Source organism: Vidua macroura, chromosome 3 (genome assembly GCF_024509145.1).
Source record: "Vidua macroura isolate BioBank_ID:100142 chromosome 3, ASM2450914v1, whole genome shotgun sequence".
Taxonomy (NCBI): Eukaryota; Metazoa; Chordata; class Aves; order Passeriformes; family Viduidae; genus Vidua; species Vidua macroura.
The window spans coordinates 28,702,293-28,774,381 of record NC_071573.1 but is presented as its reverse complement, the minus strand read 5'-3'; positions in this window follow the sequence as shown (position 1 = coordinate 28,774,381).

Genomic DNA, 72,089 nt, shown 5'->3' with positions numbered 1-72,089 from the left:
GCCTTCTACCTCAAAATGAAGTTATAAGGAAAGTCAAGACAGTTTAGTTTCTCAAGAAGCTGACACGGAATAGCCAAGATTGCTTGCCAAATAGAGGAAATCCTATGGTGGATAAAAAACCAAAAAAGTTCTAACCCACCCAAGATTTTGTTCATGATAAGATGTACATTTTATGAGATGGATAAAGTCCAGAATTTGCAGTATTGCTATGATCACTCTAATCTAGAAAGGGCCCATATTAGTATTTCCTATCCCAAAACCAGCTGAAGCTGCTATGTGCTAGAAACATCTGAATTGCAGCTCCATTTCTTTTTCAAAAATTTTTAAGTGAAATTAGACCCACCCCTACTTCCCCCAAGTATTCACTATTTTATAATCCAAGCTGTCCCAATACAGCAGTATCCACACAACCAGCTATGTTTTTTAACATCTGTTTTTCATTTTCTTAACAGGAAACCAACACAATTTCCATGACAAAGGAGGATTCTGGTGTTATACTCTCATTTATTGGTCATGTGTATACTTGGCAGCATTTGATCTTTATTCTCTAGACACGTAAGGAATAATCTAGGAATTACTGCTTCTTGACAATACAAACAAATAAGGCTATCTATAAATAAACCACAGTGAGCATGGGGGGAGGGCTGCTTTGCACCCACAGAGGGGCTGCCTCAGGACTACTTCTTGTTTATTTTTTGGCCATCACAGGGGATCAGGAGGTCACCCTCCTTTCTGAGCCCTTTTATGCAAGCCTCTGCATGGGGAAGCGGGGCCCTTGCACAAAGCACCTCTGAGGAAATTATTGACTTCTTTTGCTCCTTCTTGCCAGTCTACTTGGCAGGAAGCTGGGTTTTAGTGGGACCAGGGAAGGTGATATCCCAGTTGGCAGCATGGTCCCTGCAGCCACCTCCCTGTACCTGTGGCACTGGCAGGTAAGATTCACTTCCCAAGTGCTACTCACAGGAGGCAGGAAAAGTGTTTGCATGAGATATTTAGCCTTAACTCCACCCTACCAATTTCAGTTTGAAAACCCAGGAAGTCTGATATTTTTGAAATAAATTGCAGGCACAAAAACACAGTTTAGTTTATGCTGTATCTATGCAGAGCTTTCTTGCTAGCACCCACAACAGGCAGCCTAACCTTTTTTTCTTTTAAATTTCACCATTTGTAGCATCTTTCTCTGACTGTTCTTGTTTGCCTTGGGCCTGATCCAAATAGCTATGGGAAGCAACAGCCAGGATGCCTATTGACTTATATAAAAGTTGACTCAGGGCCATGGACAGTAATGGATACAATCAAGAGTCTTTTTGAAGGCTCTGAAATAAATATCAGTCCCTGGATATACATATTCTTAATATGACATGTATGTTTTAGAAAGGACAACCTTTATTTTTATCTCTCTTCTTTCTATGTGAAAGTTTTGCTCATTATACAAATATACATTTGTAAAGAAACTTTCAGATTCCATCAAAGAGAACTTTTATAAGGAAAGAATTTTGAGACAGAAAATTAAGGACACTAGTTAAAATTGTTCCAGTTTAACATCTTCAGTGTTAAATTATGAGATTGTTCAAATCCTTCATTACAGGTGGGATTTTCTTGGAAGCAAAAAGCACAAATCAAAGAATGCATGTTCTAAAGTAATTTTTAGACAGATGTAATTAAAATAAAATGGCTTATTGCCTACCACTCTGTGGCATCCAGAGGCTGGAGGTGTCTCAGATTTCTCTACAGTTAATGATAGTTAGGAGCCGCAGCAGAGGAGCTAAAGCAGCCTTTGAACCAGGAGACACAACTGACATAAATGTGTTCAGCATGCAGCGACTTGAAACCGCCCAAGAGAAAGTACAAAGCGAGAGGCATTGCCCCAGACCTTCACCCCTCACAGGGTTTCTGCCCATCACTCCTTGCTAGAGCAAGGTTATCCTTCCCTATTTGAGATCAGCTCCCTTCACAAAAGTATTTGCCTTGTTTTCCAAAGACTCAGGTAGTGGTTAGGCATTTGGTACCACAAGCCAAGTTTAATGCAAGAGCTCACTGGTGGGAGCATTACCCTGGGAAGTGGGAACCTGGAATCTGTCAGTTTGGGATTGTCCAAATATGTGAGCCACCAAAAACTGGCCAGAGAGCTTATATGCCCAAAAGAGTACTATCCAGACACAGACCAATAGCTCTATTTTTACATACAAACTTATTTATACTCATCCTACTTAATCTTATTTCCTAACTAAAAAGCTGGCTATTTTTGTCCAAAAAGACCTGCTTGAGCTTTGCCAAACCATAACAATTGAACTTTATTAAAGCAGAGATTTGGAGCCAGACGTGATCTTACAAAAAGTAAATATTAAAATGACAAGAAATTCCTAATTTTTTAAGCTGTCTAAAAATAGAGAAACAAAAGGCTTGATCAAATTGGGCCATTAAAAAAAAAAAAACAACTTGCATTGGATCAAGGAACCTCACACTTCAAGGATGAAAACAAGGAAACTCATCCAGGATTTGCAGTAATATTTCAGTTACTAGAAAGGAAAAAGGGGAAAAAAAAGGAAAAAGCCAGAGAGAATAGCTAAAAGTGTTTTTTTTTTTTTTTCCCTTTCTTTGTGGATGGCAATTACATAAGCAACCTCACTACATTTTTGAGTATTTCTCTTAATTAGTGCTCAATATTGTACAAATGGTACATAGCTTGGCCTACAGGCCTACATAGCAGAGATATCTGGAGAAAAAAATAATCCCTGTAAGCAAATATACTAGAATTTGTGCCTTTATTAGTATGTCTATCATGTTAAAAGTACACTCAAACAATCAGCTGATACCTTGTGGGAGGAAAAGCAGTGAAAACATAGAATAGGTTAGAACAATATTGCCATCTAAAAAAAAAAATCTCTTTAACCTCTATTGGTAGTTTCTTTGAATTTTTTCATATCCTTTTCATTAGTTAAAATAATATTCAACAATTTGAAATGTGCCATGAAGGAAGACTTAGGTAGAATAGGTGGGAAGTAACAGTACTTGAGAGGTAGTTTTCCATTTAAACTCTATTACTTACAGGAAATATTATATCTTTCACTATCCACATAGAAAATTTTAACAACTCATGCAGTTTTAGGTGAATCCAAGCCAACATATTTCAGCTGTAGAGAAGCAACAATTTATTTGGGTCAGTTCAGCAGTAATTTGCCCATGACTGCGATGCTATAATGGTTAATGGAAAGGCGTAGACTGAATGTCTCTTTCTGTTGCCTCCATGGGCTGGTTCCATACTAGAGTTCACTTCTAGTGACCTCCAGGGTCTTGCCTTCAGCTGAACCATAAGTAGCTGACAATGGAGATCTTATGGACATAGCATGTATGGGAAACGCAGGCAAGCTGTGAAGAGCAAGTGGCTCTAGTGAGCACAGAAAGTAACTCCTAGTTAGCAGCCTTCAATCTTCAAGCTTGGTTTCCCTTCTCTCAAGCCTCACACATCCCAACCATTTTGCACATGACTAAATGAAATGAGTTTTCACCTATAAATAAAATTATTTAATAACCTCATTGGTTTAAAAAGAAGACTGTGCATATTGGCTACTCTTCTAACCCAAGCTGCATCTTCTTCCTGTGTCCAATTCTAGTAGTCTGTGCAGAGTGCAGATGGGGATCTTGGTCTGGGAAACAACAATGGCACTTTACATAATTTTTTCTGACTTACACCAGCCTTATAACCTTTGTGTTTGTTGGCTCCATACAAGTGCTGCTATTAGCAGCAATCCTGCAGAGTGCTTGTCCCTTAGGACCTCGTGAGTGGGGGGTCCTGTTAGAGTCAGTAACTGAAAATGAAGTCAAAGGAACCTATGCAATTGGCTCCTCCAGATCCCAATACTTGTGCTTTTATATTGTAGATAAGTTCTACTAGATCTACTCTAATAACCAGAAACTTGGAATAAAAGCAGGCCTAGAGTATCACTCCACTGCCTTGTCTCTGTCCACTGCCAAAGCAAGTATTGCATCAGTTGTTACAGGTGCATGGGCAAGCACTCCGGAGCCACATGCACCTACAAATGCACCTTTGTGTGGGGAATGCATGAACATATGCGTGTGAGTGTAGAAAACCAGCTCAACATGTGGCATTCAGACAGCCCTTCCTGCCATCTAACTACAGTTATGAATGAATCATAACTCCAGCCAAAAATTCTGCTTTCAGACTCATGGAAAATGTTATATTATTTTTGGCTTATGTCAAAGAAAAGCGGTGTGATAAAAGAGTAGATCCAGCAAGGTCCAAGCTCATCTGCACATGTCTTTTGAGGTCTCTCTAGCTTCTGTTTACTTACATAAATTCAAGCAGCATACTTCATATTTACTGCAGCATATTTACATATTTACATATTTATATGTATTGTGTTTTATCACACTGCAGATGTAAAGAACCCTTTTACATGTGTGCAGCTTATATTTTTTATATACATCTAGCAAGTATAACGATCTACAATTTGATTCTATGACCTGTATAAATATTCATTTTTCAGACTACAAATGCAGCAACTTAATATTTACTTTGGTTTTGTACCATTCCTCATTCATACTCAAAGGAGGGAACTTCATCCTAAAAGTAAAATTACCCCTAGCTTTTCACTTTGCTGCCATAAGAACGAATTCCAACAGTTAACAGAAATAGTTTCCCAATCTACCCCATCATCCACACTCCCAAAGATACTGCAACAGTACTGCTATCCAGGGGAGAAAAAATATGTAAAGGGCATACAGCCTTAACAAATGGGAAAGCTCACCCACAGGATCTTTGTCCATGATGATACTTCCTCTGAAACAAACTCACAGGAAACTCTAGTACAATCTTTTTGCTACTGAATTATATGCCACTCCTTCTTACAGCAGCCCAGCCAGACTGCACATTCAGAGCTAGCCCTCTCTGCCATCATGTCACAAAGTCAAGACACTAAAGACAAAAGCTTAGCCAGAGAGAAAATTTAGATCCAAATACTCCAGAATCTGGGGAAATAAAACTATGAGATGTGTAGGTCATGACATGGACTAGCACAGTTTCCTTGCTTGTCTCAGAATACTGTGCTTTTATAAATGTGCTTCCTCCTATTCCTGACCAAAAAAAAAAAAAAAAAAAATCCTAAGTCAAGCACTTGCAGCCATCTTTTTTTCTTTTTTCATTATTACATGCTAGCAGTGAAATGACTGCCTTAGGTCTCACCTGACCCAGCCCCAGACATCCAAACTAAATATATTTTATCCTACCCCATGTCATATTACTGTCCTCATGCCCTTCTTTCCAAAAAAAGGCTATTAATGTTCACAACAGATCCAGCCATCCTGTGAGCACCTAGGAGGCGTGACAATGCAGATTCAGACTAGGTGGATCCCTTCCTGATGTCTCTTGTGAGGTTTCTGAGCCACTTTAGACCCAGCCTCAGGCAGGAAGGCAGGGCACATACATCTGAGGGGAGTCCCCCATGGAGAAAAGCAAAGCCTGTTACCCTTGTTGCAATAGAAAATGTCTTGCATTTTCATTTCAGTCATGCTCTAAATGGTGTCTAAAAACTGTCCAGAGGGGCAGCAAAATATTTTCCTAAGGCAGGAAAACCTTCCAGTAGTGAAGAGTTAGTTTAGTTTCCCCTCATTTGGTTTCTCTCTCTAGGGACTAGAGAACACAGGACATTACTCGAGGGTAGGATAGCAAGGCAGGTAAAAAATTCTTTCACTGCAAGATTGCTGTTTGAAACAGGACATGCACTCACAGGGAAGCATTTTTACTTCTGCTGAAGACTGAATGATAGAAGCTGCTCCTCCCTGAGACTCAGTTTCTTCCCTAACCCCATTGAATGATGATGAACTACAAATGCAATACTTCTACTGTGAGGTATGATGCACTTAAGCAGTTCATGTGAGATGCAAAAATTCCTTCGTTTCAGACACCTGTCTAGTCTGAAAGTTGTGTCAGGAATAAAAGTCACTATGAGAATATAATCATTAACAGTCAGTAATTATGAGACTTGAGGAGTAGAGAAAGATAAATAAATGAGGAATCATATCTAGCACCTTCTTCCATACCCACAGACCTATAAAAACCATACGTCCTTGACATCTTTTGTCATCAAATCACATACATATTTCCATGCTTTCTATCCCCTGGACATTGCTACAGCAGGGCCACTAATTTTTCAGCCTTAAATCCTAGTCTGAGTGCCCACTTTTATGAGCAAAAATCCACAGGCTACTGTCTGGCTCTATGGAGTAGGTGCACAGAGTCTGATGGTGCAATATTCTGTTCAGCACTAACCATCCTACTAAATCCTTTATGTCATAGGTAATGAGGAAGATTTGTTATAGCCTCTGGCAAAGAAGAGTGCTTTAATGAATCAACTTCAACAGAGGAGAGACTGACTTTCAGTCTGAATAAGATATCCCTGCATTCATGCTAAGGTTTGGGCATTTCTCCTATGATTAGAAAAAATTACTTCTACGCATGGGCTCCATTCTTATAATAGTCAGTGGGATTTCGGCCTACTTAATCCAGAGATGCAATTAGAGTGCAAAAATAAATTTGCTTTGCCAGTTTTCAGCAGCATACCAGCCATAAAAAAAAAAAAAGGTTCCTATTAATGATTAAATGGGAAACTTTACAGCTCCTCTCCCTCAAACATCTTTGTAGATCTTTTTGGCATGACATTGAAGAAAAACAAACAAACAAACAAAAAAAAAAAAACCAAGTAACTACAGCTGCTTTTCCTTTAGACTGAAAACTATATTTTCAGTTAGTAACGTCTACACATTTGGATTGGAAAAAAGTTGAAACAGAGTTCCACTTTAGCAACCGAGTCAATATACAACATGCTCTTGCTTGTATGGAAGAAAGAAGTATGCAAAGACCTACACGAGAGCTTGCAGGGGTAATGAATGCTTTCTTGTAGATCTGCCAGGGGCAGATGGGGGGTAACAGAGCTCACCTGCAAATTTCCTTGTGGACCAGTTGTATCACTTTAATCTTTGGCTCAGGGTCTGTCTGAGGCTGCATCCTGAGCTGTAGAGCTCTGAGAGCGCAGGAACACGGTGTACTGGAGGTGCACAGCTTATAAAAGTCTTCAAGGGTTTGATAAAACTAAACCAACTATAGCATTAAAGAACAATTTGACAGGGCTACTGTGTCTCCATGGGACAGTTCATCTGGGACTGCTTTGCTGACCAGGATCCTGCCTATTTGTATGCAGACTGACAGAGCTGTGCTGGCAGATATCCCTGCTACAGAGCTTGCCTCAAAGGAGACAAGGGAAACTGAGAGGGAAGTTTAGGCTTCAAAACTGTCCAGCATTAAGCACAGTGCAAAATCTAAAGTGTTTTTTGTCAAGGAGCCTCAAGAGCCCCAAAGGCACAAGGAACAAGTGACAGGATACAGTTCACCTTCCATATAGCTAAACTTTCCCTATTCTAAATGTGTTCTGTGCCTCACTGTCTGGGGGGTTTTGCTCCAACCTTTGCTGTTCCTTGGAGATTGCCCAAGGACTTCCTAGGAGGCTGCCAGTTGGCATGGATCAAAATCACACCAAGAAGCATGCTCTATTAAAACAGCATAGGGCAGCTGCAAAAGAGTGCTTGAGGCTACGAGCAAGACCTGTTGAGTCTCTTGGGACAGACTTTCCATGCACTACGGTAATAACTGAACACCACACAGCACAGAGTTTATCTTGGAGATCTATAGCAAATGTAGCCCACACTTGGTTCTTAGTACATCTCTGTACATCAAGTAGCTCAAAACCCTGTGAGCACTGCACTTGCATTCTAGTTTCACATGATGAGCAAACTATTCTGGAGTTATCTTTCTGTTGCTGTATAGACACGGAGAAAAAACACATGAAAACTGTAGTGATTTACGTTGTCTTTATAATAATTCATTTACTCTGGAAATAATGTTTCAAACACTCTACTAATTCAGATGTTATGAGAAATGCAACATTATCAGCTGCTCTTTCTCCACAAGAAGTGTTTTGCAAACATATCTGCTGCAAGTTTCATGGAGTTACTGAAATGTTATATAATCAAATACCTTTCACAAAACGCTTTGGGATAAAGAATTTTCAGAGCTAGAAGATCTCTCCTACAAATGGACACAGTCCTAGCAAGCGGTAAGAGCAAAATGTGGAGTGATGATTTTCACAGAATTCAGCAGCCTAGAGAAGTGACCACTCACATGAATGAAAAAAAAATCTAACTTCAGGTTTACATACAGCTCTCCATGTTCATGGCATTCAATTCTTTGCCTCCAAAATATACCAGCTCCATACTTTAGCATAGAAATGTCAGTATGCTGTCACCTGCTGAAGTCATTTAACCTGTTATCAAAAAATCATCACTGCCTGAGTATCAAAGTTTATAAACTGTGCTCTTCTGAGCCAAAAAGATTAGCCTGGGACTTAAAAGTACAGGCTGCAAATGTAGAGCACTTCTCAGAAAACACAGAAGTGCAAAACCGAGACTGGGACAGATTTCTATTCAACCGCTTTAAAGCCCTCAGTCAAAGCAGAGCCAGCTAAAGAGTTACATCAGACCAGTAAGTATCACCAAAGTTTTACTAACCCGGCTTCCAAGGACAGGGATTCCACTGAATTTCTGAGAAAGTGATCCAATGTTTAACCAGCCTCTCAAGTCCCAGTTATCCAAGATGGCTGTTCTCTGCTAAGCTAATAACTTCTGATTAATCAACAACTTTAAAAGACAACACTTACACACAATATTTTTTTCTACTTAGCTTCTGTAGATTATTTTTTATTGTCACAGAACACAGGATTACTTTATCCTTGTATTTTCACAAATAACATTTGAATTATAATAGAATACTTTGATCCTATCAAATTGGAAAAATAAATAAAATAAACAGTTTACATTAGTAGTAAAGGTCTCTGAACATGATACACATGAAATGTACAACAGAGGTAATTTGGTAAGACAGAAGAAGCAGCTGGTTAAGTCCGTAAACTATATTTTCCAGAGAGACAAACCAACCATAGCAGTATATCATTGTAGTCTACTTATGCTCTAACAAGAACTAAAATATTCTGACATAGTTGTGCCTCAAAAAGACACAGCAAAAAATCAAATCATGCATTGATTATGTTGATACCTGTTTTCTCAACAAAGAACAAAAAATAGGAGAAGGAAAAAAATGAAATATTTTCTTTACTTATTCACTGACAGGATCTGAAAGTCACAGTGAGATATGAGTTGTGCAGCCACCTCGAATTTTCCAATGCCAGAGACAGCAAAGGATGGGAGAACAAACAGTGTTTTAATATACAGTTGTTCTGTGCTCCTTTTCCATTATACCACTTAAGACTTTTAATTAATAAAAAAGTGAAACACGTAGCTACAATGACAAGGATCCTGGTTTATAATGTCTGTCACTGTACTGTAGACATTAAAGCAATTCTTGGCTATTTTAACAATACATAAACCATCGTACAAGTCTATAGGGTACATCCTACCTTCTCAGCACTTTCCCCATCAACTTCAGCATCACTGCTGCCTTATTAGAAACACTAGGAAGAGAAGAACCACTTGAAGAAGCAGCAACCTGCAGGCCATCTTCTAAAAACTGTAATAATTTCTCCCCAGTCAACCACAATAATTTTCACCCAGCTTTGCAGATTGAATAATCAATTACATATTTGTAAACTATTACCAGTTGATGAGGTAGGACATTGGAAGAGGAGGCAACTCAGGTGTTTCAAAAGCTTAATTACTACACAACTAAAAGTCATGTTCCTCCTAAAGGAGCACATTAGCTGAAAGTTTTGATATTTAAATGTAGAATTGAAATATCTGCAACACAGACAATGTTGAAGTATGAAACATCAGAGAAATACTGATTTAAAAGTATATTAAGACCTATAAAAAATTTTACCTCTGTTAGCATGTTACTTAGGAACCCTAAGGACTGTATAATCATCCAGTCCTCTGACAAATGACATAAACATTAAATTAGCAGAACACAAACCAGTAAAAAACCCAAACAAACAAACCCAAACAAAACAAAATGGAAAACCCAACAAAACAGTACCCACACCCACAAAATCCTATTCTTCTGTGTTAGCAAACTGAATCAGTTCATCAACAGATCAGAGAAAAATCAGATGAAGCTAATGGGACCAAAGACTGTCTATCAGGCCAGAGAGTGGCCAAAAGGGTAAACAACAAGTGAGACACCAGATCTCCTCTCCCATCAGAGCACCCTGAAGTACAGTGGAAGGTTGACGGAGCTATCAAAACAGGCAATTATCTCCTTATAAGACAAGTATTCTTGCTGTTTCCAACCTATTTTCCTCCTCAGTTATTTATTCATAATCCCAGTGTAGAGGCACAGGTCTTTCAGTGCTAGAGTGCATTGCCATTTCTGTGCATTTAAATAGATCATGCACAGAAAAAGAACAGACTGGGGGATCTGAAGGTCTCGAGTGGGCATGAATTGAACTATACGCACTTCTGCTATCAAACATGTGGGGATCTCATTTAATATGAAATATAAATAGGGTTTTTTATGCAAAGACATAAAAAATGTGCTTACTGCACATAGTCTAAATTGTGATTTAGATTTTAATTTGTCCCAGTTGCACTTCTGTGTTCAAGCAGTTTTATGGCAATTTTTCTCTCTAAATCTGGTGTTCCACCTACAGTTAGTTTACAGCAGCTCTTCAGCTGAGAGGTGACCACAGTGTGCCCTGTCCCTGTTCTGGATCCTTAGCTCCATCACTTTGCTGTCAGAGTAGCTGTTTGTGTGGCTTTGCTGCAAACTTTGTGGCAGAAGACGAGGTGCCATTTGAAAGTCATGCTACCTCATCCTCACTTAAATACGTGTATCTGAAACTGTAGCTTAAATCTCTTGGAGAGACATTCATGGCTTAGCCTAGGAGCTTGGTTAGCCATTGCTTTTGAACCTGAGGGCTTTTGGGTGACATATAAGTTTAAACACATATATGGATGTCATCAGTTTATACTCAGCTAGCATAGGTGCAAATACCAGCACTAGAAACAAGATAATGGTCAAGCCAATTCACTGAATTAAATGTATTTTTCTTTTAATTTTTACATGCTACGGCCTGCAAACCCTCTCTAAGCAATGTCTCTGTTTTGCTATAAAGAGAGCAGATCAGGCGCTGCTTCTGTCCAGGATCATTACAGAGGATATGGTAAGGGGGGAAGAGGTTTTCTGCAGGGAAGTGTAAAAATCATCCATGGCACTGTACCAAAATGAAAGCCCATGGAGCTTCTCAACCAACAGTTACACAGCTGAACCTCTTTTTTTCTGGAGATATTTACCTTGAACTACTATTTCTGTTGTTTTACCACTTGTCCAAAAAAAGTCATTTAGCTTGAAACCTGGCACTCTAAGACATTATATATGAGTGTGAAGAGTTTTGTTAAAATCCTTCAAAAGAAAAAGAAAGAAAGAAAAAAAAAGGTAAACATATTGCATTTAATTTTAACATGTACAAAGAAAAACAAACAGGCTTCCCGGTTTGAACTGCTTTCCCTCTCTCGTGCTTGTGTAACTTAAACAAGCTTTTATTTAAAACATATTTTTCAGACCCTTAAGACTTTTGCTTGAAATAGACATTTCTGGAATTTCTGATTTAAAATGAAATGACTGAGTAACAAATACAGCAGTATAAGAACACAAGCACTGTGCTTTTTATTTACAGCATGTTTTATTACACGTATCAATATTACAATCTCTCTATAAAGTTTAACTTAGGGTTGAAATAATACTACAGGTAAAATTATCTCCCCATGAAGTGTTCAGCTGGTTTTGGGTTATGGCAAGCAATGTCACATCACAAGAGCATTGCCTGATTTTATCATTAAACAGCCAGAATGTTTCTTTGGGCTACAAGTCACTGATGTATATAACTTCAGTTATGCAACTAATGAACTTGATTTCACACACTTTATATTAGCTACATGCTTGAATATTTTTCTGGGCTTGCGCTGAGCTCAACTTTATTCAGAACTCCTTTAACTGACTACCGTCTCCACTCTAATGGGAGAGGACTGGGCATCCTTGTAAATACCCAAGGCATGAACAGATCTTATTAAAAAATGATAGAGAAAAGAGAAAATAAATACTAACAGGTTGCCCCTTCAGGTGAGAAAAAATGTATCTAACCATGATCATATTCATTAAGATATCTTGGATTAATGGAAATATGCATTTCATGGCTTTGGTGGAAATGTGAGACAAATCTAGCTTTACTTAAACACAGAGTTGATTTTTTTCCCCCTTTTAATTCATTTAACATATACTCCCTTTAGTTTCATAATGGAGCAAATTTTGAACTAGCATAAATCCTGGGAGTTTTATTACCTAATTAAAAACATGTTCCTGTGGCACACATTGATGGGAAACTCATGTCTCAAAGGGTTAATTAACAGTCTTTACATATTCTGTATTTAGCTCAGGGTACAAAGCCAAAAACATAAATAATGTCTTAGAAACAGGAGGTGCAGATGGTTTTAAAATTTGGTTCTTAGTGCATTTTACACTAGCCAGAAATATGTACTGCATAAAACCGAAACAATGACTCAGTAACCATACTTAATACACAGTTATATTTAGAATGTTCTTCCCCTTTTGCAGCTTCATATCTTTTAGGCTTCTAAAACAACAATTGTAAGCTTGCTGCAGTCAGAGGTCTGTAGAAGAAGCCTTGAGACAGGACTGCAACAAGGGTCTTGTAACTGAGAGAGTCAAATGACAAGTATGGAACTACAGGGTTGTGTACATAACAGATAATCATCTGACAAAAACAAAATTAAACACTGGATTGGCAACAGAAATTAGCACACTGATTTACCAGCCCTCAATTTACAAAGCAAACACCCTATAAAATAGCACTAATTTGTCATAACTTTAAATGAAGCAGAATTATTAACTGAGACTACCAACTTAAAGAAAAGAAAGAGAAGACCTGTCTGAGAAGAAAATGCTTAAAAATATTACATTACAAAGGCACGTGAACCCTGCTCAGCCCACACAAGTCCTGCTAGTCCCCCATCACTGGCTCTCTCTTACATAAATATTCTATTGAATCCAAATGGGAAAGGGACCTGGTAAAAGCCAACGTTAATTGAGACAGCTGAATGAGGCCATTGACTGAGAGGCTGCTAATTAGGCAAAAGTGTTTGCAGATTTGAACTCACAGTACAATTGCTATGGGACAGTGGCAGAGAAGGGAGCCTGAGATGAATACAGAAGACAACCAGAACATCTCATTCCCTGTTGTTACTTGCTATTCTGTTTGAACAATTAAGTGACCTTGGACATTTGGTGACATTTTTGTCCCACTCTAAAGTCTCTTAATGGGATTTTAACTAACCTTTAAAGGTGCCATAAAAGTGAGTTAATTTTTAACAGGCATCCTGTAAGAGACCCATTTAGTGTAAATTTACAGATTTGTGAAATACCAATGACACACACTCTTCAAGAAAAAAAATGCAATTTAGTATTGCAGTGATCTTGGACATAAAACACAAGCATTCCTACAAATAACCTACAGCTAAATTAATATTCCACTCCAGAACTGCAGCTCCAGCTAAATTGTCTATCTTCCCATGTCAGAGCATCTGCCTCAAAAGGGGGCTCCAGTCTGTGGTTTCAGAGCAGAACATGAACAATTCTCTATATCCTTGACTTAAAATTGAACAGCTCACTGGTTTTTATGAGCTATTAGACACTGTGGTCTTATTAAGGTTTCCTTGCTCATTATGCTGACACTTGTGGAAGAACAGGTCTAATCTATCTTCACTTTTAAATCCTGTAGGAAAGAAGCAGCTTTGATACCTTGGTGTCAAGAATCTGAAACCAGGCCATGTAACCACCAACTTATTTTAGAAGCATTATGTTATTATGTTTAGAAGCAATCTGCTTCTGAGTCATGTAGACATCAAATGTTTTGTCTAGCTAGAAAACAAGGTTAATCAGCTGGAATCTGACACTTATGATGAGGAAATTATATGGATAATATCTCAAATGAGAATGGGGAATGCAACAGTCAATGTTTTCATGCATTTCCAATTTTGTGCCAAGTACTTTGTGTTCCAGCATTAGACACATCTGTCAGTGAGAAGCATGCTTCTCCTTTTATGCAGAATAGTAGTCTTTCCTTTCTGCTTTATCCAGAATATTATAGAAGTGTGGCAAACTCCTAGATGGAGTTTGCAGTATTCACTGAGAGCATTTTTCTACTTCAAGGGACAGGAAAGCACAGGGTGGGTAACATCAGTCTTAGATGTCATGGCTTAGGTCTAGGCTGCAGTTTCTTTATAAAAGGTGAAGCTGGTGGTTCAACAAATATAATTTTCAATCCCCATGTCTATGATGTGGAGACACACTCTCTCTCTGCCTTATGTGCATACTAGAGGACTACTGCTCTTGTCCTCCTTTGTCCTCTGTTCCAGTGGAGGCTCAATTCCCAGCCATCCCTAAGATAGCAGAGTTGACTCACTTGCAGGAAATAAGCTTGAGCTGCTGCAGCAACAATACAGCAAGTCATGAAAGACTTGTAGAAGAACCAAACCAAATTTCAATCACACTCATACTCCCACCCCCTCTCAGCAATGCCAAGGCTTGCTGCACATGAGTGGTCTGCCCAGCATACATGAATCCATCCAGGTGCTCATATCCTGGTCTCCTGTCCTGGCTTCTCTGCAGTGACACACAGAGGACCTGTCAGCTATCAACTGCTCCTCATGTCTCCTCTGCTTCCTCATCTGGCAGCCTGGTTCTGGTTTTAGATGTGCCTCTTTGCACGCTTCAGGGGATGACAGTGATTAATGCCTCCATCCCATTCCACCTCTGTGAGTCATCAGGATTTACTCACTCTACTTTGTTTCCCACTTTGGGTGACTTGAAAAGCTACACACATGTGTGATAGGATCCCAATGACCTGCTAATCCAGCTGTCATTTTCATCACCCTTCTCCAGCTGCCTACTCAGTCTGGTATCTCTGCAACCAGACTTACTCATTTACTCTCCTAAGATGCTCATTTTAGCATTTCTAGTACAAGTCCACATTTCCCACTAGCTTTGGTGGGTCATTTCTAATAGTACATTTTTCTGTTGTAGTCTCTGCAACCAAATTTATTTGTTCAGCAGAATTCAGCCTTTTTGCTTGTGCATAAGGGAGCCCTGCCTCATATTGTGGAAATCGAAGCACACCCACAAAAGATACGGTCCCAGTAAATTCTTTCAGCTGGTGATGCTGAACATGTGGGAAATTAAGAGTAAATTTAATTCACCAGGGTAGAACAACACTCCATTGCTAGAGCAAGGAAATACAGTGAGACCAAAAGGATTATGATTATGGGAATGGATAATGATTATGGGAAGGAAAATAGCAAGAACAGTACAGAGCAGTAGTTCTTTCTATTTCAGATTAGCCCCTAAAGAAGATGAAAGAAAGAAGTAAAGTGATACCAGGTGAAGAACAAAGTGTGGGTGAAGGGAAGTTCCTTTCAAGCAGGAATATCACATTGGAGGGAAGCTGGATTTCTCACTAAGGAAAGTGCAAGTTTAAAATAGAAAAAGACTAGGAAACAATGTTTGCGGCAAACAGAATTACAAATGACTGCATATCTTGCATATGACATTATCTCATAAAACTGTTCTTCATCAGAATACCACAATAACACAGACAAAACCACCAGCCCAGTGCTCAGCACAATGGTGTTTCCAGGATAAGGACTGCTGGAGGCATGAATGTAGGCACTCACTATTCCACCTACAGTAACAAACCTCTTATTTACATCCTTGTCTGCCAGTAAATATGTAGGGCTCTGTGTGCAACCTAAGTGCATACCTTAAATTTAAAACAAGTGCTTCTTTGAACAGCTGTGATCTTCAGCACAAGTCAAAGTCCTGTGCTGTAATGTATAGAGCAATGTCTAGGTTTTGTCTGGGTCTAAGGGCTGCTCTAAGATGTATAGAAACAGAATGCTTAGAGTGGGTCAAGTGTGATTGGTGAGGAAAGATTAAAAGGGAAAAAAGGAGGAAAAGGGGGAAAGAGTGAAAAAAGGAAAAGTGAAGTATGTCAAGAAATTAGGAATGCAGAAGAAAGGTAAGGAACAGAGGGAAGAGAGAACAAATAAGCAGTTCTGCCTCTTAACCCTCCGCTATTAACTCTGTATCCCACATCTATTACAGTATCTCTCAAGTGTCTTGCTTGGTTTCCCCCTTATTACTCTCCCCACTCCCCAGCCACCACTTGAGGCAAATAATTGCTTTCCCTTACCCTCACTTAGTTTTAGTTGATTTCAGGTTTTCCCAGCCTCTTTAGCTCTTGAACCCATCCAACAAAAATACAGGCATATTTATCCAGGATAATATAGACATTTCAGTACTAAATGCTTAATTTTAGGGCTCATTGTTGCTACCCGCCAAACCTTATGCATTTCATACCCTAATAACTGAACCATGAAAATTACAGCTAATTTTGAAGCGCTGCTGGGGATGGATGGGAAAGAGGAGGAAAAGAACCCTGGAATTACAAAATTACTAGCACAGTCTGGTTAGAAAACTGATGATTTTCGACATCTTGCTTTGTAGCAAGAATACATGTGAATGCAATAACTTTTCTTCCTTAGGTGTCCACTCAAGATTGCTGAGCTTGTTCAACTTGTTGCTTCTTTTCTTTAAATCCCCTTCTTTAGCAGTCTGCCTGACTGCTTTTTCTAAGAACATTTGACAGCCTGAGCAACACAGACAGACATCTCTGTTGCATCAAAAGAGCGAAACCAATCTGTTTTCTGCAACACATTAATGATTTTTTTCCAGTCTAGGACATGAATTTAAAAGATAGCATTATGACCCTAGTCTGACTCCGTTCCCACATGCACCAAAGACACTTAGTGCCTTTGGGAAGACAGTTACGCAAATTGAATTTTGAAAAAAAAATATCTAGATGGAAGGAAAAGGAGGCTGTCTGTTTTATTATGTATGTATGTGTGGATAAAGAAATTATATGGCATTAAATATGCAAATTGCTTGTCACATGAATTCTTTAACTGTGCTGGGTGTTTTAAAAAAGAAAAGTATTCAGCTCTTCCAAGAAGTGAGGTTTTTTTGCCTAGAAATCCTAGACAATTTCCTGCTTGTGTCCATTTCCTAGCATTTCCATTTTAAAGCATAATAATAAGCGAATATATTCTTAGAAAAATGGGAAATGATCTCACAGTATAAGATGCTGTGCCACAACTTCTTTTTAGCTCAATAATGTTTATTAATCCCTGCAAATTAGGCTTTGTTGTACCAGGAATGCTTTAATTTTCTTTTACTTGCTGTGAATGAAATTGCTATCACTCTCTAAAAGAACAAATAATCTGATAGCTTGAGGAAAAAACACCTGGAAGTTAAGTTGTAGCTCTTCTGATTCAGAAGTTTCAGTTCATGCACTGGAACAGCATCCACAGTCTCTGCCTCTGTTGAGCAAATGAGGCCAGATAATCTCAGGTTGGTCAAAAGACCAATGAAATAGAAGGAAAGCCTGCTTTCTCTTTCTATTAGCCTTGAAACCAGCCCTCAGGCTTTGAGTCCAACCCAAGTCCAAGCCCAGCTTATGCTCTCTGCTCTAACCACAGTGTCTCAGCTCCAGGTACTGCACATGTGAGGCAATGAGGACATGCTGAGCTATTCCCCCATGCAAACATTGCAAAATAGTGTTTGTGCCCAGCTTTCTGCTGGCCTCTGTCCCCTGCTGAATTTCAGCTTTATATTTCCATCAGGATCAAAAGCTGAACTCAATACTCAATAAGGAAACACATTTCTTGTTTTCTCAACTATCTGAATCTCTTAAGATTTTTGACCTGGGTTGAAAAGTGAATAAGTAAGGTCAGTGAAATGATGGAAATATCACTTAAGTAAGTTTTTGGTCCAGAGTCTTGGAACTGGGTGTAAAGGAAAATAAGATTTTGTATCTTTAAAAAAAAAAAAAAAAAGAAGAAGAAAAAAAAAAACCAAAAAAAACCCCAAAAAACAAAAACAGAGGCAAACAAAAAACCCAACCAAAAAAAGGAAAAATTATGTTCAAAATGGATTGTGCTTTATTTCTTGGTTTGCCAGTGGAAAAACAAATAAAAAACAGCTCATCCATTCAAGTGCACGTTATGTACTCATTCTGAGTAGTGTGTGCATGCCAAGAACATTTTCTACTATACAATTCTCTTACTATGTATAACTGTATATTTCATTTTGCCTAGAAATAACCTCATAGCATCACACAGTAGAAAAACAATGGCCAAGAAAATTAACTACCCACAAATCAGCATTGCTGCATTGGTTTGCAAGCCAGCATTTCAGATGATTGGGAAATTCAAGTCTATTTTTAATGTCATATTTGTCCCCCAACCATTGCTTCATCAGCATGATAAATATGCTGTGGCTCAGAAAAAGAAAAGAAAAAAAAAAACAACCTACCTGGGTAAAACCATGTTTATGTAACTCTATAAGCACCCAGAGCTGAACATGTTTATCCATAAATTCAAAGAAAACAGTAATAAACAAACAAATGGGTTGCCTTCAGTGTTTTCACTTATGCTATGCTGTGATATTATCTTCTGGTATTTAGTGCAACTAGAGGACACAGGAATCAAAGCCCTTTAGTTAGTTTGTAAACTCCCACTCATTGCTGTGAGCAATTTTCTTGTCTGCCCAATGTATTTACTTTTTTTTCTATAACAAAACACACTGTTTTGTGAGTTGTTGAGGAGGCAATCTGTACTGCATCTCACTACTAGTGTGTGCAGTGTTTACCCCAGGCTTTCCTAGGAAAGAAAAATAGGCAATACTGAGTGAGAAACCTGAAACCTGTTGATCCAAGGTTATATGCTTCATCAGCTTAAAAAGCCACCAGAAATAAACCTGGTACCTGAAGCAGCCAGAGGGAGGAAACAGAGCTGGTGAAGGGATGGAGCACATCATAGAAATGGCTGCACAGAAATGGCCTGAGTGTTACCAGGGTGATGAAATCGCAGGAAATAAGCACAGACTGAAGCATTTACCTGCTTACTGTCACCACCATCAGCCTGTTGTCAACTATAATCTGGTTTTGTACAATATTTTGGCTTTTCACACAGACATTGGCATCCATTATCTATGAGACTTAGTTTCTTATTGGATCGAGCTTATGCCGACCATGAGCATGTTTTGTTTATTTTCCTATTTCAGCTTTCTAGTAGAGAAGAATTTGGCACCAGTAAACTTTGACATTTTCTTACTTTGAACCGTCAAACAACCTCCACAGAACCCTCTCCACCAGAGTTCAACAAGGTCACCAACCCTGCACCTCTGTCACTTCATTTCTTCTATTTACCAAACACAGAAAAGAGTGAACTAAATGAATATTCCTTCGCCTTACTTCAACTCTCCTAGAAGAAACTGTACCATCCTACAATCACAACAGAGGAGCATTTCTTCAAAGCCTGACTGGATATCTTTTAAGCTAAAAAAAAAGTTTATGAACCAATGCTACTCCTAATACAACATAATAATAAGTATTTATCACTTGCACAAAAGTATACTCAATCAGAGCCAAACCTCTGGATAGGGAAACATCTTTCTTCACCTTTCTGATACATTCCTGTAAATGTCTTCCTTAAAGCAGTGGAAAACACCCTAGCACTATTATTCCTCATTCCCAAATTTGTGTGCTAAAAATATGAATGAGAAAAGGAACAGAGGAAGTCGCAGTAAATCAACAAAGTTCATCAAATGTCCATTGGACAATATTGAAAATTACTTTCTACTCTCTCACCCTCTTTTCCACCCAGAATGGTATCTCCAGTTCTTTTGTCTGAAGTAAACAAGCCTAACTGCTCTGGAGTTTTGACTTTTCTTTGGGAAACCTGGAAGCCCACTGCTCACCTAGTGTGCAGCACATCTGAAATAGTATCACACCTCTCTTTGGCTAGGGAAAACCATGCCAAGGCAACTGCTCGCTGCCACCACTTCTCACCAAAGAGATGAACATCTGTGCAGAAGGCTGCAGGGCTGCCTGATCCTGCCTTTTTTTTTTTTTTTTTTTGTATGTGTGTGGAAACCACTTCCTAAAGAAAAAAAATTGCAAGGTGATAATTAAAATGCAGAGTCCCTGTATAGTCAGCATTTTGAGTAGAGCTTAACTACTTCTGTAATAATATTCCCTTAATATTCCCTTTTATAACCTCAACCTTTAAAATTGTTAAAAGTTATCACGTTTCTCTTAACAGATCTCTTTTTTTTTTTTTTTTTCTTTTTTTTTCTCCTTGCTCCCTTAACAGCAGGCTATGACAATGGTCAAGAATGAAGAAATAAACACTGTCTCTTAACACAGAGCAAGAAACACTACATTGATGGTATGAGGAAAACAGCACTTCCCATAGAGGTGGTCTGTTTTTTGCCATCTTCTCACTAAGGGAAGCTTTTTCCGTGTTCTCTTCTGCTCCCATTCATGACTGACTGGCTGGCCAATGTTGTTTTAAAAAATTGAAGAAACAGTGATGACCTTCACAGAAGGTCAGTGGTATTTACAAATGTATCTCATTTTACTCAGCTTCTGATGAGAAAACCCAGTTATTTCTGAAAGCTGCTAGACAGATACTTTTCCTGAAAAGAACTAATGTTCTTCTATGTCAAATTTACATTCTTCACTAAGTACAAAACCACATCTAAAATACTGCATTTTTTTAAAATGGAAGGTGAAACTGAGCTGCACTTAGTTATTTTATGACATTGAGAAGTAAGAATAATATAAAAAAAAGATCTGACCACGAATTTATAGCACTTTTCTCCCAGTACATATGTGACTCATAAAGAGCTGAAGTTGCCAAGTCAAACACTCAGAAAGTCAGAAATGACAATATACCTGACCTTTCTTTGGTCTCCCTGTGAATATATAATAAAACGATTACACAGTCAAGTTTGGGGCTTTTTTTTTTCTTGAGTGGGTCTTTGTCTCATTTTCTGAATTGAAATAAAAAGTGCTCACAAAAATACAGTGCTCAGTTGGCTGTTTTGACTTATTTTCAAGGTGTAATCACAGCCCTTATGTGCTTCACTTTATTCAAAAGCTATTCTCAGGGTAGCTCTATTAATTTCCTCGAGATTTTTCATGTCATATTTAATACAGTGGTATCTTAGTGTTTCATATGTATTAATTATCATCACAATAGAGTTTCCATTTTGCAGATGAAATAATGGTAGCAATTTTATTTTTATAGTTGTGACTCCTGGGAATGAAATTTTCACAGTATAGGTATGCCCACAGTATAGGTCCTACTGCCTTCTCTTGCACCTCCAAACACCAGAAATAAGAAACAAAACATTCTCAGCTTTGGTAAGGACTGGTTTTTGTGCCTTGATTGGCACCATCTCACAGGAATTTTGGAAGAGATGGGCAGAGATCATTCTGTTTTTCCAGCAGTCCTCTGCCTCACTTAATGCATATGATAACATAGATGTTGAATCCACATACAAAGGCATTAGACCTGCCTAATTTCACAGCTCTGGTGCATCTGAAGAACAGCCATATCCTGAGTGCTGACAAGTGCTAACTACTGACTTAAAAAAACAAACTACGTTATCAAAATGCAAATGTGTGACCTGAACTGAGAGTGTGCATGCAGTCTCAAGCTCCAGTTTTATAATTTTTTGCCCCAAAAATCTTAATAATGTCCTTTTGATGTGGAATTTCACATGTAGGGCACATGGGTAACATGTTTAGTGGGAAGTCTTGCTGAATCTTGCAGCCTGACTATTGAACTTTTTAAAGCAAGCATGAGAAGCTCAAAACTGGAGTAAAATGTAAGATGTAATAAAAGTGAGAGGGGCAAAATTGTATCCACCAACCATCAAATTAATCTCTATAAGGCCATGATAAATCACAGTACTAATTCCAATGTTTTCTATTTTCAGAGTCTAAATAACATTTAATTGCTAAAAGTATCCTGTGATAGGATTGTACATTATTTTTGTTAACTAGCTATTACTTTAAACCTTCTGTATTAATACAAAATAAAGCTTATAATATTTATTTAACACAATGCGAAATCTAGTTTTACTCCAGAAATGCATCCAATTAAATGAACACTGCATTTGTAAACTCCCTTCAGCTTAAAGAGTTCTAAGTACTACACAAATAGAAATTTGCTTGACCTTCTTGTGAAGTACCATGGTACTTATTTAAGAATGGAGAAAGGTAGGCTCTACAGAGGCACCATTACAGTGGTGTAAACCTGACTGTCCTGGGCTCCAAAAAGCAGTAGAGAAAACTCAAAAAGAATTCTTCCTGTGATGAAAAGAAAGGTGCCAAGTGGTTTAAATTTGCAGATAGGGTTCAAAGAGATTTTTGCAATGTCTATAATATTTAGGCAGCACTCAATCCCTTGGGAAAGTACAGGAAGATTTCTGTGTTGGAGAGAATAAATATCTTTCAGAACTCCTTCACAGGGAACCTACAATGTGGTGTCCCTGGAGGAGCCGGAGGCTACACACAGCTGCAGTCTGTTCCCAGAGAAGCATCCAGGGAGCCCCACATGATGTCTGTTCCCCACTGAAACTATAAGCAGAGTTGCTGGAAGTTTCTTACTATACACAGTAACATGAGTGAACTCATACCACAGTTGCAGATCCCAAATCTTCTGAATGGCTTAATGTGTAAGCCTAGATCCAAACTGAGTGTTAAAATTTCTCCTCTCTTTGTAAATGGTTTAGCAATACTTTCCCTCCTCTTGCACATACTGCAAATACCCCTGCAATTCAGTTGGGTTTAAGCTTGAAGGGCAGAATTTGAATCTGTGTTTTTGGGGGTCTCTGAAAAAGTCTGCTACCTCTGCATACCTGAAATTTCTTAGGAGGATATGTTAGCTAGTTTTCTTTTACTTACAGTAGAAACTAGTAGTATACAAATACCAATCTTCACTTCCAGAACTGCAAGAAAAGTCTAGTTTTCCCAGTGAATAATAATTTTAAAAAAATTAAAAGGCCATAGATTTGGGTAAGAATAGCTTAAGAAGCATTTATTTAGCCTGGCCAAATGGAAATAGCATGTTCAAACCTGACAAATTCTCTTCCAACTGCAGCAATAGGGTTTAGGCTGCTGCCCCTACAGTGGTCATTGCTGGAACAGACAAAACATGGTGGTACTGACCCACTTGTTCCAGTAGTCCAGAACTTTTGTCAATACACTCTGGTAATATACCCCAAGTATTTTTCAAGCAAGAGGAAAAAGGATGGATATCTAGTCCTTACATCATAATTCCAAAATAGTGTTGTAAAAGAGTTAACAGCAGGAGCTGCAATTGATTTCCTTCCCATGACTTGACTAGGCCATGCCTTGGCCATGTGACATTATAAACAGCCTGTTTGTATCTGAAACCCCAAAGCACTAGGAGCACGTTTTCTGCTATTCTGAAATATAAGAATCCCTGTTGACATTGCAATATTGCAGCTGTGAAACCACTGGGCTCTTTCTTCACCAGAGTACAGTGCTAACTATGATTAAATAGAATCTGCTTTAATATCCATAAGAACCTGTAAACAACTAGGAAAAGATAACAAGCTAGTTTGTTAGGGAGCATGCTGAGTGTTACACCAAACTCCAGCTACAAAAATACCCTTGTGTTTGCAGCTCCCAGTCCAAAGGGAGCTGCAGACATAATGAGACTGACTAGGTAGGTTAGATATTACCCCACCAGACAGTTTCCCAGATCCTTACTCATTTTTAGAACCAGACTGGGACCAAATGTTCTTAAGCTCTTGGAATTTCTGAAGAAGTGTTTTTTCAATTCCACTGTCCAGCTAGGATGGGAAACAGAAGTGCTGAAAGCTACAGGAAAAATGCTGCTCCAGCCCAGTTTTACAGTCTCAGAAAATCTGGACAGTTTTTATGAACTTTGAATCAGTGACTGCAGCTCTTTCTGAACCAAACCTCTGAACTTTTGAAGTCTGGCCAGGGTTCAGATTATTTGTTGACCTTCTCTGTGAGACAGTTCAAATGAGGAACGTGCATGTGTGCACAGCTACGATCTGACACAGCGTAAACACACAGAGATCGCTCCCCCCTCACCTGGACAAGATAGTGGTAGTGTCATTGTGGTCATTTCCTATTCCTCAGGGAACAGCCAGCACCACACTACATTTGAGCTCAGCAGTTGTGGCTACATGAATCCACCTTCCCTGTCATTCTCTGCCAAATGGGAGTGAGCACAATCCACCTTACGGGGCCTTTGAGTCACAGCCCTGCGATATCTACTGAAATAGAAAAGGTTGGAGAAGGCTTTTCTGCCAGTCTGCTTGCTTCCAAGCCTGGAACAGTTCGTCCTGGACGCCTTTTGTCCTGTCCCTCCAAACACAGGGACAAGAACACTTGAGTTAGGCCAGACTCAGGTCTGTCCTGCCAGTGAAGCATAACCAACAACACACCACCATCGGATCACCACCCCATGATCCCTGGCTTCAGGCTTGAGAAACACACTGTGACTTTGAAAACTGAAACAAACAAGCCTGAAACTAAGAATCAAACTTGTAGCAAATATTTGCACATTGATGTTTATAAAATGCTCTACCAAGAGCCTGATTCTTTATTTACACATGAACAGATTGATGAAACAGAAATAGTAAAAATAGAGAATATGAGCAGAAATAGTTATTTGCCAAAGTGATCAAAATGGGTAAAAGTCAGAGCTTATCTTCTTTTATTCTATTAAACCGTGAAGAAACAGCTCAAATAACACTCAAACTGTTGTTCACTTATATTTCTACAATATTCCATTATTTTAATAAAGAGGTCATTGTGCACAAAATGTAATTGCTAGCTCAGGAGAAAATTAGCTATGTTGACTTAATTGATGCTATTTACTTTTGCAGCCCATTGGCAGCCAGCCATTTTCTGTGAATACCAGTTTTCCAATTAATCATGATTTTCCTTCAGCTTGCCAGAGTTTTCTGAAATGACAGCTGCTATCTGGGAGCAGCTATCATGCATATAAGCAAAAGAGCAACCTTTAAATGTAAGAATCGATTGTTTTATCACTCAAAGAAATGTCCTGAGGCATAATCTTCTAAAGCCTCTTTTACTCTCATTGAATTGATAAGATTTTAGTGAAAGTCAGGAATACATTACACAAAAGCTATCAAATAAACCCTGTCAACCCTTGATAATGGCTCAGGCAGTATCTATTAAAAAATGGCATGCATTTCTAATTAATCCATTTTGCAATTGTTCAGCAGTGTCCTGGGAAAAGATCAGCAGACCAAGGTGTAGGAGGTGATCGGGAAGAAGTATAAGAAAAGTGCTGCTTTTCTAAATCCAAGAATTTCTGAGGCCCATGCTTGTTCCTCTCAAACACTGTGGCAGGAATGAATGCTGCTATAGTTTTCTACAGGAAATCCTCAAACCCTCTCATTCTGATGGCATGTTATAATGATCCAGGAAGGTGGTTTTTGCAGAACTGAACACCAGGAAAAAATACATAGCATTTTGCCTTTGAAGAAATCAGCTGGATGTGGGCTGTCTTTTGACTCACCTTCGGCTTTCTATGCCTGATTTCTGCTCTTGCTGGCCTGGCTAAAATCATATTTTAGTATTGTTGTTATTTCTCTGTTTAATGGCTAACAGATGTGAACTGGTTCATCCCACTTCCTGTCACTGCATATACAAAATTAAATGTCTCACTTTAGCCCACATACACAGAGCTGGAAGCACCACCTTCTGGACGGCTGGTAAGGTAGAGAAAATGGGTTTACTAATATATAAATATGCATGCATTTATATGCATATACATGAAAACATAAACATATTTATTTATTCATGAAGAAATGTAAGCTGAGGAATGAATTGATCTCGCAAAGAAATTAAAGAGTAAAAATGCATTTTGCAAATGCATGCACTGATTCAGAAACATTGCTTAAGAGTCCATATGTGTCCTGATCCTATTGGGAGTTATCCAAGTCAGAGTTTGGGCCTGATGGAATGAGGGTGGAATAAAGATGAAGCCAAGACATTCTCTTTCCATTAGCTGGGAAAACTGACTAAGTGAGGAAAAAAAGTCGATGCAAACTGCATAACCTCTTTTAAATTTGCTGCACAGAAACATGTTGTGTGTCAGGCCACAGGAAAATTACTTACTATAACACAGTTAGATCTGGAATACTTTCTGCAAAAGATTCCCAGTCTAGTCCACTGGATTGTGCTAACCCTTGGTGCTTTAGACACACTCAATTCAATTAGTACTGGAAAAGAACTTGAAACTGGTGCTCAAACTGAAAAAAAAACATTATGAATGAACACATCTGTGGCTCTCTACTAGCTTGTATATTCTTCTCAAACTTTTCTGCTAGAAGCATACACATTTCAGTGTTGGCTATATGTTGGCATATATTTTTCTGTAAATACATGCATATTCTCAGATCTATTATAATTGGCAAAAGTTCATGATCTGTTTGAAGTTAAACACAAGCTGTTTAATGCTGCCTCTATTCTAATACACCAATAAAACCAAATGAGAGAAAAACTATAAAAAAATATGTTTTCTGAATATAACCAAACTGCTCCTTAGAGTGCTTACATCACCTCTCTGCTGGAAAGCCAGCTGAGATGGAAAGTATGATAAAATCTGTGCTGTGCACACTATTCCCCCGTGTAGTCTGAACTCTGAATTAAGACTTACAATGAAAATAGTGAAATACTAAGGTACAATTTAAAAGGTACTGAGTGTGGGTGCAGAGAGGCACCTCTCTTTGCACTTCTCTGTGTTATTAAGCACCCCTAGCCTTTGAGAAGGGATTTGCAAAGTCACTGAACTGTTCCTGCTTACCTGCAAGTGCTCACATTAATCATGAACCTTTTCCTGCATTTGCTAAATTATAGTTTTTATTGTTTCTCCCCAGGTAATGCAAACTTACTGAGCATCTTAGGCAATGATGCATCCCAACAAAACTGCTATGGGTTATCCTGTTTCCCTATCATCAGGACAAGAGTTGGCTCCAGAGAAAGTAAGTGATTTTCTGATTAAATGAAGCTACCTTGGAAATGATCACTTGTGGAACCTACTGTGTTTCGTTTAAAGCTGATGAGGTGTTTGCCAAATCCAGCATATAGTCTTGGGGTCAGAAGTGGAAGAAATCATGGAAGATATAAGGAGAAAGGGAATAGGGATAGAGAAGGAAAAAACAGAAGGATACCTCTTGTCTCTCATAGGATCTCATGACATCTGATCCAGGACCACACCTGACTGCTGTTTTGACAGGAAGGCTGTTATTCATCCTGTTAGTCCTGAACTAGGCCAGCATTTGGGATCTCTGGCTCTCAAGGCAGAGCTTCTGAGACCTCTGCAAGTGATCTTGAAGCCTGAGAGCCTGAGCTTCAACAAAATCTCATCTCTACTCATCAGTCATTACATTTATGTGCCTGGAAAGCTGAACTGGAGGAGAGTCAAATCTCTAGGCAGTCAAATGTAATGATGAATGTGGCATAAAAATATGGACAGACTGAAATAAAGAGGAACTCAGCTGGTACTCTGAGAAGCAGTAGAATACATCTGTCTTATGCATGTTAAAATTCATTCCTGCAAAGGATTGTTCATTTGTTCATCACTTGAGCCGAATTCTTAAATTAAAAATCCCATAGATCTTTCCCTGCTCCAGGTACTGTACAATAGATTCTGTTGTTATGTATCCTTTTACAAAGTCAGTGTAAAATACATTTTTGGATGTGGTGAGACTTTTCTAGTCTTGCCAGAACATTTATATTACCAAAACACTAACTCAGAGAAATTAAAATCTTTTAGCTTAGAGAAAACAGTTGTGTTATGCAAGCCCCATAAAAGGAAGGCAGAAAGCAAAGGACATTTAATATTTATTTTCCTATTACTAAGTCATTTTCACATTAAGGCAGCTGATCTGCAGGCACTCAGTCTTCACCCAAATGATTTTCATGATCAAGATCTGTCAGTGGTTAATTTAGTTCTGGACTGATTCAGATGTAATCCTTCCCTCAAAACTTAAGAAGCATTTTTATATATTCCTTGTGACACTCTCCAAATAGGTTCCCATTAGGCTATAAGCCACATTTTTCTCTACAATAATGCATATTTCAATGCAACTGTTATATATAAATAGATATATATATATATATTTTTTTTTTTTTTTAATATATATATATATATATATATATGCCAATTTTAAACATTTAAAACTAGCTACATCCATTACACTGCATAAGCCTGTTTCAGCATCATTATCATGTCTTCCATGACCTTGAGGAATTTAGAGATCTGCCAGATGTTTGGTGTCTCAGCTGGAGATACAGGGAGTTCTCCCCACTGCTAAGGAGTGAAAAAAGGAACAGTGGAATTTCAAGCATTTGGCAGTGTGTTTTTTTCTGTATGACACAACACTAATTGAGATAAACAGATGCATTCCAGTAACATCTCTTGCCAGGTTAACTTTCAAAGACTAGTGAGACAATATTCTATTCCACAAAACTTTCCAAACTAATCCTCTCAGCATATGTTTCGTTTACCTCCATTTGAGTGAGACTAAAGAAAAGCCTTTGCTAGTTGGGGGTTGACACAGAGAAATGGTTAAGCACCTTTCTGAGATGGGACCGAAACTGAAATAAGCAAATAACAATAAAAAAATATCATGTAATAATATGTAACACATTCCCATTTCACTCACCACTTTTTAAGACTTACAGAAACATTGTCCAAATACTCATGCAGCACACTGGCTGCCTACTCTAACACAGGTCAAAATGTTCTGCTTAAAAAAAACATAAAGTTTTTGGAAACCCTGCAAGTTTCCAAGGCTTAGGTTACTGTGGAGGAGGTACAACGCATGGGAATTTTCTGTTATATTTTCTTTTAATGAGTCCTGTAAGCAATTGTTTCACAATACAGTCTGAAAGGCTAGAACAATTAAATGACTACAGATGTGTCAAATGATGCAGGAAAACCATGAGACACTTCCAAATGAGTAGGCGGAGGGTGTGAGGAGACCATATCCTGTAATATATGAATCTCAGATTCTTTGGCATGCAGCTTATTTTTATGGAAATGTCCCGGTAAGCCTGGAACAATCTAATGGTTTTCAAAGCATTTAAAACCAACAACATAAAAGCCCTTTTGAGAACAATTTTTTTATGCTGTGGTATTTTTGAACTGGCTTAGAAACAGCATACTAAAGAATATTCAAGAGGTAAAAGGACCAAATTATAATTGCATTTTCAAGCTGTAGGTGAGAACCAATTTCATAAACATAATAGAGTTCATTAGTGTGAAAGGCATAGAGGAAACAGTGCTGGTTGCTTTCATCTGTTTCTGCTGACTCTCAACTTGGATCTCAGCCATGGACACAGCTTGCAGTAATAAAGGGTAGCTTTAAATTATGCCATCTTCAAACGGGCCTCTGTGGAGGCTTGTCCTGCAACTCATTACACAGGAGCCAAATTTGTCACTGTCTTCTGAGTCTCCTAGTGACTGAAGACCACTTCCAGCTCCTTTCTCTCCCATCTATACCTGAAGGAAAGCAGGTCTCATAGTTGTGATTGTGTGCCCCAGCCAAAATCCTAATTTGGACTATATCACCCTTGATATTGGTGGTGGAAGGAGAAAAAGCAAAAGTCTCTCAAGTAGCAAAAATCAGACAGGAGGCTCCTTTGCACAGCGAGGCCCCACACAAGACTGTGCCAGAACCACCTGACTGCTGAGCCAAAATCTGGTGGGTGACTCCACGTGTGAGCAGAAGAGGGAAACGGGCGGGCAGGCAGAGACATGACAAAACTCCCTGCAGGAAACATCAGATTTGACATCATGGAGCGTTTTGAGGGACACTTCTCTCTGTCAGATGCCATTCTTTTCATTCTTTTACCTTCTTTTACCTTACCTTCTTTGCATTCTTTTACCTTGTGCATAGATAAAGTAAAGATAAATCAAAGCTGCAAAAATCCCAAACATGGCCTACTCTTCTCTACAACTATATGGATTTTTCACAAAAGAAATAATTTAGTAGCCTTAGTAAAAAAAAAAAAAAAAAACAAAAAAAAACCAACAAAACACCAAAACAAAGCAAAACAAAAAATAAATACACCAAAACCCAAACAAACCTAAAAACTAATCCCCACAAACCCCAGTCACTGGAAACAAGCTAAGGGTAGCTTGAAATTAGCTCTTCTGTATTATTGAAGGTTTATGGAAAACTGTCAAGAAAAATGAGACACGTGAAAAGCTGATCTTAGGTGAATGTTTCCCAGCAGCCTGGAGTCAGAAGGTCCCTGGATCAATAAGGCTTCAGATTGTTATGATATACCACTGTGAAGGGAGAAGTTATATGCTTCAGCTTCTGAGCTTTCTGCTTTAGGAGTGAGCCTTAAAAGAGGATTAATATTTTGCCAAAGATACTTGAAGACCACTAATGCCTGCCTCCACCTCTTCAATTTTCTTTTCAATACATCCCTTTCTTCACATTTTTCAAGAATGAAATTATATATCCTAAACATTAGATATGCTAAAAGTCTCTGTTATTCTAAAAGCTTTGATATAAAACTCTCTAACAAAATAGGCATATATATATTATATATATATATATATATATATATATATATAAAAACGGAAGAAACCTGCAAGTTAAGTGACATACAGCAAATTTGTATTAGCTTAAAGCTCCATAAAAAAACCAGTCTGTTTGGAAAAGTGTTCTATAAAATTATGTTGAACACAATTGTCAGCAGAAATAAATTACTGTAGTATCTTGTGATTATATAATGGGAAAATTCTTCAGGTCATGGAGGAAAACCCATTTATTTAGTCTTGTAGACATCAAAGTTATGTCACTATTCATTGAGATCAAGTAATAAGGGGAATTTCTTACACTCTTTCTTTGGGCTTATAAAGAAGTCTCTGGAAAACTTACACTATCCATCTGAATTAAAATGAAGGGGTCTCTTCCCTCCCCTGCCCAGCAGCAATGCCTTATTGGAAAAACTGAACCTGATTAAAAAGTTGCAGCAAATTATGTAATAATATCACTGAAAGAATCATCCTCCTCACCAAGAAAAATGTAATATGACACACAAAATGCAGGACAAAGTATGGCACTGCAACAGTTTGAAGAACTACACAGCCAATATCAAGAACAGCCTAGTTACCCTATGATCACTTTATAAATATTTCAAACAAATGAAGTAGAAATCAAATTGTTCAAATTTTGCACCACCATTTCCAAGACACAGACAGTGGCTACTGAAGATGAGGTTCCCAGTAGAACAGCCCATTACAGAGTCCATTTTCTGACTTACAAGCTTGTGATGTAAATGAGACATAAACCCTGACTTCAGCTTTTTTTCCACCTTTTGAGAATTGGGCTTTACCTGGATCTGTTTTCCAGTTCACAGAAACGAATGCAGCAGACAGTCCTCCAAAAGAAATTAGGTTTTAAGTGTTTGATAATGCAATTGGAAAGATGATACTTCTTCTCAGTATATAATTTTTAATATTATAAAATATTAAACTAACGCTATAATTTTTTCCTTATTATCAACCTATCTTTGGTGGAGCATGATGAATTAGTTCAGAGTATTTTTCTTTAAAACATTAGCAGATTATTCCTTTCTGATTTGCTCAACCATAAATGTAACTGAGGACATTATAATATAAACAGATAGGCTTGTATTATATGAAATATGAAACATAAACACTAGCAGTATCAGCTTTAGGCTTGTGATATTTTAAATGAAAATTGTTTTTCATTATTGAAAAACACATAATTTATGTTTGTTACATTGCCATCTTAAACACAGACATACTCCTATAAACTAGCCTCACTCAGGTCAATGGAAATGTTTTCAACCGTGAAGAACTGGGAAAGCTTGAGATGAGTAAAAGCTGTAACAGAATGGTTTCCAGGTACAACCCTCTGCTGTGAGCTGCGTTCAGATGACATTTCCTTGGCTTCACACAACAACCTACATATTGCTGTTACAAGATGTAACACATTTCATTCAAAAGAGCCCAAAAGCACTTTACAAATTTAGAGCTAGTCTTGAAGTAATTTATACATATGATCACCCCATGAGCTACTCCTGTCCTTATAGGACTGAAATGAAAAATATATAAGCTGTGTAGATGTTACTGACTGAGCAGAAGCCTTGTCTTTGAAAAAAATTAGAGGATGCAGAAACCTTGTTAGAGGAGCATCACATCTAAAAATATGTATTATATGTTCAATATTTCAACAGAATACCTCTAATTTCTTACACATTACCCATAGAAAATAGACTCAGAGAAAGAAAAAAACGTTCCTCAAGACCATCAACCAGGACAATAACTTGCTCAATCTGATGGGAAAAGCAAAGATGAGGTTGAAAACCAGGATCTCACTTTTGGCTGAACCTGATCCAGCCTGTATGGGGAGGATGTTCTCCTTACAGGGAAGAGCTCTGTGCTGCACAGAGTGACATAAAGTGCTTTCAACTCTACAAGACAATTCAACGCAAAGATTTTCTGTGGATTTATTCCCTTTGAGTTAAAGCAAAGGCACTCTTAACACTTAAGTTCATATTACCAGTGGCTGCTACACTATCAATTCTGCAAGTGATAAGGCCAATCCTCAGTATCTCTTCCCTTCTGTTCATTCCCTATCAGGCTGCTGCCTCCTGTGCTACTGCCCCCGACAGCAGCTGCTGTTACAGCTAATTCCTACTGCTCACCTGAGCTATCAGCTCAAAAGAGGCTTTGCCAACTTTCAGCTTTACTCTTTAGTGAACCCCTTAAGCCACTATCAACCGGGTGCCATATGGCTGAAATAAAAATTAGAAACTTTAGCACTGACTGCATAATATTTACACTTAGAAATGAGACACTGTAAACATTTTATCCCTCAGAAAGCAGATTTTCACGGCTTTTTCCTAAACAGAGTTATCAAAACTTACATTTTATAATAAAAAATTGTGAGGAAAACACTGAGCAAACAACAAGGAAATATTCTCCATAAGGAGCAAACCCTACAATCTCTTGAATGAAAGTAAGTGATGTTCCTAGTGTTCAGTGAATCTACACATGCAGTTTCTCTGTTGGTTCAGAAAACAACCGTCTCTAAGTTAAATTAAGCTGAAATTACCACATTGAGGCAGGTCATAAAACAATGAACATTTCAATGAGTGACTTGGAAAGAAGGGTCAAACATACTTTTTAAAAATTTATCATAAATTTTCCATAGTTTTTTTAATTTTTCATAAAAGTTCTCTTCTCCAGAGAAATGCAGAGACTTTCTGGAGAGAAGAGTCATTATCCGGTCAAACTATTAATAAAGAAAAACTAAATTTCCTTCTAAAAATTAAAAATTTTACTGAAACAAAAAAAGCGACAAATGACAGTCCTTTTTGTTTTCTGAAAAAGTATTGAAATAAAAATTGCAATCTATTTCCCTGTGAGGAGTTTACCACACTTGGATTAAGTCCATATAGCAGATATAGGATAGAAAATGTTTTTGAAAGCATAACACAGACCTCATAGGATAGACATTTTGGGTTGTAGGAGAAATCCCTAGACTTTACATTGGAAACCGAAATTCAGTATATGTCCATGTCTTTGCCAGATTTGCTCAGTCTTGCAAGTCAAGGGACAACAGTCTTACAAAACCAACTTCAGTTTTGTATAGTATATAAAAATGTACAAATATAAAACTAAATATACATGTTTGTTAATTTCCTCTCTCACTTCACTTGATCAGTCAGCCAGCTTGACTTCAGTAAAATTTTTTGAATCTTCTTCTTTCTGAACCACAAGGGTTTCATGGATCTGTAATTAAAAATGTATTTTCCTGTCTATGCTATACAAATGTTTTAAGTATTTGACCATATGCTGAAGACCAGCCATTTTCATAAAGGAGATCAAGAATTTTTAGCAACAAAATCAGAATTGGAATCATTGGGAAGTCACCATATTCATGTTATAATTCATACAGAGGAGAAAGGTTGTATGCCCAGATCCTTGCTATATTTAACAAATTAGAAGATATTTGAGAAGAAAAGAACTCACTTCCTTTCTTGTGGGGAGTTGTTTTGCTCAGTATTTTATATTGGGTTATTCTGTATCATTACTTAAAGAGCCACTGATTTATTGCAATCAGTCTGATCAAATTCTATGTTTCAGGAAAGGAATGATGACTTATCTTTTGAAGTTTGATGCCTGAATATATAACCCTGATGATAATAAAGTAGGATTGTGAAATTTTACTCCCTACACCAGGAATCCAGTATTGTATAGAAGTGAAAAACTCTCAAGAATACCTATTAACTGAGATTCACACAATCTAATTATTAGTATTTTGATAATATTAATTAAAATTTGCACCAAAGTCATACACATGTTCCCGCTTTCCCCCCAAAAAAGGTTTTACAAAGTTCATGATTTTCTAAGGTATATAGCTAAATATTCTGCCATAAAAAAGAGGGACAAATAAGTACAAACGCTCATGTCTTGATAAATAATGCCAGTTTAAGAAAATTCATGGATACTGAACACAGTAAAAATGTAGGTTTTCCTTCTTTATTATTTTGATGATGAAATTAGAAAATTTCCATAGATCTGACAAAAAAACCCATGAAAACCCAACACCATGTTTTAAAATGTGCTTCCTAACAACTGGACCATTGTGTGCTTTAAATCCATGTACCTGGTACACATTTGGGCTCAATTAGGGCTACACAACTTAGTCTTCCAGAACACCTATTTAGCTATTAAAAAAAAAAAAAAAGCTACATAAGCAAACTCTAGTTGAATGTTCTGAAATTTGGAATTATTTTTGTCTCTTTATCCTTTTTATGTACTTCTGCATACAGAAACATCAAAATATTTGGGCTAGTCCTGTGGTAGTTCATCAGTCACAAGTCTTGTTGACTTGGGCTTTCGCTGGAGTAAGGAACTCAGGGCCATTCCCATGCTACAATGTGTGGTGTTTTCTCAAGGGTACTGAATATAGCTGTTAAAACTTTTTCCTCTTCTTTCCACAAACGTGAAAATGTTTCCTATAGCTGAAAAATACATTTTTCTAATATGCTATCAATTGTTAATTAAGATTATTTCTGAATAAAATTATGAAGACCAGCTTAGTATGGAAGAAGATACAAAGCAGTTCAAGGTAACAGAGAAAAGATTATTGTCATAACACTGCCTGAGGAAGAAGTCTGAGGCCTGAACAGAGTTTATTTTAGAACAAAACCCAGAAATTAAATCCTCCAGAGATCAAAAGTGGCATTCAGAGTCTTCCACATTAAGGTCAGCAGTTCAAACCCAGTGTAGGTCACTTAACAAGTGGTCATTACCAACTCATGGTTGGTCAATGAGCTGGTGATCTCATGGACAGGAATCCACACCACTAAAACCTCTGCCACAATTGGCACCTTTACTGAATATTTCACTAAAGAAACCAAGGACTGGGATGAGTGCAGACTCAGAACAATATTTTCACCATAAGAGGTGCCATCTCAAAAAACAGGTTTGTAGGATTTATGGTAAGCTTGTCTAGGCTGAAAGTTACTGTTCACATTCATAACCAATAATCAAGACAGAAAACAACTGTGTCAGATTCCTTCTGACCTGTGTTAGTGTTGTGATGCCCAAATAAATTCCCAAATATATTCTAGATAAACAAGTTATTTCTGTCTCTTTCATCAGGGTAGTGATTTCTGTATTGCTTGAAGAGAAGAAGACCACGTAATTATGCCCATATGGAACCCATTTCTTCCCCTCTCCAAATGATAATTTTAGATGTTGATTTCATTGCTAGGAAGAATATTCAGTTTGAAACTAGATGAAGAAATGTTTTCTAATAGTACTTGACTTTTTAATATTTTCATACACAAAAGGATGCTCCTAACACTGCCAGAACCTTTCAGAACGTGTGCAAAGTAAGTGAAACAAAAATATCAGGACATCACATTGTTATGATTATGAGGTTAAGAAACACACTGCAGATTCCACTCCTCCTCCACAGCTCTCTATTTCAGAGCACCAGCTTAGTTTGGTATTCTACCATAAATTTGTGAAGATGCAGACATGAAAATTGACATCCCTAACTGAATTTTCAGACTCTGGAAAGCTAGCAATGAGTAGGATATATAGCTCTGATCATCTCATGCACACTGCAGATCCCATTACTGTGTAGGTCAAGAAATAAAGCATTTTCCTCAGATTTTATAGAATAAAAAAATCTCACAGAAGCTATAGCCTCAGTATTTGTTGGTCACACATTCAGGGCTCTAGCTAATAAAAAATTCTGTGGTCATCTCCTACCAGCTTCATTTTTTGGCCCTCGGTTTTGACACTGAAGAAAATGGTGATCAGTTTTGATCACTATCAAATCTCATGCTGTTAAAGGTTTTGTAGGGCCCTTTTGTTTCACTACTGAGGCTGGAGTAGCCCTAGCCTTCTCCATCACTCTTCCTATGCAAGCTGCTCCATACCTCTGGTCATCCTGTATCTCCTCTCTGTCCTTTCTCAAGTTCTAACGCAAGCATTCCTCAGAGCAATGTAGGGAGACTACAGCTGCACACATCATTCAGGTTGTGAATGAACTGTGCATACTGCTCTTTCCATTGTTTTTCTCATCCTTAAAGAAGCATTTTCTTTGCTTGGAAAACTGCTACTGAGCATTAAGCTGATGTTTTGGTGTCTATCAGAGCATCAAGGTCTTGTTCCTGAGCAGCTGAATTCAGTTCAGAATCCACTGTTTTATCTGTTAGAAAATGAGTTTTATTGTAGACCATGCTCCTTCACTGGAACCATTCAGACAAGAAGTAACAGCTTTAGTCCAGTTTGAACACATGAAGAAATGAAACATAAAACTGCAGTTTAGAACTGGATTGCTAACAAAATAAAACCAGCAGAAAGAAAGCTGTTAAGATAAACCTTTGAGACTGACTGGGATCCTTTATTTGACTGTCAGTAGTGATTCTGGATCAATGAGAACTCTGAACTTGGCCACAGAGAAGACATCATAAGTGCTGCACTGGGATTTTAATGTCTGTGGAAAAAAATAATACCAGAGTTGTACATCCAAGAACATTTTCAGTTATGCATTACTGTTGAGTTTGTCTATTTGCATGACAGAAAATAGGAAGTAAGGAGTTCTCATTATCTTACATAGTTGACAATAATGAAGATATTACTGTACTTCCCTGGGCAGTATAGTCATTGGTAATGAGAAGTATCAAGGCTGAAAGATGAGGCACTGTCTAAAGTTCCCAAGAAATTCAGTCTGAGTCTGGGACTTAGGAAAACCACAGGGACATTTTGGTGAAGAAAGTTTCCCCAGCAGCTGGGGCTTTTGGCACATTAGTTGCAAATCTTAAAGATCAATTGAAATTTTATTGAAACTTGAAATAGTATATATGTCTTTTAAGAGTTGGCAATTTTGGCTATTATGACATTTCTGCTAAATTATATTTGAGTAGAAAGACAATCTTCTTGTTTCTAAGGCCCTTGATTGGCTTTTGGAAAAAAAGAAGTTAACACTTAAGCCCATTTGGTGTGATCTGGGGCCAGTAATTCAAATTCATTACTCCTCAGCTTTCTGTGTGATTTAGGAGCAGTAAAAAGACCCTTGTTCACATGTGGTTTTTTTCTCACAATATATGACTGATTGCATCAGAGCTATTCTAGCAAAAGCTTTGTCATAGAGCTTCCATTTCATCATTATGTTCTTAGTTGTCATCCTTTCATCTCATTTTCTCTTTCTACTAATTTCTACACTGCCAAGTACACAGAGTCTTGTGCTCTGTGCACAAGTACCATATGTGGCCAGTTTTAAGTGTTTTCTTCCTGTAATATTGAAATGGCTACAAAAACTGCTTTTTCCTCTCTTCTCTCTGCCATCAGTAGACTGCCATGGTTGCCTCCTCAAAGCCAAAATAGATGCCAGATTGAGACTCAGGGCTAATCCACAAAATAAACAAAATAAAGCTGCTTATAGACATTCATATGAAGTGAGCCATTCATAGAATGATGAAAATCTCTTTCAGTGTTTAAGGCATCTATTATTTTTCACATGTATTTGAACCAGAAGTAATGGGTCATGTCCAAGAGTGGGTCTAAGCCACATGGCAGAGTGTAAAGGCAGTTTCACAACAAGGCTTTCCAATGTTATCTCCTCTCTACACTGGCAGTGACTATGGTAGCAAGATTCTTCCTTGTGTCTATCTTGATACACAGCAGCTATTTTCATATTATAAATATACACAGCACATTGTTAAAAACTGTACAATCAAGTAGGACATTTGAAAGCCCCTTCTAGAAGACTCTCCGTGAAATAGGAAACTTTAATCAATAGATCTTACAACATGTTATGCACCCAATTTCCCTTTTCAAGGGAAAGAAAACCTGTGCATTTCCCAGCTCTACTATGGGCTCACATCACCAGAAGTACCACAGTTTATGGCTTCTCCTAAAAGATTTCCTATGAGTCTGGCTATAGATGAATTCTCTGCTTACACGTCTTACTTCTTATCTCTCCTTCCCCTGTCATTTGCCAGGTGTTCAGCAGAGAATACATTTATACCTTTTCTAATGGAACTCTCTGGGACTGAAGGATGGTACAGGTTGCAAACCTGGCACACTGCCCATCATACACTCCCTGCTGTCGAGCCCTGTAAAGGATCCAGTGAGAAAAAGCCAAAACAAACTAAGAAAACAAAATATTTTCTTTCTAATGTCTCATGAAGCAGTGGGCTTAACAAAACTTCAGATGGCACTTACTCCAAAATTCTTATAGAGTGCCCTTAATTTTTTCTCAGGATAAAAAAATTAGTTTCTGAGCATGGTCAGGCTAATCCTAATTTGCAGGAGAAAGACAATCAATGCATCTTGAATGATTGCTAACCATTCCTTTCTTCCTAATCTGAAGAGTTCATCGCTAGGCTGAGGCAGGGCTCTCTACCAACATGACACAGGCTAAAGACCTAAGGACCAACTTGCAACTTCCTGTTCACATTGGCTCACCGGCTTGTTTACTCAACATTTTCACATATCAATTACTTAAAGAAATGAAATGCGCTCTAGTGTTCTTTTCTAGCAAAGCATTTTGAAACCAGGACACATTTCTAAATGCCTCCAAGTCTGGGTATCAAATACTAGTAAAGGCATGCAAAACTGACACTGAGTGAAGACATTACAGATGATAATGATCCTAAACAAATGCAGTTTACTGGGCAGGCAGGCCTTAAATGCCCCCAGTATACAGCAAAGGGCAAGTTATTCTTTCTGTAATACAAAATCTGGCGTGAAGTACAGTCAGCTCACATGACTTGCTATTTATTAATAAAATCCAGATGTGTTCCACTGGATCTGAGTTTTGCACAAAACCAGATTGTGTTGGAAATAGGTCATCTCCATCAGACCTTCCATAGCGCTATGACTTTTTTTGTTTGGGATATGTATTTCTTGAGGCTTCAAAAATATTTCTGACTTTAGAAAAAACAGCATACTAAATAGTCACATTTATTTATGTGAATATTATGTGTATATTTGTATCACATTGGCAAGCAATTGTTCGTCATCAGTCTTTGGCTCGCACAAACCAACAGCTCCATGTGGCGTGGAGACTTCTTGGAAGTTTCTTTCTTTGTTCAGGCTGTTATCATGACAGAATCTTGATCTGAGCTATTTTGAGTCTCCAAGGGTCTGTTAGGTAAGACTCAGTTGGGCGTCAGCAGTGTTAGCTGTCTCCCATCATTGTTTTTGGCAGGGCCACCTAATCATAAGACTGAGCTTTCCCATTGTAAATCCTTTGGCTGTGAGAAAGCCATCAGATGTTTTCACAGCTCCCACATTAGCCATAAGCAGTAGATGAATATTTTGACACAGTCAAGAAGATGTACTGAAGCTACACACAGTTGTGACACTTACTAATGCTCTAGTGATGTTTTGTTCATACATACACTGAACACATGGTCCATCCTGCTCAGGAATGGATAAAAAACTTTTAAATAGCTTCTTATAGCCATCAATATTTGCAAAATTCAGCCATGCAGCTCCATGCAGTATCACTGACAAATCACTCCCCAGAACACCACAGACCATCCAGCTTCACCTCTGAAATGTGTAATCCCCAGCTGTTTTTTGTAGTGACTCACTCAAAAAAGGGTTAGTAATACAGCTCATCATGGATAAAGGGAGGCTTGGACAAATCCCAATGGCTGGTTCTCTCCCTCTCAGAATAATTAGGACTCAGGCCAGTCCTTCCCATGCACACCAGCTGTGTACTCCTTAGCCATTGCTAAGCAGACAGATGCACAATCTGGAATAGCTAGTTGCTGTCAGTCAGCTGGCTGTGATTACATCAGGCACAGGATAATCTCCAGGACATTTTACGAGGCAAGGGGCTCCCAAGAGAAATCCTTAACTGTACCACATGCAAATAAGTCAAGCAGAGAGAAGCCAAAATAACATAAAAAAGAACAAGTTCAGTTTTCCTCTAAATAGCAAGCCATTGAAGCATGCATAACAAAGGTTAGTAAAACCTCTACATCTGAGCCCTTGTACAGAGTTCCCTAGCAGAAAACAATGTCCCTGAGCCTATTCAAGGGCCTCTTCTTGCAGCCTGGAACCCTGCAAGTTACCACTTGTAGAAACCAGTGTTACTGCAGTGACCATCCTCCTTTTGCTGAGTTTCATCTCCCTATCTAATTAGTCCACACCTGAAGCAGATTCAGGTATGAAGAACCCTCTCCAGGGTTATGCCAGACAATTGGTGTTGCAGTATCTGCAAAGATATGACTCTCCCAAAAGACACCTTTGAAAGAGTGCCTAAGTAAAAGGGCTCACAGCATGAACAGAGGGGTAGTAGCTGATGCCACAGGTGTTCACACAGGCCCTGCTTTCTGTGCAGAAACACACACTGCCTATAGACCATGCCTTCCGTGGGCATCGCTCACCTGGCCAGAGCTGTAATGCCAGAGCCAAGAAAGCAAAAAGAAACAGATCAGCTCCTCTCTAGGAAATACAGTCAAGTGAATCAAGGTGATATTTCTGGTTTGGATCTTGTCATCATCCTGTCAGTGTTACAGTGAACAAACTTCTCAAAACCCTTCATTTACCATTATGTATCTAATGATGGCAATTTACAAACTGTCCAGCACCCACTAGTCTTTCATCAAATGCAGGCAGGTTTTATAAAGAACTCAGCATGCACTTTTAAAAATCTATCTCTGTATTTTGAGATTTTCCTTTGATATCCCAGTCCAAAGGAAGTGGCTGTATGTGGCGTTCTAAGCACTGCTGGTTCTACAGCATCTTTTATATTCCCCAGATGAAGATCTCTGTATTTCAGAAATGACATAATATACTAAATATCAGCAAAATAAATTACTCCTTTCAATTCACTTTGAGAGTTAACAGGCAGACTTTAAAATTCAGTGCATATGCATAATTCCTCATAGCTAAAACAATCTGTCAAAATGTCATTTATAAGGCAGTTAATCTTCCAGGGAGTATTAAGTTTAAGACATATTTAATAGTAATTTTTTAGTCAGGCTGAACAGTACAATTTGCATGACTTTTTAAAAAACTCTTCATCAGGAAACAATATCTCTTAGAAAAAGAAAATCTGTGTAGAGAGAAACACTTCTTTTACTAAAAAAAATACCTTCATCAGAAAAAAATCATGAGGTGATAGAACTATAAACAGGTCATAGAGTTTGGCTTTTTTTTCCCCTTTTTTTCTCCCAACTGGAAAAAGTGACTTCCTGGATTCAAGAATATGTTGCGGACCTGCATACACATCCACATATCATTTCAAACTGGAACCTGGAGACAACTGCAGTTTGGAACTTAAACAAGCACAATGGTGGCTGTGGTGACTCAATTTCCTTTTAATTAGAGCAGGTTGGAAAAATTCTTAGTAAATAGCGTTTCATTGGAATTCAATGATTTGGCCACTTTAGAACTTTTCACAGACATGGTTTAATTTCAAAGACAATGTAAGAGACCCTAAGCAGCCTCTAGAATAAGCCTCACTGCCAAGCAGGTATTAAAACTTGGGTTCTTGTTGGCTACCTTGTCCAGCTTGCTGACCGCCCATTTAGCAAGCTGCTGGGAACCTCAACTTGCATGGACTGGAGGTCCCCAGCTGTCCTTTCCCAAACCAGGGCAAGAGCTCTTTCTCCATTAATAGAATATTCCAAGTGTTTTCCTTCTATTTTTTTCAAATGGAAGAAACACAAATGTCAAATCAAGAAAAAACTCTGAGAAAAGGAATTGCTAGTTTTATCTCTCAGTGATTCCAACATTAAGCAACATAATTAAAATATTAAAATTCCACTTGGTAAGAACTACAAATAGGGACTATTGTCATTAATAAATATAAAACAGATAATGTGTAAAAATTTATGTCTTCAGCAGAGGCTACTTTCTCTTGATGTAATTTTACATCATTCATTTGTAAAGTATGATAATAGGATTCCAATTCCTTTGTCAAAATACAAAATTAAATCAGTAATGTTACATCCCAGGGTGAAGTGAAATTATTGCCATATAATCCTTCATAGACATTAAAGGCAAAACCAAAGTCCTGTTAATTATCATTAATATTTATGCAGCACCCACAGGTCCAAACTGACATCATAGTCTCATTCTATTATGCCTCAATTTTCTATTCCAGAGAGCACTAAATTGGCTGAGATGTAGCCAAAGAATGGAAAAAGAAACAGAACTACAGGCTGAGATCATAGAAATACTGAAGTGAATTTTTGCCCAGCTTTCAATTTGAATTTATGAATATGAAAAAAAAAAAAATTCACTGACTGCAGAAGTTCCTCCTTTGTTTGTAAGTCTTTTGGAAACACTCCAGACATGGAATTTTTTTCCTGTATTTCTATTTGCACTGAGCTCTTGCATTTTTTAAATTTTGAAAAGTTAAGGGATAGCAAAGAATTTGCACCTGTGCAAATAATCTGAGTTAGTTCTTTTAAATTCTGTTTGCCATTTGGCACTGATCAAAAATTACAAAGAAGAAAATAGAAACATCGTCAACAAATTTAGAATCGTCAACCTTTTAGATTTTTGTTTTTGAGGAATGATAAATACATTTTTCAGGCTGATTTAGCATTCTGTGCTCTCTGTCTACCTTCCATGCCTGTAAAATGGCATATTACCAACTTGTTAGCATGGTCCTTCTTACAAGAGTTGAAGATGTAAAGAAAATTGATCTACTGCCATCATCTTTAAAGTGCTGCCCATCAAACACATCCAGTGGAACAGGGCCTTAGATATTCCTTGTGCTCTGCCTGTTTACCCTTTGCATCCTTTTTTTCTCCCACTGAAACTGCTCCCAGTGAGAGTAAAAATAGTTCCTAGCCAGAAAACAGAGCTGGTGTTGAAAGTTCACCCACACTTTCAGTTCCAGCCACCAACAGCAATGAATTTCATTTAAACTGATTTTTTTTTCTTTATTTTTTTAGCAAGCAGAACAATTTCATTGCTTACAGAAGGTGACAGTAGCAGTGTTGGAAGTTCTTCAGATACTAGAGCCACTGTGAAAGCTTTGAAAATAAATCCTTCAAAGTACACAGGTCCTACCCCATCAGTGGCAGCCGCAGTCAGCTGAGCTTGGAGCACAACATCTGGGCTTTCCCTCCACCTCTTCCACCCAGTGCTTGCCAACAGTAATGCAGCATTGGATGCTGACTGGTCTCATTTCATACAAGACCTCGAACAATGCTTCAGTCGTGATCCTGGAAGGGCATTTAGCCATAGTGGCTCTGGATTCAGTCTAGATCCTAAATAGGCATTATAGGTCTCTCTGGGTGATGCTGCTCAAAATGGTTTATACAGCAGATTTCATGGAAATTACATGAGTTAATCCATCAGATCTCTGTATATTTCCCTGGTAGAGTCCCCCTGAAAGTATCTCAGTGCAAATGCTGGACATTTCATCCTGCCTGTGTCCTATAGCATCCTACAAATCCTGCATGACTTCACCCATACTTCAATGAGAAACCTTGGTTTCTAAATTTAAAGCAACATTTCAGGAACTGCCAAATGCTCACACTGTCATAGTTAAGCTTTATCTCCAGAATTTCTTGTCTGTAAATATGTCAGTACCTTCTATTTATAACTCATAAGTAATAATAATGGCTGTGGGTTCCAGAACTCCAGGTTTAGTCACATGCCTGTCTCAAATACCCTGCCATAAAGTTTCATTATTTCTGTATGTTATAAGAACTACTTTTCCTTGTCACAGAATATGACAAGAAAATTAAAAAGGATATAAATTAAATTCTTAACAGAAAGAAATTAATTACCCAAGACAGAATTTTGAACCAAAGATGATTTTTTTTCCTTCAATGCTCCTATGTTTTTCAATGTGAAATTTTTTATCCTCTCTTCAAGTTAGCATAAATAATTAGAAAACTGCAGTTCCCAGGAAGGAATACAATTCAGTCAACTCCCCTCTAATTCTAGTATTCTTAACTTCTATGAGTGGGAGGAAGAAATTTGCTAAAACTGCTGGTTTTGCTCATCTGAATCATCATCCACATATACAGGCTACATTCTTGCCTCTATCTCAAATGGATGCAGGTCTTTCTGATGAGTCACAATAAAGAAAGGGAATTATATAAAAAAAATATTCCTCCTTCAACATACCAGGGTGAATCCAAAAGAATAAGAAATGCTGTTTTTATGACAACATGGAATTGTGCTTTGGGGCATGGAAAGGAAGCCTAGCTATTCAAAACAACACAGTCATGCTCCAGGCAACTACATCATATATTTCCTTTCCCCTGTTTCAGGATCATATGCAAAAACAGATGAGATTTTGTGGCAAACGTGCTGAACTGGAAGTAGCCCTAGTGCTCTGAGGATGTGTAGAGGACCTCCATGAAACGATCCATCACAAAGCTGCCATGTATGCAGAGTTATACCCATTGCAAGCCTGGAAGATTTTCCTTTATAGAGACAAAGAAGTACAGTGTGGGAGAAGGAAGTGTGGTTTGTAGATGGGGAATTGTGGATAGTTGAATCGACAACTTTCTGTGTAAAGATTCACTTACATTTACTGGGCCTGGTTTTCCCACCAGCATTTCCATGTGTCTTTATACTCCACATAAATGGCCCAAGTAAGTCCATTGCAATTACTCAGGTGCATATGGTTGACCAAACTGGACTCTGTACAGGTAATAATGGTAATTTATAGTTTTAATTTCAATTCTATTCAGTGGCCAAGACACAATATTTCAGTATGATGGGATTGTTCTATGCCATGTTCTATGAAATGATTCTTTTCCATTTCTAAACTTTCCCAGGTTTTGTAGTCTTGGTTCTGCCCTGAGCTTTCCCTTTCTACTGCAGAAAAAAAAAATGGTCCTGTAATTGTGCTGCTTTTAAGGGTCTTGGTTGGGTGGGGTTTTTGTCATCAATGGTGGGTTGGTTGGGGTTTTTTTGTAGGGGAGGAAGGCATATGCAAACCGAAGTGTTGCATGTATTATAACAATGTATTTAAAAATTAGGGTCATGCTGACATTAATCATGTATGCATCAGAACTAGCAGGGCCAATGATGAATTCTCATTAGCTCTTCAGATCCCTGCTTTTTCTTTCCATCACTGTACTTGGAGACACTCTTATGAGGGACCAGACAGCTATTTACATTTTCCTTCTCTCTATTTACATGAAAGGGGGATCATATTTGTAGTAAAAGAGACAAATTTTATTTTTCTTTCTTTTGGTACCTGCTTGTACTAGATTTTTAATCTGATCGGTTGCATTTTAACCTGACCATATGCTGTATCTAACTTCCCAACTTATTTTCCTGTATTCAGGGTTTTATTAAGAAACAATTGCATGAAGAAAGGGCTCTATCAAGCTTCAGAGCTGATTAATATACTTTTTTTTTTAGTTGTGATTAAAATAATTCAAGTATCTAGGGTTGTCCCTTCCTTTTTTATTGAAGGAAATGATAGAACGGAATTGTGTCCTTGCTCTTTGATGTCCTTTTCTGGAAGAGAAAATGTACTTGAAATTCTTATTGCTGCCTAGTGTCATTTTCAAGTGACCACCAATATTTTTTTTCTGAAATAATGTGTTTGAAGCTTTCCCTGGGTTTTTAGATTGCCACAGACACTGAAATAATCTGTAGGAAGGCAGATTCACATGGATGCCATGCTCTTTGTAATGCCTGGGTTACCTGGTGTAGCTTCTTATCGAGAATGGTTATTTTGTGGAAGCTAGGGTTAAAATTATATTTTGCTCATTCCAAAACAACATGGAAGGAATATAAAAGCTGATTCAAAAGCAGATACTGAAAATTCACACCTACAGAAGTGGTCAGTCAGAATTTCATTTGGTCATGAATTAGGGAAGGCAACAGAGAACATTTAGATGACTCTCTGTGGGACTTACCCTAAAAACCTTGAATTCCATACAGTTCCTCTCTATGCAGGGTTCATTTGGGTTAACACATCTTTAACCATCTTCTATGCTCTCCTTGGTTTCTTTTTTGTTTATTCTGACTAATTTAAAGCTGTTTCAGTTTTGGAGAAAGCCCACAGAGCTATTCTTGTCCTCCCTCCACTCTGTATATATGCCATCCATTCAGGAACAGTGGAGGTGGAATAAAGAATAAAGTTATGGTTTGACATTCTGTAGATACAAGCACAGTGATGCTTTCAGAGTTCAGCAAATAACTGGTCAGTGAAACTCCTCACTCCACAGAATATAACGTCCTGAGTGATTAGACTACATAAAATTATCAATTCCATTAATGAACTATGGTCCTTTCAGGATGATTTTCTGCTTTTGAGGCATAAGCAACTCTGGATACTATATGTAACAATTCAGAGAAAAAAAATCAAAGACTTAAGTATAACAGAATCAGAAAGAAACCAAACAATGAGAGAGAATTTGGAAAAAATAACTGCATTTCTCAATGTCTGACTCTCTTCTGATTCTTCTTTTCTTTAAACAGAGTTGTTTCCTTAACCTCTGACATTGTGGTTACTTCTGTGGGCTATTTCATCAGAAATCAGTTGAAATAGAAGATTATTCCCTGTTCTGACAAATTCCAAAGAATGTGTCCATCAGATATTATTCAGACTAGTGGCAACAAAAAATGTAAACTATAAAGTATTCCTGATGTTTCCCTTTTACAGAAAGCTCTGGGAAACAAAACAGCTGGTGTGATCTGGGCTGACTACAAATAAAACTGTGATGCATTCTTAGGAATATGAAGAATTAAAATGAAGCTACAAAGAAAATGGAGACATGGACTTGAACAAATGAAACCAACTACTTACCTATATAGGTGAAATTCTGAAAAAACACAAATGTTTTCTAAGAGCTGACTTTCAATTTTCAAATGTGAAGGTGCTTAAAGCTCTTGTTCTGCTACAGTTTATGCTGCAAATGGTATATAAGTCACCTCAAAACTTCTAGAAACTCTGTAGTTAGGTACTTCTGAAGACCCTTTTTTGACTGAAACAGAAAGCAACATGAGTAAGCCTTTTTCATTCCTTTTGAAAGCCAAAGGGAAGAAGCTATACAGGTTTGTATGGGAAAGGCTGCTGATGGGTAAAGTGTAAAGTCTCCTGCCCAGCTTGCTGTTCCTCTATCTTTGTAACAGATCAGTTATTTAACACCTCAATGTAAAAAAAAACCACGACATTTTTACTCTGATTTAGCACTATCTCTGCCAGAATTTCTTTATTTAGGAATGACAGTTTTTTTCTACCTTTGAAGAGAATGTTTCATATTTAGATAGACTAGTGTTGCCCTTAGTAATTGGAACACCTTTGATTATTTTGTGGGTAGAAGAAACTAAGTTTGAATTTCAGGTGGTGTTGAACTTCCAAGGAGCAACACAGGCCTGCATGAAACTGCTGGCAACTGTGTGAATTATAGCCAAGCACGTGGCTATCCGGCAGCAACACCTCAGTTCAGTGCTCTTTCAGTTCCTATATTTTGAAAATTTTTGAGTTTAAGAAAAAGGAGACTGAGGAACATATTTTACTAACTACATAACACTTTTTATATTTTTCATATGTTTTTCCAACATTGACTAGCTCTTCTAGCCTACTTCAGAGCAAAGCCATTGAAAAAGCTGTCTTTTTGTTTTTCACAGAAAGGATCATGTGGAATATAGATCAAAATGTTGAATGTATGTCAAAATGTGATTATACACTACAACAGACATGGAAAAATGAGCAGAAACAATTCTGTTAGATTAGCAATTTTTCTACTGTTAGATTTAATTTGAAGTTCCCTTACAAGTGAACTTAATTTCAGTCCAAGTTCAGTTTTAGAATGAAACTATTGGATTTGGTGCCACAAAAAGAAAGGAAGTGGCTTTAAAATCTTGCAAAGGAATTAATGCTATGCATGTTTCATTACATAAGAGTATATGGTTTATCTCTCCTATGTGATTATTAGGGCTGGACTTGGCATAAAATCCATTCCCTCACAACTTCAAAACATGCTTGGTTAACTGCTGGGGTGTTTTTCAGCCAAGTGCAGAAACCTAATTGAAGACACATCACACTATAAGAAGTTGTTCTCATGATATCTCTTTGCAGGCAAAAGGAAATGAGTACTGGAAAACTCATAAGAAATTCTGCTCACGTAACATTTCCACTCTGACTTCCAGACCAAAGAGGTTTGGACAAGTGTTGGTTCAAGAGACTAATTTCTGGATGCTTATCTGAACTGAACAGTCTGAATTTTTGAGGTTCAGTGTTGGTTGCTATCCATTTGAAGAGCTATTGGCACTTCCATACATAAAATAAACAAAAGCCTTTCATCCAAAATGCTTCCAGCTTGTTCTGTTGTGTTTCCAGTATATGCTCATAAACCTGCAGTGTTGAAACAAGCTGTCTTCTAGCACAAAAAAAAAAATTTAAAAAGCATAGCTGTTTCAACCCTGGGCTGTTCTATGAATATATTCAGTTTATGCAGCAAGAAAGTATCTTTTGGGGATGCAAAGTTCTGGAGTGTTTTGATGGGATCCCAGGATATACCTAACTAAAGCACTAAATCTTTTAACATATGTTGTTTTTCTGCACTGGGTGAGAATATAATGCTACCTCTAGAAAACACAGCCTGAAAAGGAAGGCGTAAGAAAGCAATAGTTGCATTAAATGGTGTTTTTGTTACTTACCTGATATCTAAGTTTTTGATCACATGAAAGTCTCATGCAGCATTTTAGATCAGTTTCAAATGTGAAACTTCTAAACCTTCATCTCATCACATTATAAATCAGCTATGATTTTACTGTTTACCATTTTAAAATATTCTCCATAAGCTATTTCATTATGGTTTTCACTAATTCCTCTTTCAAAATTCCTCCTCTGAGGTCTATCAGTCCGAAGACTTGTATTACAGCCTATTGGACTTTCTCTAGTTCTCCCAGATACTTTGGTAAGACCATCACCAAATGCAACCAAGCTAATCTCAGAAAGGATCCCCAGAACACAGCCAGGCCTCTTCTAAGACAGAATTTGCTGCTTGATCCATGGTACACTGAGCAAAAACTCATTAATAAGGTGCTCATGATAACTAATGTTTTGGATCTTGGCTTTTTTTTTTTTTTTTTTTTTAATATATATTTTTTCTGACTATTTAATGTTGATTTAAAAATACATAAGTCCCTGGAACCCAAACAGTTCCTGGCAATTTACCTGGCTGAACCTATTACAGTATATCTGTCAGGTTAGTTTGTTTCTTTTTCTTTCGGTCCAGGTTGTATAAAAATAAATCCTTCCCATTTTAGTTTTCTTCCCCATCTTTTTCTCTGCCGTGGTTCCTCCTCTTAGTTGCCACTTGACACTATGGAAACTTGCAGTATTGTGACTAACTGCGGAGAGAACAAGTCATAAATTAGTCACTAGCAAGACAAGCATCTTTGCAGGCCCACAATGACTTAAAATACTAGACTGGTTTTTGGCCAAAGGTCACGCTCCTAGAGATCATTGAGTACATACATCTAAAAAAGCACTAATTAAAATTTTTGGATCTTAACTGTCCACCTGTGTAGGCTCTGGTTACACAGCATTCTAGTGAGCCACCAGCAAAGGGAGCCAAGCAGCTGCTCATGAAGATGTTGCCTTTTCTGCTTCTTCTTGCTGTGCCAAGAGGTAAACACAGTATTAAGAATTTTCTTTTTAAATCTTTGTGACCCAAGACATAAATTGAAGTGCATTACTCTTGCTTTCACTTAGATCAAACCAGATTTTGTTACTACAAATTTTCAAAACTCTTCAACTGAAAACACCTCATTGTATATCACTCCAGACAAGCATGAAAATCAGGCTAATAAAGCAAAAACCAGTTCCTTGCTCAATGAACTGTTCACAAACAGGCTCACATGTCTCTGACTAACTCATGGCACTGGGCACACTGACACACACCACATGCTAGAGCTTTCAGCTAAAATCCATGTGAGGCAGGAAGTCTAGGGCTGTTGACTCTCCAGCATCCTTCCAGTGAGAGCACAGCTTTCAGCAGCTTCACTGGACATGAAATCAGTGTATTCTTTCCAAGGAAAGCTGTCTGCAGGCAGGCCCTGCTCAGTGCAGTAAACTCAATGTTGGTAGCAGAACTAAGCTTCCACTACCTCCATCCCAGCTCAACCAAGACTTGAAACTGTGTTATTTGGTGATGCATGTGCAGGCAAATGGGAAGTAAGGGTGGGGAGGAATCCACAGCTGGGGCGATCAGATTCCCTGTCCAAGGACTTAGCTTTCTTCTCCTTGACCAGTGCCTCACAGTCATAGCTGGTTCTTAGCTGGAGGGAAAATACCAGTTGTGTCAACTGACAATTTCTGTGGCAGCAGCAAGTACAAGAGGTCATTGAAAACTGAAAGTGAACACTTCTGTAGGTTATTATTAGTGGCTGAGAGATGGAAATGTGATTCTCTGACAAATAGCAATTTTCTGACTTGGACTCTCTTTGAGAAAGCTATTCCCAGGCACTGCCATCATGCCACTCTTCAAGACAGCACAGATGAAAGAAAGAAGGGGATTTCTCAAGGAATGTTCATAGTCTTTCAACACTTAAAAAAGCCCAAATCAGTTCCTGCAATATTTTCTCTGAAATGCAAAGCACAGGCTGCCCAGCCCCACTTTGCTAGCAGAAAAAAGACTCTTTTTCAGCTTAAGTACTCCCACTTCTTCTGCTCACTGATTGATTTTGTTTTGCTTGACTTGACAAGACCAGGTTGGACAAATCTGAATTATCTGTATATTGCTGACTGGATCAGCTGCAGAACCTTTAGTATGCTTGTCATTTAGTCCTATAAATTACATTAATGAGGACTGTAAATCTTAGCTCTGTGAGGACATAGATGTGCAATAAAAAACGATTCAGAGTCTTAAAAAAGCAAAGACGCTCCTAGAACACAGGCTGTTCTTCACATGAAATATATCCTGTCTTTGAATTTGTCCTGGATTTCTGCTGTTTAGTTTCCTAAACATAAGTTACCTTCTTAAAAAAACAAAACAAAACAAAACAAAACAAGCTTGCTTAAAAGGCAGAAGAATAGAAGGAAAACTATTTCAAATGGATCTCTTCAGTTTTACACGGGTAGAAACATGTGACAAAATGTTTTGCAAACATGTCTTAAGAGTGGTCTAAAACTTTGTTCTGGTATATTTATCCATAGATTTAATGCATGAAAATAATCCTAACTACTAAGCCAAAAAAAAACCCCAAAACCAAAACCCCAACAAAACGAAACAAAAAAAAAAAAAAAACCCCCCCCAAAAAGAAACACCAAACCCAAAACAGAATATATATATATATATATATATTCTGTTTATGCTCTGTTTATGACTAAATAACATCAATAAGAAAATGAAAGAAATAGGGATTGTCAAGAATAGAACCACTAAGTTATTAGCAGAAAGAACCATGCTTAAAATGCAAGTCCTCTGACATTCAGTACTGCAAGAAACACAAGAGATATTCAAGTGCCAGTTTTTTCAGAGGTATAGAAGGGTTGTTAAAAAGTGATATAATGATTACACCTTTTTATAAGTTCTCTTTAAAAAACATTTAGAATTCAATTAAATGTATTAAATGAACAGTCGGAGTCATATACTAAAAATTGTAGGTCCCAGTTTATATTTAGGAGCCTAGCATAAAAAAACAAAGTCAATAATATGATCTCAGATGGCAAAAATTTTGAAGACATTTGTCAACTGGCTTAGTTTAGATAAGACAAGCACACTATATGTATATTATTCCCACAAAGTAATATGCATATTTTTATTGTAGCAGATCTATAAGCCAACAAAAATATTTTAAGTTAAACAGCTAAAAGAAATTTATTACTTGTCTGAAGTAAACATAAACAAGCAAAAGTAATATACTTCTTTTTTGAGAATCATACCAAGAGATGATTCATAGGATATGCATATGATTTTCTATCAGTATTAGAATTCTCTCTTCCCCGTATTTCTGACATTCCCTGAGATAAACATATAAAACTTCCATTTTCATGATCTTGGTTTTTGATACAGCTTTTTAGCTTGCCCACAAGCATGCACTCACTGTTTGACAGGGTCACAAGCATTTCACAAAGTCCAAGATCCTTTTCAGCCCACATGGTTTATTCGCACATTGAATGATGCTCTGTCATTTATTACCCAAGTGTAACTTGTAAGATACTACAGAGTTTTTCTTCCTTTCTTAGCTATTCTGCATCTGATCTGCAGGTTCTAATATATCAGATGTCTTGTCACACCTCCAGCATTTTTTATGGACATCCCCCAAGAAACATAACAGCTCAAAAAATTCTTCAACTTTCTGCACCTCTGTGCAACACTAATAACCAGAGATTTTCCACAAGTTCTGCAAAGGTCTTGTTAACACTCTTAATTGTCTGGACCAGGCTCACTCTATTAATCACATGGATGTCTACTGAGAACTGCTGATGACCAGGGAATAATGGATGGGCCAGCACTTCTCTAGTGTCCTGCAATTAGTAAGTTCCCAAGTAAATTCCTGCCTATACTGAGAATTACTCATTACCCAAGGACCTTCCAAATCCCTTAGAAAAAAGGAGTCTGAAAATGTTTTTTGTCATAACATTTCCATGCAAAAGAATTATTCTCAAAATGCTTCTACTTGAAACGTGGTATGGCTTCAGCTGTACTTTGTTGGTTTTCAGAATATCCTGTGTGAAAATGAGCAGGAGGAGGATGATTGACCAGTTACCAGACTGACCAGATCACTACATATTAGAATATCTCTTACTCCCAAGAATATTGCATATTAGCCCAATCATATAGTTTCTGCTTGATATTCCAATATCCCAGGCATTTTAAGCTCTTATAATTTCCTTCAAAGAATTCAGTTTTCTCTCATCCCTCCATTACCTCATAAAGATGTTTCAGGGTTCAGCACTCTGATGCCACCTGCAAGCTGGAGGCATCTCCTGCACTCCCAGAACAGGCCCTCTGTGTGGTTTACATTTAAACATATCATTTGTACCTCCAAAGACAGTTAGCAAGTTAGTGCCTGTGTGCAGTTCAGACAACTGGATGCACAGGTTCAGGGCACAATGTCACAGAAGGAATTGACACACACAGGTCCAATACTTTTTCCCTATCAGCCCATGCTGACCTTAACATTGCATCTTGCTATCAGTGTAAGGCACCCAGAATACTTCAGCTAGCACCATCTCTTAGGATCCACAAAATGCAGTTAGTAGCTCTAATAAGACATTTTTACTAAAAGAACGAGGTTCCACTCAATCTCCATCCTATATGTTTTCCTACAAGGTCTATACAAACAAATAACTAAAGCTGGTTGGATCCCTGCCCCAATCAATCCAGCTTCATAACCCTGCTGAAAACTACTCTGTAAAGACAAAGGAAGGGTGGAAAGAGTGACAGAAAGACAAGAAAGAAAAGTCCAGCTCATTTTAGTGTCAAGAAACTGATAGATTTTTCAGCTGCTCGCAGCACTGTAATCTCAGATATGTTTCAGAAATGGCTATGCCTTGTGAAAATTAGTAGCTATAAAGGGTGGCATCAAAATGTTCTCAGCAGATGCTGCCACAGGTATCACTGACACATTTAAGGGCTTATTCCAAATGGGATATACTGGCTCTGCAATTACCCTTCAAAAATTCTTTGTCTTTTAAGTATTAGTCTTCCATCTCCTCTGTAATCTGATTTAGTGAGTTCCTAGAAATTTCTTTTTCCAAAGCAGTAACAGTTTGTTTTTCCTCAATAACACACAACAGGCATGTTCATCATCAACATTTTGTGGCCTCTTCAGTGACACTGGAGCCTGGGTATTTCAGCTTCATGCAATATTCTGGCAACATCCAGAAGTGAAAAATCAATGGGAATTTAGTCAGCTCTCAGAAGGGTGTGTTACAAATTATGGCCCAAGATTACACTAAATTGCCATTTAAAGGAGTATCACTGAAATTAAATGAATGAAAAACGTTCTCTGTACCAGTCCTTCACTGCTCCTCACAAACGGATCTTTATCACTGATGTAAAGGTTTTCAGCCCTGTCATGTACCTTAGAAATGTTGTAAACTACAGAAAAAAAATCACCAGAGCCATGTTCATATGAGCAATAATAGTGAAGTATGACTAAAATTGTAGAAGTGCTATTTATGAGGAAATTGTAGCACAGAGAAAGCAGTGCTGCCAAGTTGCACTAGCAGCCTATTTGCCTTAGTTTTTTACCACTATCAATTGTTATCTTGGCTCATTTATGCAGGATTTATCTCTTTTTAGTTTTTTTTTGTTGTTGTTGTTGTTGTTGTTGTTTTGTGTTTTGTTTTTTTTTGTTTTTTTTTTTGTTTTTTTTTTTTGTTTGTTTTTTTGGTTTTTTTTGTTTTTTTTTTTTTTTTTTTGCTTTTGTTTTTTTTTTGTCTTTTTAAAAATTACTAGTATTAATATTTTTATTCTTTAACAAATACTTATAAAACAGTTGGATGAAATACGCTTCTGGCCATGAGGGCAAGTAAACTAATTTCCTGGAATTACAGTAAAACCACTTATCTCATCTACCCCCTATCATTATCAATTACCATGTTACAAATCCTGGAACAAACAAAAGGCCAGGAATGTGGAAAACCAGGTTATGGGGCTCCGCAGACATTTTGTTGTGGCCTTTTCATGAAGTCTAAGCATAATCACAGGTATTAGGAACAAAGACAGCAACAATAAATCTGCTCAATGAAATTACATAATTAAATGGTCCATTGTAATTTGTGATGGCACCATCCAAGAAGCAGAGATTAAAATATGTTAGAGCAAAGTGGCTACATTGGGTGGCTGATCATCACTTCTGCCATAAAATCAGGTTGAATTTATCACCTACCAAATATAGAAAAGGTCTATCCTTGTCTGGATGCTATGGCAAAACTAATTTTTGCTGTAATTATAAACCCTCAAAGTTTAATCTTGTGCCATCCAATCTGGAAAGAAACCTGACTTTGTCACTGTGATCATCTACCAGAAAGGTCAACAATTTTACTTTAATGACACAAAGCTTCAAGGAGCCAAACTCACATCTTTTGTTCACTTCTGCAAGGAAAAACATGGCAAAGATCAATAGGAATAATGACTGAATGAGGACTCATTTAAAATTTAATCTTTGGCCCAACACCAATAATTTTAATAGTGGGCTAATTTAATCTTTGATGTAATTCCACCTATCTCAGTTGACAGTTGGTCCTGTCTCAGACTGTACCATTAATTTTAAAAGCATTTAAGCAGTTAGACTTTTGAAAAATGTACAGAAATCACCTAAGAAATTAATCCTGAAAGCTAAGTTTTTGCAAGCTTAATGAACAAATGTTGCACATAAGTATCCATGCCTTTATACCAATACAGAACTTCATGAGAGAAATCAGAAAGTTACATTAGATCCAAGGGAAAATATGTCTGATAAAACCTACCCCAAGATTTATGTGTTTCCAGAGAACACACTGAAAAAACCTCAGAGAGATCTTTGCTTATTTTGACTTCTTGCCTGGTCTGAGGGTTTGTTATACATCTAAAAGTTGAACTGAAATATTAGAAATCTCAGTGAACTTATACTATTTTCAGCAAGGCAGGATTTGGGGCTTAGACTCATAAAGGAATGTCAATCTGAAGCTACAGTCAATCTTAAGGAAATTTTTTATCTGCTTGGAGGTTTAACTGACCTCCCATAAAAGAACAACCCTGGATTTACAAATTCACCAAAATTAATAATGTATATAAAATTACCAAAAATAATAATGTATATAACTGAGACTATTTAAAAGACACATTCTCCCCACTGTTTAAAATAAATAAATAAATTTACAGGAAAAAAAAAAAGACAAAAAGTGGTGGTGGTGGTGGGCTCTGTATTACACATGCTTTTTAAAATATCTTCATTATATACCCAATACCTATTTAGGGTTGTTTTGCCAAGTCATGAAGCTTGGCAAAATACCTTAGGGGAGCAGTTCAGGTCCACAGGCATGCAAAAAAATAATTCAATTACCCCAACCAAATTTTTTTTTGTTTGTTATGATTTAGACTGAATGTGGCTTTTCTTTCCAGAGCAATCTTTTCCATTTTGTTCTGTTTTATTTTGCTATTTCATTGATGAGGAATGCATCAAGGGACACATGAATTAATCTCCAATTCCATATGTGTACCTGTGAGTACTTCAGTGTGTTCAAGAAAACAAAGCTTCCATAACCACTGTCCTGACTGATAAAGGCACTTTTTTCCCACAGTTGTCCTAAAAGTACACCGTAAAACTCTCTCTTCCATAATTCCTGAGGGCCCCGTGCAGGACACTGGAATTCCCATCTGTACAATGCACTCTTTCATCTCTGTGATCACCAACACATGTCGAGGACATTTCTGAAGGCCTGTTTTAAAGCTACAGCCGTGGGACATCATGTGACCACTGAATCATTTTCTTCCAGCTGAGGGTACATTTTATCTTGCCAAACATTTTCATAGTTTGTGCAAGCAGTTCCTGCAGTCTGATTCAGCTGCTCATGATGTGGCTGTCTGCTTGTCTGAGTGCAGGGGAAGGTTTAGGGTTTCATATTCCTCTCCACGCTCTGACTTTTAATCCTCTAAAATGTTTCCTGAGTGTTGAACATATGCCTGTTTGATTATTCCTGGCAAATGGTGTTTAGGAACAGTTTGTTGATTAATTCTAAGCCATGCTGTGATGGTCTTCAAAGAACACCTTAATAATTTTAAGTAAGCCATGAGGAAAATAACTTTTTCTTCCTTCCAATATGCATTCTGCAGCAGCATTTTTCATTTTAATGAAAATAATATTTTCATGGTGTATTAAGAGAGATTTTTGGAGTATGTAATATTCTTATCTACAGCATATTTAGTAGGATTTATTGCATACGCCCTCCATTTAATGAGGTCAAATACACACAGAAAAGTCTGTTAACCAAATAAGTCAGGCAGCTGCAGACTTTAAGTAACTGGAACCAAAAATCTAGTAGCAAACTATAGTTATCTCTAGAAGTGTTCTGTTTGGGGTTTTTTTGTGGCCAGTTCAATGCACATATATTTAATCTACTAAAGCATTGATAACCAGGGAATTATGTTAATAGTGAGCACTGTCAGTCAAAAGCTGCCCTCACTCAACCTCTGCTTTTTATACCAGCAGGTCAGAGTGCTACCCAACACCTTGGACAGTCAAGTGATTACACCACAGTGAGACAAAGTGGTAAACATCAGAAGGTCCAGGCATATTAAGGACCCTTTCAGAACCACAAGGCTTTCATTTTCACCTCATTTTGCTTGCTTTTTTCTTGAAGATTCTCCTAGTTAGCCTGACATGTGGGTTACTGAAAACTATCTAATGTAACATCCGATGTAAACTATTTAGTATTATCAGTACCACAGCTAAGCCTAGGCATACACAAGCCTTTCCTAAAATTGTAAACTCCTAAAAATCTTCTAGGCATTCGAGACAGAAGGCCTAACAAATGAACAGGCCCATTTCCCAATTTCATTTAAATGCTGAGGTTTTTCTGTGATGCATTCAATCTAGTTTTAAACTCCCTCAAGTGACATGGTTTCCACTGCTTCCTGCAGGAGAAAATTCCATACTCTAACAGATTTTTCTCTAAGAGACTAATGTTTCCTCTGATATTCTGCATAATTCTTCCTTTTTAAATTTAATCCAATTAATGTGAATTATACTCTCTTTCCCTTAATTTGTATCATTGATTTTGAAAGGGAACATAAGAAAAGTTTTAATGAAAAGGAAGACTGCCTTACGTAAACAGTGAAAATTCACGTTAGGAAAAAAATTTACCTTACTTCTATGAAGCAGGGGATTAATATGTTGGAAAACAGCACAGGACTGTAGCTCATGCTGTGGTGTGCTCAAACAGAGCTTCAGCAATAAAGTTGCAAGACCTTCACTAATTCCACTACCTATTATTCAGGTAGGCTATAAATCTGGTAAACTTTTTCCACTGGTGAACCTTACTCACTAATCAAGTTTAATTAGCAATTTATGTAAGGGCTCAACTCTAAGGCCTTTGAAGTCAGTGGGATTCTTTCTATTAGTTTCATAGGGATTTGGATGATGCCTGTATTATACATGAGAACAACATTGCATTTGACAGTATGCTAACAGCATGAAAGTCAAGAATGTGTGAATATCAAGAATTTTGGGTTTTTAAAAATATCTTTTACATATTTTACTTCTGTGAAAGTGTTTCTGATGAAATCACCTGCGTCCTATATTTTTAGGGAAAGTTTTTCAAACCCTATCAACTTCCACTTTAAAATTATTTAAACTGTAGCAGCCTGCCAAGTGAAGTATCAATTTCTTTGACAAAAAATTCATTTTCCATATGGTTTCAGCAACAAAGAACTTTAACCTGTTTACAGTAGTTATAAAAGCAGTAATATGTACCTCTCCTCAATGTTACTAGACCAATTTAAGATAAAGTTTCACAGTGTATGTATTATCACTTTATTTCTCTCTCTCTCTCTCTCTCTCTCTCTCTTATTTCTTTCTTTCTAGTTATCTGATCAATTCAATTTCATAGAACAAGTTTTCCTATGGGAGTATAGAGGGAAGCACTAATGGCAGCTGCATTCTACCTCTCTTGCATGAAGTTCAGAGGGGTTAAAGGCATTCCAGCAAGAGTTCTCAACCAGCTCTGCCTTCTGCCTCTCACAGAGAGCCAGATTTGGTATTCTGAATGGTGGTCAGTTTTCACCCAAGCAAAACAGGTTGATGTACTGGAGAGGAGATAACAGCTCACAGTTTTGCTCAGTGAGGTATCCTAAACCTTCTGAGCCAGGCATAAACACATATACACCCACATCTAATATGTGGACTTCATCTGTCTGCCTCTCCTTGGAACTCTCTCTCCCCTTACCTGTGTGAAGGCTGAACTCCCATGTTTTTGCTAAACCACTGCTGTCCCACTTAAAGCAAACAAAGCAGAGATAATGTTGCTTTTCTTTCCAGCCAGAAATGCTGGTTTTCTGCTTAAATGCATACCATTGATGGTGGCTCACTGGCAAAACTTGCCTTAGGTAAAAGAAACAGAATTATTAGAAATTTTCAGCTACAATAATTTTGCCCTTAAAGAGAGAGGGAAACATACCTAATCCATTTTCCCAAGGAGAGCCCACTTGTGAAATTATATATTTTTTTTTTTGGTATAAGCTCATTTCTATTAAAAAAAAAAAAAAAAAGGTAATTTAGACTCGGGCTTATATGAAGCTAACAGGAAGCAATCTAAAGGAGCTCTGTGGCCTGTATGGGCTCCAGACTGGGCCAGCAGGTCAAATGTTCTTGGAATAAAGCATATTACATTCACAAATTACATGCATAGATGTGTATATATATATAAAGATACAGATCTTAATGTGACACAAAGTACAAACAGTCTGTATTATTTCTACATTTCCATATTCCAAGGTGAAAGAGGGCAGTGCTGTTTCCTTATCACTCAGGAGATCTTAGAAGTCTGTTTTGCAGACTTGAAAGGATTGAAGCTGAAAGGCTTGGAACATGTCATATTTAATGGGCCTGACTGAAATAACTGATGTGAAAGTACACTGTCACAGACTAATAAAACTGTATACCCAGTAAGGATACAAAAATGTTCTCTTCAAGCGTTGTGATTATGGTGCTGGGTCACAGAGGTGCAGTTCAACCCGTAGTAGTAGCACATGGCTAGTACTAGTTAATAGATAAAGTTTAAGACATTGTATTTCTCATATTTAAGGGGTCCATGCTGTTTTCTCCTCATGCCATGACCCAGCGTGCAGAACATCAGAACCTCACCCAAAAAGGAGCTGGGAAGCTCATCTGAAGCTCCTACAAAATTACCTGCACAATATGGAATAGACTAACAAAACTTTCTCTTATTTTCCCCAGTCATGCCTTTTTTCATCTCTGCATTACTTGAGAAAGCTCTGATGCTTTTTTTTTTATGGCTTGCCACTTCCTCCACTGGGTAGGAATTATTATCAGTGGTTAGGAAATCTGGTTTTCTACACTGCTGTGGAAAGAAACAGTTAATTTTTGTTTCTCATCAGACTTGAGCATGGAGTTCATTGTGTCTCAAAAGCAAAAGAGTCACTAGAAAAGATCTGTACTGTTCTCTTTGCACTCAACTGTGTCTGCCAGAGCAAAAGGCCCAGATGGAGCAGAGATTTCCCTCTATTGAAGAAATTATTTTCCTGGCATTTGTGGTGATGCCGGTGCTGAAAGAAGAAATAGGTACTGGGCTGTGGTTGGTTTAAGAACGTGCTGATCCACCCCAGGTGAGACACCATTCACTAAAATCTTCCTCCTGTCCTCTGTTCCTGGAGACTTCTGCTGCCAGACATCAGTGAAGCTTTACCTCTTCCACTTGAAATTGAAGCCCACCCCAAAAGTTGGATGCTACTTTCACTCCACATTGCCAGGGTTCCCAGTTAAAAATGTTCCAAAGCTCCGAAACTGGGATGTTTCTCTGCAGAATTTTTATAACCCTCCTAAGTTCCTGCATGGGCTATAGCAACCTCATTTAAGCCGCAGGGTATCTTCACTGACATCAGCAAATTTGGCTCAATATCCTCCAATAGATGGGCAATTTGTTTTCATAATAAACAATACCACAAATTACAAGAAAAGCAGCATAGCTGCCAAGATGTCTTTAGCCCTTGTAAGAAAAAAACCAAACTCTTCTACAATCAAAGGATTTTGTTTTCATTTTGGTTAACTAAAATATTGCATTCTCTCAGAGGGTTTCTGTCTCTGATTCTATCAGTCTTTTGGCATTAGGGACAGTAGACACTGCATTGCAGTATGAGACTGCAGAAAGTCACCTTGGAACAGGAAAAAAGAAAGTTATAAGAAAGATTTCAAGCAAAATTGAATGTGAAAACTATGAGAAAAACTTATTTCCCTTTATGAAGAATTGAAATTAAAATTACTTATTAATATTACTTGTTTGCTGCCCCTTTCTCTGAGCTACTATTAACATTTTAACTTACCCTCTAAGAAAGAAGGAAAAAACTTTTTTTTTCCTGAATAAGCATTACATATATAACAAATTTATGATGAATACAGCAGACTAACTAAATAATAAATAGAAAACATGCTTGTTTAAATGAGAGTATGAGTATTACTTAGCATAGGTGAAGCTCATGTACCGTGAAAACACCTCAGAGAGATGTTATTTAATGGTGAGGTATTTCTTCACTCTATATTCAAAGTAAATAGCACCCATAAACAGTTGCTATTCACCAAACATAGGAGGACTGGATTTGGATGCATTTCCATGTACATTTCCTTAGTCTCTGATGTGCCCTCTTCTTAAGCAAGTAAAAGGGAACAGAGTACACACTGTCTTGAGAAGGACAATTTGCTTTTCAAAAAGAACCCTGAATGCTAGCAGTGCCAAGCCCCCAGTACATCTCCTTAGTTAGGTTTTGTGACAGAACTTAGCAGAATTAATTATTCATTTTCACTTTTTTCCTGAAAAATAGCAAATAGCATAGCATACACATGCATTGCAACTGCCAAGGATATATTATTTTACTTAAAATCTTTACTTGAAAGATTTTATTTCTATAGGCTTGTTTTGTTCCAAGACTCATAAAAAATCCTCAAGAACAATCAAGGTAAAAGTGTCACTGAGAATATTCCCTTCTGAAATAAATAGCACGTATTAGCCTACATATCATAACATTTTAAGTATGTTCCAAATAATGTAGAAAACAAAGATGAGTGTTTTAAATTTGAATCAGGAATCAGTTTGAGAGTTTGAAGTATAGAAGAAAGGTCTGATAGTTACTTGTTTAAGTACAACTTCTTTCTCCACTTCTAATACTGCTCTTTCCTGGCTCTTAACATCCCACAGGTTATTATTACTATTATTATGGTGCAGGATGTCCTGTGGTTTCAGAGGAATGTGGGAAGGACATATTCCAAACTGTCTGTGATGATCAGAATAACTTTCTTTCAACTGAGACCTGGGCTGCCACTGTAGGCACTGTAGGCAGCTGATATGTTTCAGAAGTAATTTTTTATTTTTTCCTGTAACATTTACTCAGCATGTCATGGTTTTGTTTTTTTTTTTTTGTTTTTGTTTTTTTTTTTTGTTTTTTTTTTTTTTGTTTTTGTTTTTGTTTTGTTCATTAGAGAGGAATCATGAAGCAGAAAGGAAGACAATATAATCTGAAAACATATTTTCTTTTGTTTCTGTCCTTAAAATCCCATCCCTGCAGGTGAAACAATAATGTGAAATCTTGGCATGTATTTAAAGAGAACTGGGTTATGTTCTGACTTCACACACGACTAGGCTTTGAGCTACTGCATTAGTGAGGATGCAGAAGCAGGTTGCTCCTTTTGGTATGGAGTGCAAAAGTAGAAAATGCCTGTCCAAGGGAAAAATGGGAGAGTTGTTATTTGAAAACTGCCGAAGTTCATGTGCATATCAGAGGAAATTAAATGACATTTGCCTGCACTCACAAAAATTACTTCAGTGTCATGAGAAGGTATTCAAGTAAGATTTAAACTAGAAAACTTTGATCACTGTAGATCATTCAGAGAAGTACAAAGGTGCATTTTCCCTGTTTTTTGGTTTCCCTAATACTCCACTGACATAGTTCTGCCCTGATTCAAAATCAGCTGCCCCAGACTTTTCTAGGCCAGACTGCACTTGTCTTTGTGTAAACTATGATATGTCATAACACCAAAATCACTGCAGGCTTTCAGTTTACTTTCAGAAATGAAGAACCTTGCTGGAAACTTAAAGCTGCCCAGTAAATTCCAGATGTCACCACAAACTGGAATCAATGAATCCAGTCATTATATATAAAAGGAAAAATGTGTTTTTAAGAAAAGCAGACATTCAAAGTGAGAACTGCAGGACTGTACATCACAGACTGCAATGGGCAGTATTTATAGCCTACTTTGAGATCAAGAATATCAATTAAGAATGATAAGAAGCCAGGACTTTAATTTGAGCAAAATGTTCAACTGAGGAAGCAGGATAGACATAAGAGGATTCCTTTTGAGCTGTTAGCTGTTTGAATTGATTATTGAGAGTCTGGAGGGACGGTATCACTGCAAGCATGTTTTCAATCACTAAACTCTCCCTGACCTCAATAGTGGCAAGATGAGGCTCCAAGATAAAAGAGAAAATACCTGTAAGACTTGACCATGATTCACACTGAGGCAAGGCCTTTCTAGTGTTTTCATGAAGACATGAAGAAATACATGAAATACTCATCTCTCTTTGCCTGTCAGAAACTGGCTGCTAAATACCATGATTTATGGTGCATTACCCTAAAATGTAGTGGGTTACTTTGAATAATTGGCAGATGCAGCCACTCCTTTCACTTTCCAAGCTGTTTGATATTATAATTCATTTTTCTACTGAAGAACATCAGCTGAATTTTAAAACCAGTGTAGGGTGAAGTGAGGTTAAAGCTGCCCACTGGTTGTTCTTTCCATGTTCTTCCATTCAATAAAACAATAGCAGAGCTTTACACAATGGAATGCCTCTGGAAAAAGCAAGTGAGAAAAGCCTGGCTGGAGCTCGCAGAACCACAGGGGGAATTTAGCTAATTAGATGATAGAGCCATTTATGTTTTATGTTTTACACCATTCAGTAAAATAAACTCTTCAGGAAGTTACCATTCTGAGCTTTAGTTTTTCCAAAAAATGAACATTCTGTAGGTAATGGGTCTGGAACACACACCCTATTTGCTGACTCTTTAAAGTACTCTAACACCACATGAGATGAAATGCAAATTTGATCAGGAGAACAACTAACTTTGCATATGTTTTCTACATAAGACTAAATGGTAATATGGAAGGTGGGGAATTTCAGGAAAAGGAAGATTTAGTTTATAGGGGAAAAACCCAGACTTCCTTGTTAAAACCTCTATGGTAATAACTGCATAGATTGCAAAGACATTGTGTTTCATTGATCACATATTTTAATATCTGGAGACACTTAAAATATAAGTCTGGAACCTTACTGTTGTTGTATGTAACAACAATCAATTTGCACAGAGACAGAGCAACATGCACTGAAAAATTGCAATACTTGAGCAAGATGTATTTGTGAACATTATTTTTTTTAATTTTTTATTTTCTATGGCTAATGGCCATAGAACAGCTTTCTATTTGTCACCTTTTTTTCCTTCTTGTTCCCACATAGATACTAATAGCTTAAATATGGATTCTCCAAAGGAGACAAAAGAAATATGTCTGGTTAAAGAGACAGGGTATGTTTACAACAACAAATGTTACATTTAAAAAAAAAAATAAATATATATATATATATATATATACATACATCAATAAGAACTCAAAAGAGCTTGACTACACACATCCAAAAGTGAATGTAGCTAACTGACTATAGTAATGAGTTAGTAATGAGTTTGTACCAGGCATAATACAATTTACACAGTTTCTATGCAACAAGTTCTGTTGCGTAGAGTTTTAATTAAAATATTTCAAAAACGTTAATCACAATATTTCCAAAGACAATGTCATCAAAATGCCAGTTTATTGATAATTTGATAAGGAAATTCATCCTGAGAACATCTGCTAGCAGCAAACACTCCAACTTCTCCAGACTCCTGCTTCTCTAGGTGCTGATACTACATACATGTGCTATTTGCCATAAACACATTAGAAAATACTCTCTATCTTATTTTAATTCCATCATAATACTGAATATTTTCTCACTATGAACACTTGACATAATAAGAAATTGATGCAATTCTCTTTTTTTAAGTGAATGATATGTAAATTAAGTGGTTCTACAAAAGTATTTCACAACTATTTGCAACATCCAGTTTATTAGTTTCAAAATCAAGAACTGAACATAACATTCTCATCCAAGAACTGTTGACTTCACCACAGAAAACAAGGTAAGATTTTTTGTGTAGAACTGAGTTTACAGTACTGAAGCATTTTTACTGGAAAAAAACTCTAACCATGATTTTAACAGTTTGGTAATCTAAATTCAGCTATTAATGCATCTGTTCTTAAAACAGCCTTTAAGACTGGAGTAATTTACTGCAAAACAATCTAGTGAGAAGGCATATACTTATATAATTCTACATCTATGTAAGAATCAGATTTCTCATCCTTTAAAAATTTCAGGATTACAAACATTTTTGTACTCTGCAACAGAAAATAAGAAATTCTTATGCTTCTCTTGAACTGGGAAAAGTTCTTTATACTTGTGCAAATTTTTTGGGTTGATGATACATAAGCATAATGAGTTCCTAAGTAAAAATCTTCCTACAAAACTTTTCTCTTTCAACAAAACTACATTTTTTAATGAACTTGAATTTATGTATGGTTCCATGCTAGGGTGTTTTTTGGGTAATTTTTATCTTTTATGACTTTGATTATATAAATTTAATACATAAGGTGGTTTCCTTCACATATTTTATGAAAGTTATTGCATACCATTTAACCAACTTTTAAGTAGACTAGCATGGCCATGGCAAATGAAATTAATATTTTACAATGACAAATTTCAGGTTCAGAGAGGTAATAATTTGTTTCATAGATAACTCTAAACCTCTGGTTCAAATAAAAGGAAAGTGTTTATTGATTCCTAGCCTTTTGAACTTGAGACATTTTATCAGTTCACTGCATAATTCCAATGAGAGCTGTCTTAAAGCTGGGTGTTTAAATTAAACACCTAAAAGTAAGCACCCCAATAAAGCAGCTTTTCTGGTTGGCATGCTAACCCACCTCCTACTACCTGTGCTCTGCTGGCAGAGCAAAGAAAGGCTCAAGCTGCTAGCTGTGGGCAAGAGACACATTTCTAAAGACTTCTGCTGACTTCCAGTCTAGAATCAAGGTACATTAAGAAGTTATTCAGGACTGACTTTATCCTAACAAGAATGCATCAAAAAGAAAATGCAAACCAAACTGTGGGCTGGGAGAAGAAGCTGAGTTACTGCACAATCCATGTCCATGTTTCATTGGTCTGTTGCTACAACCACCCTCACAACCACCTTATTAGAAAGAATATTTTCTAAAATCTTTTAAATCAAGGGAACATACTTACTATGCCCCTATTATAAATACTATAAAATGAGATACTAGTAAGAACTATGCTTTACAAATCAGAGATTATGTGCTTTCAGTTCCCCTGAGGAATAGTAATAATCACAAGGATGATGTATCCACAAGTAAAGGCTGTTCTGTGCCAAGAATTATAATTGACAAGCAGTAATGCCAAGATGGCAAGAGACAGCTGTGTAAGCTAAAAAAAATAGAGAAATAGTTTTGATGGAAAAATAGCATGGAGTCATTCAGTAATTGCAGCACTATTTTGTAGGTTGACACACCAGTTAGTAATGGGTTTTGGGCAGGTGACATAGAGCTCACAGTTGTTTGGGAGCTTCTATAATTTATTTTCAGTTAAGTATGCAACCCTTCAAATATTTGTTGCTGAAAGTTAAATGATCAAGAACTGTTTAGAGCACTAGTTCCCTTTTCTGAACTGGGCAGTGAGACATAACCTTGAAAATGCCATTGCCCACCTCACTTGCAGGCAGATACATCTGGAAGTCTTGGACCTGCTAACAGAAGACAAGGAAATCTAACCTCCAGGAAGAATTTGCTCTCTGACCCAGCTAGATAACTTACAAAGGACCAACACACAAATGCCCAGACACCTCCTTGAACAACACAGGCAAAATGTGCAATCAGGTCCCTGGAAAAAAGCTGCTGCTCTAATCTGAATCGCAATAAAATTGAAGCTGTCAGTCAAAGATACTGCTACTTTCATGTAGTAATAACTGGGTTGCCTCCAGCAAGGCACTAGCTCTGTATCTGTCACTGTTTTTAAGGTATCACTCTGTCAGGACAGCACAGGACATTACACCTGTGGGTTTTGCTTTAAACACTACCACATGGTCACAAGCACACAAAATGAAACAATGAACTGTAGAACAAGTTCCTGACAACTCGGTAAAACAACACAACACTGAAATGCTTTTGTCTTTAAAATAAAACAATCCACAGAGCTTTGCTCTCTGCCATATGTTTTTATTCACATCTTATGAAGCCAGCAAGTTCTCCTTGCCGTGGAGGGGAACAATTTCCCAGGCAGACAAACTGCACTTGGACACCTCTTAATACCTCACACAGCCATGCTGCTCTGGGAACAGCAGGTTCAGTCCAGCTGTTAGCAAGCAAGGCCTGAGAAAGGATGACCAGCAGTAGGATGGAGACTTCTCTCACATACATGAAAATGCTGTCCATCCTCTCATGAATTTTTTTCTCCTGGGCAATTAGGAAACTTATATACTATTGGAGGATATAATTGAAAATTAATGGATACTTGCCCTATGTGTGGCCTAATTGCTGATCTGCAAGTAAAATCCACTTTCCTGAAGCAAGCGACAATTGACTTAATGTCTCTGGGGAACTGAGTAATTGGTAAGTTTGTTCTGGCCTGCTACATCTTGTCTTCAGTGAGCAGCACTATCCCTGATACAACCCATTAACTTGTCCCTCTGTACACAGATTTCACTGGTGTAGAAGCAGAATATCCCGGAGGAACTTGTTGTCCATCCTGTAGTACAAAGCAGGCATTGATTGTAACATATTTCACTGTAATTCTCCATCTAACCATACATCTCAGTTTGCTTGGGAGTGGTTATCAGCTGCCTGCCTCCTCTCTCTTTTCTAAGCACGCCATGATGAAATGTAAGAAGACAGTATCATCCAAATTCATTTTTCAAGCCTTGACATCTGTTTATGATGTTTGCTAGAGTGGAAAAGTGGGAATTCTCTTAAATTTCAGAGATAGTATCTGCTGCATCCAAATATCTGACTAAAGACTGATGTTTTATACCCAAGGACAGCACATGTGGACTGCTTCATGCAGCTCTGATTTGATGCAGAGTAAGACTAACACTACCACAACACAGTATCTGAATGACCTCTGTGTTGCCAGTTTTAAAGCTTGGCATTATGGCCTCATTGTGCAATTTAGCAGCCTAGAAATCATCTGCAAGATTTCTTTTTGCAGACAGAAAGCAAAGCTTTTTTCTCAAAACCAAATACAAGCAACAAAACAGAGGCACAGGAACAATTTGTGCATTTTTTTCTCCTCTTGCCTTACGCTGGATATCTTATTAATGGCATTTGTGCTTTAGCTTCTATATTGACTGAACTGAAACACAGGAATCTTAAAGCGAAAATTAATTTTTTATGGTGGCTACAGGCATAGCTTTTGCTTATGCAAGTTACTGGTACCCGTGCCAAGCAGCATATTTTTCTCCTTCTGGTTTAGCTTTGTTTACCATGTTTGGGTGTCCAGAACACTCTGCTGCAGCAACTACATCTCTTTTCCTGTATCTAAAGGAAATTCAAAACCTGAGCTTATTTCTGCAACTCCAAAAAAATTCCTGGGCACAGCTACTGAAGTAATGACTAATAAGTGTTTAGAGCAAACAGCATTCAAATTTATAAATGTATCTTCAATGTATCTTCCTCGGCCCTTTGTTTAGGTCAGGATGATTTTTAGATATGTTTTTAGATATGTTGTACTACTACATTAGTTAAATGACTTATGAAAAAGAAGAAGAAGAATAAAAAAAAATCAGATACCATGACTTCAGATATGATCTTTCTATAGACTTGAAAAGCCAATTCTTTAGTTTACTAACAGAGGTGTTACAAAGCTTACAAAACAGCTTCTGGGCATCAAAACCCCAGTGATGGGCACAAAGAGTCTGTAAAAGTGCTGTCTTCAATCAAGAAGCAAAGCAATTCATAAATCTGGTTTTGATTTGAAAGTAATTTTGAATCTCTATAACTTATATAAAAATACTTAAATTTGATCCTTCTCCTATGTGGCTTCTTGTAAAGATTAACAGTATTTGGAAAAATTATGGAATACAGCCCATTTTCCAGCCAGTGGAAGATCACTGTACTTCAGCATGCTACACTGGGCCTTTCTTAGAATTACTTTAAAAGCACAAAACAATTTATATTTTCTCTAAGTAGACATTCCACAGCCAATATTATCACACTGTAAGGGTCTCACGTGTGTGTATCTTCAATTTCCATTTACTCTGTATTTAACTCTACCTCATCTCTTTTGTCCGAGTTTACAGCAAAATAATTTGACCTTGGCCCTGAATAACTGCAACTAAACCAAGTCAATGGAGCCATGGCAACTTATGGAAAGATCTCCAGGTCTTTAAGCATTACATTTTTCACTGAAGTCATGCTATATTGTATCCTTTTAGCTTTTAAGATTTCAGAAATAAAGCCATGCTTAGAGTCTTAATAAGGCCATAATTCAACCCCTTCCAGTGTGGCAGTGTCTTTACTGTAGGATATTGTCCAGAACCCTATTTCTGTCTCCCCCATAGTGATTTTTGCTTTAGCAACGATATGAATTTTCACAAGCAGCCCAAAACTGTGTCTCTTCACATCTATACTGTTTGACAAATTTATGTCCATCAGGTATACACTGACATAACCTGATATCTCTTAGTATTGTCTTCTCCCCCAAATAATTTTTCTGTAGAGAACAAAATGCTTCAGGATGGTTTCTCAGGTTTTGTTTGCTTACTCATTTTATAAAAGAATAAGTGAGTTCTTTCCAAGCTTTCCTCTTTACCATAACATCGTTTCTTATATCATTGTCTAGACTGAGCTTTAGATATGTAGGACTTTTGGGGCTGCTTATTTACTGAGCAACTCAGTCCTATGTCCAAGTAAGTGACAAAGATAACAAGTTCAACAAGCCCTAGCACTTGCACTTCCTACTTTCACTTGCCATTCTCTAGACGTATTTAATACAGTTTCAATTATCATTCTCATCATTTAGCCTTTTACCTAGGCTTTGTCCTGCCTACATTTTTATCTGAATAAAATTTTTGCATACACCATCATGAAGTAGTTCCCAACGAAGTATCAAAGCTGTGTATTTCCAGCACATTGCTCTCAGTCATTATGTAAAAAAGCATTGTTTTCCAATTTCTCCCCATCCCTGGCACTCCCCCAGAAATGTCTGTGCTCCAGTGATTTAGCTCAATGCAAGGAGGCACAAACAGTAATGGTGGAAAAACTGAGCAATGGCTGTGGTAAGGAGAGGATGTGACCATCCCTTTCAGCAGGAGCATGGATCAAAGGGATCATGCCACACTGGTAGGGGTACAGTTCCCATTGAAATAAATTTGAAAAATCAAAACCAAAAGATTTTTTTTTTCTTTTCCTTGTTTTTACACTGCATAAGAAGCTTTTTAGTGACTGAAGGGTTTAGCACAGTAAAAAAGCCCCATGAGTAATGTAGCACTGGACCAGGCTGATGGCCCTTTTAGAACACCATGTCTACATGGCATTGATATAAAACCAAGTCTAAACTTGGAGCCTTACTTAGAGAAAAAAAGGATCATAAAAGCTGGTTTCTTACATGTCTTCATTCAAACTGACTAAAGATAAGATTAACCCCTTAGCCAAGTTGCTCTCCCACTCCTGCACAAACCTTCTCCCCAGTATTTATGACATAAATATCTTAGTGGAAACCTTATGAAAAACATCTCTGGTTTTGATTAATATTAGCTTAACTGCAGTTTCTCCTAAGGAGTTAAAATTGAGAATTAAAGCCCTACAAAAAGCCAGAATTCATGGATCATGTTCTCCCCAAACAAAGCATGTGAGAGTTCATATGTCAGAGAAATTTTTACATTTTCAAATGTAATTGGAATTGAGCAAAGTGTTATATTTGCAGGCATTTGTCTCCAAGGCCTTCATAAAGTTAAAAGTCCTTTGAGAAAGTGTAAAATGTTTAAAGAAACAAGAGATCCATCTTGTGCTTGGTCTAGTTGGTATTTGTCATTCTATCATACTGCAGATTATCACATGCTGCTATTGATCATTTCATGTAGATCACAACACCGGCTGAGAGAAATTCCCCTCTCTAAGAAACTTGATGAAAGTAGGAAACAAAAGAGGTATTTTAAGTGGAAGCAGATGTCTGAAATTTCTTAGTAAGGCTGGTTCTTGGTTCATCTGCTCAGTTAAAAGGTTAGGAAATAGCAAGGGGGCCTGAAAAATGTAGGAATTAATTTTAGATGGATTGTCATTATTTCTTTGGCTTCTCTGGAGCAGCTCTCAGACCTCTGAGTTTCATTCTCACTTAATTCCACTCTTGGACCAATGCATCACATTCTTTGTTATTAATAACAACATTATTCTTACTATGTTCAAGGCAGCTTAAAAAGTGTTATAGAATTAATTTTTTCAATATCCATTTCAAGCTCAGTTTTGAGAAAGGGTAGTCATCCTTCCTTGTAAAAATCTCTACTAAACTGAAAAGAGAAAAATATCTCTTTTGCAGAGAGGTTTCTTATAGCAAGCGTGGGAACTCACACACCAAATCAGTTTTCCACAGAAGATTATTTCTTGAAAAAAAATTTTCTGTATGATAAACAACATCTTCTCTCCTTTTGTACTTTAGTTACCTTCTTATACTTACATCATCAATGTAATTGTGGGCCTGAACTGGGAAAAATGAAATGTTTCTGGTATTTCTACATTATAGATGTTTCTACATTAATTTTATGTCTCTC